The sequence below is a fragment of the Saccopteryx bilineata genome, chromosome 10, assembly GCF_036850765.1.
Source record: "Saccopteryx bilineata isolate mSacBil1 chromosome 10, mSacBil1_pri_phased_curated, whole genome shotgun sequence".
NCBI lineage: Eukaryota > Metazoa > Chordata > Mammalia > Chiroptera > Emballonuridae > Saccopteryx > Saccopteryx bilineata.
Genome location: NC_089499.1, coordinates 25,974,823 through 26,046,589, shown reverse-complemented (window position 1 = coordinate 26,046,589; position 71,767 = coordinate 25,974,823). Strand labels below are relative to the sequence as shown.

General features: G+C 42.9%; 1 protein-coding gene and 1 non-coding gene across 3 annotated transcripts; both read left to right on the top strand.

Annotated features, from left to right (window-relative positions):
- Positions 1-20,455: 20,455 nt before the first annotated feature.
- On the top strand, positions 20,456-20,617 carry LOC136314878 (U1 spliceosomal RNA). The gene has a single exon (XR_010727448.1). It is a non-coding gene; the product is annotated as a U1 spliceosomal RNA (small nuclear RNA).
- Positions 20,618-28,452: 7,835 nt separating this feature from the next.
- Positions 28,453-68,747, top strand: NR1D2 (nuclear receptor subfamily 1 group D member 2). Of its 2 annotated transcripts, none has more exons than XM_066244410.1 (8): positions 28,453-28,755; positions 38,325-38,591; positions 39,836-39,924; positions 41,852-41,996; positions 44,181-44,800; positions 47,593-47,778; positions 49,716-49,926; positions 67,413-68,747. In XM_066244410.1, the coding sequence occupies exons 1-8, from the start codon at positions 28,740-28,742 to the stop codon at positions 67,484-67,486; spliced, it is 1,608 nt and encodes a 535-aa protein (XP_066100507.1). In that variant the 5' UTR covers positions 28,453-28,739; the 3' UTR covers positions 67,487-68,747. The 2 variants fall into 2 exon arrangements, with proteins under 2 accessions (XP_066100507.1, XP_066100506.1); XM_066244409.1 differs by lacking the exon at positions 67,413-68,747 and adding an exon at positions 57,638-61,000.
- Positions 68,748-71,767: the final 3,020 nt, after the last annotated feature.

Here is a 71,767-nt window from a genome sequence, read left to right as displayed (position 1 = left end):
TTAAACCAGGGATCCCCAAACTTTTTACATAGGGGGCCAGTTCACTGTCCCTCAGACCCGTTGGAGGGACGGACTATAAAAAAAAACTATGAACAAATCCCTATGCACACTGTACATATCTTATTTTGAAGTAAAAAACAAAACGGGAACAAATACAATATTTAAAATAAAGAACAAGTAAATTTAAATCAACAAACTGACCAGTATTTCAATGGGAACTATGGGCCTGCTTTTGGCTAATAAGATGGTCAATGTGCTCCTCTCACTGAGCACCAATGAAAGAGATGCCCCTTCCGGAAGTACAGTGGGGACAGGATAAATGGCCTCAGGGGGCTGAATGCGGCCCGTGGGCCGTAGTTTTGGAACCCCTGCATTAAACCTTCAGTCCCTAATATTCCTTAGTGAATTGATAACATTAAGTTTCTAAAGATGCAAAGTGTATTTAATTCTAATGGGTGTTATATTTTACTAATACATACAAATAAAGCCTGTCGCATCTTGATCTAGAAAAATAATTTTAGGCTAATATTTTTCCCTGGAGAAGTGGTCATTTGAGATAATGCCATACATGACTGTAAATCAGGAATTCTTGTTCTAGTGGTTTATCACAAGAAAGCTCTCCGGACAAGTGAAATGACAAGGGAAGAGAAGCCAAGCAGGAGTGTGATTTCAGGGGGTTATTTCTGCCTGCCACAGGGGAACTCGAGTGTAAATTATGCCTCAGAATTTGTGCCAATTCATGCAAAGAAACTGGGCTTGCAGCAGCCAGCCTTGGGCTCAGGGCCACCCCAGGAGAGTATAAACTCCCAGGCACTCGGATGGAAGCTAGCATGCCAAGTGGTACCTGTAGGTCAAGGGCAGGCCTCCCATTGGAGTCACAGGACCAGAAACAAAAGCACATAGAAGCTGAGGAGGGCTACTTAGAAGAGTAAAGGATTACAAGGAATTTGACTCGAGCACTGACAACCGCTGTCTCACAAAATCACGTTGTTTTCATTATCTTCTCTCTTATTGGGCTTTTTTTTTTTTTAATTTAATTTTATTTTTTACAGAGACAGAGAGTGAGTCAGAGAGAGGGATAGACAGGGACAGACAGACAGGAATGGAGAGAGATGAGAAGCATCAATCATTAGTTTTTCATTGCGTGTTGCAACACCTTAGTTGTTAGAAGGGACCATGGCTCAGAGCCCTTAGTTCTCTTTATAATATGAAGTATTTGTGGACCCCAAAACTTACAACTAAATGGAAGCATCAGAAATGATTATAGCTATGGCAGAGTTTTTAAGAGGTGCTTTGAGTTAGTCACAGGAGGCAAACTTTACTGTTGTTTACTTATTTTTAGCAAAGGAGAGAGAGAGAGAGAGAAAGAGAAAGAGGTACAGATAGGGACAGACAGAAAAGGAGAGAAATGAGAAGCATCACCTTGTAGTTGCGACACTTTCGTTGTTCATTGATTGCTTTCTCATATCTGCCTTGACCGGGGGGCTTCAGCTGAGCCAGTGACCCCTTGCTCAAGTCAGCGACATTTGGGCTCCAGCCAGCAACCATTGGGGTCATGTCTATGATCCTATGCTCAAGCCAGCGACCCTGAACTCAAGCTGGTGAGCCCGCGCTGAAGCCAGCGACCTCGGAACCTCGGAGTTTCAAACCTGGGTCCTCAGCGTCCCAAGCCGATGCTCTTTCCACTGTGCCACTGCCCGATCATGCAAAGCAACCTTTAAATAATAGCTATGGTAAGCGTATCTATAAGATAGGGATCAAAAAAGTGTACTCAATAAACAAATTACACAATGAAATTCCAGTTATTTGCATAAATTGCTATACTAAAATGGTGCCTGGACATTCCTGTGATAAGTCTCTTTCATGAGCTGAAGTGTACAAAACAATCACCTGTCATAAAATAACTTCTATTGTTTTAGAAAGAAAATGCGGGAGGAGATTGCAGCTGTCTCTTATTGGAAACAGCAGGAACTAGCAGTGTGTTCTACTTTCATTTTCTTCCTCTAAAACGGGGTGTCTTCTGTATGCTGGAAGTCAGTAGTGGTCAATGTTAATGGGATCATTTCATGCTTTTTTTTTTTTTTTGTATTTTTCTGAAGCTGGAAACGGGGAGAGACAGTCAGACAGACTCCCACATGCGCCCGACCGGGATCCACCCGGCACGCCCACCAGGGGTGACGCTCTGCCCACCAGGGGGCGATGCTCTGCCCCTCTGGGGCGTCACTCTGCAGCAACCAGAGCCACTCTAGCGCCTGGGGCAGAGGCCAAGGAGCCATCCCCAGCGCCCGGGGCCATCTTTGCTCCAATGGAGCCTTGGCTGCGAGAGGGGAAGAGAGAGACAGAGAGGAAGGGGGGGTGGAGAAGCAAATGGGCGCTTCTCCTATGTGCCCTGGCCGGGAATCGAACCCCGGGTCCCCCACACGCCAGGCCGACGCTCTACCGCTGAGCCAACCGGCCAGGGCCTCATGCTTATTTTTGATAGCCAAAAAAATGACTCCCCCAGAAAAAAGATGTCCATGTCCTAATACTTGAAACCTGTGACTACGTTAAGTTACAAAGCAATGGAGAATAAAGGTTTCAGATGGAGTTAAGATTGCTCACTCAGCCTGACCTGTGGTGGCACAGTGGATAAAGCGTCAACCTGGAAACGCTGAGGTTGTCGGTTCAAAACCCTGGGCTTGCCTGGTCAAGGCACATATGGGAGTTGATGCTTCTTGCTCCTCCCCCTCTCCCTCTCTTTCTCCCTCTCTCCCCTCTCTATAATGAATACATAAAATCTTAAAAAAAAAAAAAAAAGATTGCTCACTCACTCGTTGACCTTCAGACAGGGGATTATTGGGTTGGGCTCACCTGGCTGGATAGCTCAGTTGGTTAGAGCAGTGGTAGTCAACCTGGTCCCTACCGCCCACTAGGGGGCATTCCAGCTTTCATGGTGGGTGGTAGCAGAGCAACCAAAGTATAAATAAAAAGATAGATTTAACTATAGTAAGTTGTTTTATAAAGATTTATTCTGCCAAACTTAGCGAAAATCTGATATAAAGTACTTGGTAAGTAATTATTATTATATGCTTTAACTTGATGTAACTCTGCTTTATAAATTTTATAAAGTAAAGTTACTTCCTTACTTTATAAATCACCATCACTGTGGAACCGGTGGGCGGTTAGAAAGTTTTACTACTAATAGAGATACAAAAGTGGGTGGTAGGTATAAAAAGGTTGACTATCTCTGGGTTAGAGCATCGTCCCAAAGTGCAGAGGTTGCCGGTTCAATCCCTGGGCAGGGCACATACAGGAACAGATAGATGTTCTTGTCTCTGTCTTTCTCTCTGTCTCCCTTCCTATATCACTAAAGCTGATTTGGAAAAAAAAAAAAAAAGGAAGAAGAAGAAGAAGAAGAAGAAGAAGAAGAAGAAGAAGCAGCAGCAAAGATGGAAGGAGAGACCCTGGCCGGTTGGCTCAGTGGTAGAGCGTCGGCCTGGTGTGGAGTCCCAGGTTCGATTCCTGGCCAGGGCACACAGGAGAAGCACCCATCTGCTTCTCCACCGCTCCCTCTGTCCTTCCTCTCTGTCTCTCTCTTCCCTTCATGCAGCCAAAGCTCCATTGGAGCAAAGGTGGCCTGGGCGCTGAGGATGGCTCTGTAGCCTCTGCCTCAGGCACTAGAATGGCTCTGGATGCAACAGAGCGACGCCCTAGATGGGCAGAGCATCGCCCCCTGGTGGGCATGCCGGGTGGATCCCGGTTGGGCGCATGCGGGAGTCAGTCTGACTGCCTCCAGCTTTGGAAAAATGAAAAAAAAAAAAAGATGGAAGGAGAGAACAGCCGAAGAAGGAGGAGGAGGAGGAGGAGGAGGAGAAGAAGAAGAAGAAGAAGAAGAAGAAGAAGAAGAAGAAGAAAGAAAAAGAAGAAGAAGGAGGAGGAGGAGGAGGAGAAAGAGGAAGAAGAAGAAGAAGAAGAAGAAGAAGAAGAAGAAGAAGAAGAAGAAGAAGAAGAAGAAGAAGAAGAAGAAAGAAGGAGGAGGAGGAGGAGAAAGAGGAAGAAGAAGAAGAAGAAGAAGAAGAAGAAGAAGAAGAAGAAGAAGAAGAAGAAGAAGAAGAAGAGGAAGAAGAAGAAGAAGAAGAAGAAGAAGAAGAAGAAGAAGAAGAAGAAGAAGAAGAAGAAGAAGAAGAAGAAAGAAGGAGGAGGAGGAGGAGGAGGGGAAGGGGAAGGGGAAGGGGAAGGGGAAGGGGAAGGGGAAGGGGAAGGGGAAGGGAAAGGGGAAGGGGAAGGGGAAGGGGAAGGAGCCTCCAGAAAGGAACACAGTCCTGCTGACTTGGACTTCTGACCTGTAAGGTAATAAACTGGTATTGTGTTACGTCACTAAGTTCGTGGGAATTTGTTAGAGCAGCGATAGGAAACAAATACAGTATTGTTCTGCTGTCATTGTTGGTCATTCAGTCTCACACACAGAAGTTATTTCCTCCCACCTCTAGAACTTCACCTCTCCTGTGGCCAGTTTCTTGTGAATCTTTCCATGCCAGTGGTTCTCAGTGGGGGAAATTTTGCCCCCAGGGGACATTTGACAACGACTGGAGACATTTTTGGTTGTTACAACTGGGATCTGGGAGGTTTGGTACTGGCGTCTGGAAAGTAGAAGCCAGGGATGCTGCTAAATATCCTATACTGCACAGGTCAGCCACCCACAACAAAGAACTATCCAGCCCAAAAGGTCAGTAGCACCACTCTTGGGAAAAGCCTACTCTACACACATATCAGCTTGTCTATTACATTATAATAGACATAAGGTTGGGGGGTAAGTGCCTACATTCAAAGAATTCCTGTATGTTACCCCCCTCCTATTCCTTCCTTTCTCCCTGTATTTTTAAAAAATTTTTAAAATTTAATTAATTGTGTTTACATAGATTCTAGGGTCACCCCGAATGCATCCTCCCTCCCCCATATTCCCCTCAACATCTCCCTTGCCCCCCTCCCTACAGCGCCCTCCCCTCTTCCCTTCAGGTTTATCCCATCCTGTCATCCCCTTTCCCTCTGTCCTCTTTGCCTCTGGTCCCTTTGATCCCTCCTCTGTCTCAATTCCATTCCTCAGTTCTCATTATCCCTTCTCCCTGTATTTTTATTTGTTTATTTTTCAGTCTGATTTTTATACCGTGCATTCTCAGAAGGGTAGGTAATATTGCCCCTCAGGGCTTGACAATTGATTCTTGAGGGCCAACCCCTCCCCGGATATTGCAATAGTTTGTGTGACTCTTTAAAACTCAGCCCCACCAGACAAAATTATGTTCTTTAGGATGTATAAGCACACCTCGGAGTTACTGTGGGTTTGGTTCCAGACCACCCAATAAAGTGAGTCATAACCTTTTGCTGGTGGTCCACCTGGTGCATTCAAAAAAATGCAACACTTGTGAAACTCAGTAAAGCGAAACACAATAAAAGGAGGCAGGCCAGTACTTCGTTTCACCTATTAGGGAGATGATATTCTTTTTCCCTAGGTGGGGACAGTGAAAAAAAGGACGAGAAACACTACTTTATACTAAAGCAGTGTCGTCAATGCCTTCTGAAGATGGTCTTTCCTTCTCCTTGTTATGCTTAAGGGGAACGCACACAGGCGCTGTCAGAGTGGGTGTGTCATTCAGCAAAGAGCATTGAAGAAAAAAATTTTTTTGCAAGCTAGAGAATTCATTTTAAAATGTGCATGCTTATGAATTTTTAAAAACGTACCTAAAGATGATGGACAAAATTACTGTTCAGCATCTAATATCTAATTTAAGATGTTTCCCCCTGTTTTCACCTCTTCCTTCATTTTTCCTATGAGAGGCCCTTAATTTGAAGAAGGAATACTAGCCATATGCCACAGTCATGAATATACAACCACAGATACTGGAAATTCTAAAGTAGAGTATTTTTAGTTTCACGCCGCATAATTTTGTTGTCTGTTAAGCAATACTTCAAAAACGGTTTATTAGAAGCAATACCAGCAGCCTAATAAATATTTCTACGAGAACGCAATTTTTGGCCTTTTAAAATTTGTGTGTTTTTATTATAAACATTAACAATGCCTAAGAGAGCTTTTTAAATTTAGTTCAAAGAACGGCCAAGTATTTATATTATCATGAACTTTATATTACTTCAAAAGAAACGGGGAGTGCTCATGTGTGTGTTTATTATTTGCCCCTCCCTTCCATCATTTCTGTGCAGGAACATTTTTTTTTTTTTCCACAGAGAAAAACTAAACATCTTCTTACCTTTCCTCACCCCTAGACAAACCACTTCAATAAACCAAAACCAAACACCAAAAGTAATTGTATCCTTATGTTTGTCACGGGCACAAAGTAAGTAGGAAGCATGCATCCTAGGCAGCTGTGGGCCATGCTGTCATAAAAACATGTCTCTCGTGCTATTGGTTCTTTAAACGGTTATTCAGATATTTGAATGATGTCATCCGTTGCAGTTCCTCTGGCTATTTTGCTTTCATACAGCAAATGTGTTCAAAATTGAAGCTTGAACTGTTCTCTATGCTGAGATCAGCGCGTGGACTGCCTCGTTACACAGGGCCCGCAGGGGTGGCACTTCTGGGCAGGCAGCCAGCGCTTTCGGGCCAGCAGGAACTACTTCAGCTCAATTTATAAAGCAAAAGAAAGGGATCCGGTTGACCTATAAGAATCAACTCTGCAAGAATTAATGCTAACCACAAATGGTGATTATTCACAGCTTGCCCATCTTCCTGAGAAAATAAAACATTCTCCAGAGATTATTTTTCTCGCCTTTAAGTGAAAACAATCCTTCTTGGTTTTTTTTTGTTTGTTTGTTTCTTTTCATTTTTGTGACAGAGGCAGAGAGAGGAACAAATAGGGACAGACTGGCAGATAGAGAGATGAGAAGCATCAGTTCTTCATTGTGGCACCTTAGTTGTTCACTGATTGTTTTCTCATATGTGCCTAGACTGGGGGGAGGGGACTACAGCAGAGCAAGTGACCCCTTGCTCAGGCCAGCGACCTTGGACTCAAGCCAGCAACCTTGGACTTCAAGCCAGCGACCTTGGGCTTCATGCCAGTGACCTTTGGAATCAAGCCAGCGACCATGGGGTCATGTCTATGATCCCATACTCAAGCTGGTGACCCCACGCTCAAGCTGGTAAGTCTGCGCTCAAGCCAGCTACCTTGCGGTTTTGAACCTGGGTCCACTGCATCCCAGTCCAATGCTCTATCCACTATGCCACCACCTGGTCAGGCTCTTGCTTTCTTGTTTTAAAAATAAAACAAAACAAATTCTAGAGACTCTCATTAGACTTATTCTCTGATAGATCTTTTAGAAATCTATAAAAATTAGCTTACGATATCCATGTAATAAGTGATTTCTAAATCTTGAAATAGTAGTAACAAGGTGAACAGTGGTGATTTCTAGCCCTACTACAACCTAACTCATCCACTCTTCCCTTTATATGCTGAAGATGATCTTAAATATTTGTCATTTCTTCAGGTTGTTCTCACATGTTCTGCAAACAAAGATGAACTGTCTGAAGTCAGCATTCTCAGACCAGAACCCAGCTTCTCTACTGCTTACCAAACCTTTTCTATACACCAGTCCATAAACTCAAACTAATTGTGAGCTTTGCCTTTTCTTTCCTCATTTTACTTGAGTTATTTTTTTAGTGTTTTAATTTGTTCTGCAACAACTTACCAGAAATGTAGTATCACAACACAAAACATATTTATTATCTTACAGTTCTGGAAGTCAGAAGTCCAAATGGGCCTGACCAGGTGGTGGTGCAGTGGATAGAGAGCATCGGACTGGGACCCAGGGGACCCAGGGTTCGAAACCCTGAGGTTGCCAGACTGAACCCAATGTCACTGGATTGAACAAGGGGTCACTCGGTCTGCTGTAGCTCCCTGGTCAGGGAACATATGAGAAAGCGATCAATGAACAACGGGGGTGCCACAATGAAGAATTGATGCTTCTTATCTCTCTCCCTTCCTGTCTGTCTGTCCCTGTTTCTCTCTCTGTCCGACACACACACACACACACACACACACACACACACACACACACACACACACTCCAAATGGGTCTTGCTTCCTCATTAGAAGCCCTGTAGTTCCTTGAGGGTAGAGAATGGCATTTCTTCGTCCCCAGGATTTACTACAGTGCCTGATATATGGTAGGTATCTAAAGATGCTGAGTGACATACAGCTTTTGTCATCTCTACTTATTTGACTTTATGAAACAGGGCAGTTTGACCGGGCCTTCACCTCTTCAGTCTATCAGCAGCTTGGGCAGTTGGTACAAAGTGGGAGAAAACTGTGGAGCGGTCCAGTCATTAACTTTGCAGCAATCCTGAAATACCTGAAGGAAATATGTCACATTTTTTCATGAATTAGATAAAAACAAGCAGAAACCAACAGGCTTTGTGTTTTTTTTTTAAATCAAATGTATAATGATGTTACAGGAAAAATAAAACTTACAATGGTTAAAACTAAACATGGTGAGACTCGTTGCTGACTCAAAAATTACAGAATTAAATCTCAGCAAATTGAGAATCTGAAAGATTTGATAAGGCAGATGGATTTGGAAAAAGTAAGTTCTTGAAAGAAAGTGCAATGGTCGAAGATCTGATTGGTCAAAAAATTTTTAGATAAAATTGTTTAAAGATTTAATTATTTTTATAAGATTGTGAGGGAGGTTTAATTTTTATGAAAATAATTTCAGGAAAACAAAATGAAATGGGAACTATTTGAAATAGTTTAACTTCATCATATAAAAAATTAGTCATTTATCAATTGTTCAGCAATAAATCACTCAAGTCAAATTGGTCTAATGAATTTGTCTAGTTAATAAGATTTTTGCTGAAAATTTATCCATGTTGGAATAATTATGATTAAAATGTTTGCTTTTATAAACTTATCAGAGAGTCAACTGTAGATGGGTTTGTAGATAGAATGACTACCATTAGTCTACTGTGTGAAAACCTTAAGGCCAGATTGGTAAAATCAAAATGGTAAGCCCCCCAAAAGTTTTTAATGTAAAAATGAATTTTAATTCTTATTCTTAAATATTTTAGTTATGCCACTAACATAAAAATTGTAAGATGTTTCTAAAAATGTACAAAGTAAAAAGAAAAAAGCCATCCATAATATCACCATTGAGGCCCTGGCTGATTGGCTCAGTGGTAGAGCATTGGCCCGACATGTGGATGTCCCAGGTTCGATTCCCGGTCAGGGCACACAGGAGAAGTGACCATCTGCTTCTTCCCCCCATCACCTCTCTCTCTCTCTTTCCTCCTGCAGCCATGCCTCTTCAGTAAAGTTGGTCCTGGGTACTGAGGGTGGTTCCATCGCCTCAGCCTCAGGCACCAAAATAGTTCGGTTGCTGAGCAACAGAGCTGTGGCCCAGCCAGACAAAGTATTGTCTGGTAGGGGCTTGCCAGGTGGATTCCAGTAAGGGCACATGTGGGAGTCATTCTCTGCCTCCCTGCCTCTCACTTAAAAAAAAAGTATATATATATATATATATATATATATATATATATATATATACACACTTTTATATATATATATCACCATTTAAATAAAACCATTGCAAACATTTTGGTGTAAACTTCCAATCATTTTTTAATACATAGAATTAAAACAATAGTTGTAATAATATTTCATATGCAATTTTTCCTATTGAATTTTTTGCTTATCCACATTTTTACATGATTACCTCATCTTCATAAATATCCTTCTTTTTAAAAATATATATATTATTAAGACTTTATTCATTTTATGGGGGGGAGGGAGAGAGAGAGAAGGAGAGAGGAGAAAGAAGCATCAACTTCCACATGTGCCTTGACCAGGCAAGCCCAGGGTTTCAATCTGGTCACCTCAGCGTTTCCACTTTATCCGCTGTGCCACCACAGGTCAGGGCAATAAAAATTCTTCTTAAAGGCTGAGGGGAATTTACATGTTTGCTTTTGGTTGGCAGTTAGGATGTGCCAATTTTGTAGTAATATATAAATAGCACTATATATAATTTCGCATAAAATTTTTTTTATATTCATGATTATTTTGTTAGGATAGATTCCCAGAAGTGGAATTACAGGGTCAAAGGGTTCTTTGTCTTTTAACTTGGAAATTGGAAAGAGACTGACTTTCATCAGTGATCCTGACCAGTAATGAGACCAATGAAAAAGCTACTCAAACACCTAATAACAGCTGTGATTTAGCTGTGCATATTCTCTACTTGTTATCTAGAAAGATTGAGGTGTTTCATAGAAATTTGACACTTTTTGTCTTTAATTTTTAATTTTCAGCAAACTAATACATTCACATAGTTTAAGAAATCAAATAGTACTTACAAGGCTTATGATAAGTGACAGTGGTATCCTGCCCTATCCTTCCTCATCCATCGGTCACCATCTTTTCTCTCCATCCATCTTTTTTCTCAGTGATATCCTTAAAATGCTATTTCTTTTACTCATAAAATGTAAGGCATTGTCTATTGGCTTTCTATTATGAAAGATGAGAATGTAAATAACATTTCCCTGTCACACACACATCCCTTCCTCTCACATCTCTCATACATATGGGTATATTGGCACACCCACGTGCTGTATACACACACACACACACACACACACACGCATACACACTTCTCTTCCCTCTATCTTCCTACTCTATGTTACATTATCTTAGCGATATAATGTCCCTGTCTGAAAATATCTTTTACTCTTGTACTTGACTGATAGTTTGACTGAGTTTTGAGATTTAGGGTAAAGAATTTTTATCTCAGAATTTTGAAGGCACACCTCAGGTGTTTCGTGCTGGCGTTGAAACATCTGATGAAAAAAGAAAAAGAAAAGTCTGATAATATTCTGATTTCTGTTGTTTTGCATGTGATCTTTCTGATTTTTCCCCCATTTGATGTGAAAGACAGAGAGAGAGGGAGGAGAGGGGAATAGAGTTAAGCATTAGCTCACCGTTCTAATTATTTGTGTACTTATTGATTGCTTTTTGCATGTGTCCTGCCTGACTGGTCATCGAATCCGTGACCTCATTGTGCTGAGACCAGGCTTTATTCACTGAGCCACCTGGCCAGGTCTCTTTCTGAATGTTTGTATAATCTTCTCTTTATCCTTGATTTTTTTTTTTTTTTTTTGTATTTTTCTGAAGCTGGAGACGGGGAGAGACAGTCAGACTCCCGCATGCGCCCGACTGGGATCCACCCGGCACGCCCACCAGGGGCGACGCTCTGCCCACCAGGGGGCGATGCTCTGCCCCTCCGGGGCGTCGCTCTGCTGCGACCAGAGCCACTCTAGCGCCTGGGGCAGAGGCCAAAGAGCCATCCCCAGCGCCCGGGCCATCTTTGCTCCAATGGAGCCTTGGCTGCGGGAGGGGAAGAGAGAGACAGAGAGGAAGGAGGGTGTCGGTGGAGAAGCAAATGGGCGCTTCTACTATGTGCCCTGGCCAGGAATCGAACCCGGGTCCCCCGCACGCCAGGCTGACACTCTACCGCTGAGCCAACCGGCCAGGGATATCCTTGATGTTTTGAAATTTCACCATGACATGGCTTGAATATAATTTTTTCACTAGTTGTGCAGGTTAGTCTGTTTGTATTCTAATTCTCCAACAGTCGAGTATTTTTCTTGCTCCTTGTATTGTTTCTTAGTTCCTATTTTTTTCCGTTACAGTAGAGTCTCCCCTCAGAAGTCTAATGATCCACTGCTGTTTATATTTGAGTGCAGTAGAAAGCTGATCAGGGACTGGGTGTGTTGGGGAGCTCTGGGGGGCTTCACTGTAGAGTGCTGGGTGGAACCTGCTGCTTGCTTCACTTATGCAAATTTTCAGCCAATTGCACTGTTTTTCAATTTCACTACTCACCTTGGATTCAAAATCTTTTTTCCAGTATTGATTCTGCTTAGGGAGAGTGAGAAGGAGAGGGGGAGGGGGAATTAGAGGGCGAGGGAGAGGGAGGGGGAGAGATCTACTTTCTGTTAGGTCCCTGTGACTTTAGGGGAGTCTGGATGGTACCCGAATTTTCAGTGTCCTTGATCTGCTGATGGTCCTTGGTATAAGTCATCTACTGTTGAGTAACAGATTACCCTAAAACGTAATGGCTTAAAACATTTGTTTACCTCAGTTCCGTGGGTTAGAAATCTGCATACAGCTTAGTAAGCTTCTCTGCTTCAGGGTCTCTCATGGGCTGCAACTGAAGTGTTGGGTGTGGTGAAAGGTCCACTTCCAAGTTCACTCACGTCCTTGCTGGTAGGATCCAGTTCCCGTTCCCAGTGGGCAGCCCTTCACCGCACGAGTCTCTCCACAGGGCAGCTCACTACATTGCAGCTTGCTGGTAAAAGCAGCCAGGAAGAGAACTATTATGAGCAAGCTATGTCTCAGTCTTTTATAACATAATGTCAGAAGTGACATCCTATCACCTTTGCCATATTCTATATTTAGAAGCAGTTTGTAGGTCCAATTTAAAGAAAGTTAATGAAAAGATTGCACAAGGAATTGAATACCAGGAGATGGGGCTCATTGGAGTGCTTTCAGAAGGCTGCCAACTCCATCCGTCCAGAGACCCTCCCACTGCAAAGCCTCAGTCCCCGTGTACAGTGGAGCTGGGCTTCAGATTTCACTGTGCGCACAAATCCCCCGGAGCCCTGGAGTTCCTGCAGTTCCTGCTGGTGAGTCCAGTGCTGCTGGTCCAGGACCACACTCGGAACTGCAAGGTAGAAGACCAATGTTATCTCTTGGCTTGATCTGAAGAAATTACATTTGGCTTCTCTTCTAAGACTGAGAGAGGACTCATATGCAAAAGATTTACTATGCCATGGTTGTTTAACTCAATTGGTTAGAACAGAGTACGGACATGCTGAGGTTACAGGTTTGATCCTTGGTCAGGGCCGATACAAAAATCCACCAACGACAGCATGAATAAAACAGAACAAATAGATGTTTCTCTCTCTGTCTGTCTCCCATCCTCTCTCTCTAAAAGTCAATAATAATAAAAGTAAAGATTTACTAGTCCAAAAGCCTAATACGTTCATCAGAAATTTTAAAGTCTTTGGTCCTCCCAATGCATTGCCCTAAAACAATAAAATCCAGACATACGAAAAATCAGGATGCAGTGTGTTGGTTACAATATAAGTGGTAAAAAAATTTCTCCTCCAATTTTCCTCTATAGCAGTGGTTCCCAACCTTTTTTGGGCCATGGACCGGTTTAATGTCAGAAAATATACATTTTCACAGACCGGCCTTTAGGGTGGGATGGATAAATGTATCACGTGACCGAGACAAGAGTCAAGAGTGAGTCTTAGATGGATGTAACAGAGGGAATCTGGTCATTTTTAAAAAATAAAACATTGTTCAGGCTAAATATAAATAAAATGGAAATAATGTAAGTTATTTATTCTTTCTCTGCGGACTGGTACCAAATGGCCCACGGACCAGAACTGGTCCGTGGCCCAGGGGTTGGGAACCACTGCTTTATAGGACTGCATTATGAAAAAGAGGAATTTTATATAAATTTAGAAGCTAAGAGATGGTCCTGGATACTGGCTGAGGTTTAAATGACCATTCTATTGTTAACCACCATTAGGATGTCTTGTTTTTCCTCCACTGTCAGAGAGAAGAAGAGTCTAAATCAGGGGTCCCCAAACTACAGCCTGTGGCCGCATGCGGCCCCCTGAGGCCATTTAGCCGGCCCCCGCCGCACTTCCGGAAGGGGCACCTCTTTCATTGGTGGTCAGTGAGAGGAGCACAGGATGCATCCTGTGCTCCTGGAGTACTGTATTTGGCGGTGGTGCAAAGCGTGGTATCGCTCATGTACAGTACTACTTCCGCTGACGTGGGACACACGCATCACAGCTCCAGAAGCGCGTCATATCACTTGTTACAGCTAGCAGTGACAAATATGGAACCAGACATTGACCATCTCATTAGCCAGAAGCAGGTTCATAGTTCCCATTGAAATACTGGTCAGTTTGTTGATTTAAATTTACTTGTTCTTTATTTTAAATATTGTATTTGTTCCCGTTTTGTTTTTTTACTTTAAAATAAGATATGTGCAGTGTGTATAGGGATTTGTTCATTTTTTTTTTTATAGTCTGGCCCTCCAACGGTCTGAGGGACAGTGAACTGGCTCCCTGTGTAAAAAGTTTGGGGACTCCTGGTCTAAACCTTAAAAATAAACATATTTTCTAGAATGTTGATAAATAAATCTATATATAGATAATAGTAAAGACTTATTAGTGATAAGCATAATTAATTAATGAGAATAGCAGGTTTCTCCTAGAGTCTATAGGCAGAAATCTATCCATTTCTGGATGCTGAAAAAAGAACTGATGTCAGAAACCCAGGCAATGTGGGCTTTGCATTCATGCAAAGAATTCTTGCATGAATTCGTGCACGCACTTTCTGCATTTAGAATTCTATCCTGTCACATGACGTCCTGTCATATTACAAACATTTTGCAGGGCACAAATCCTGCTCACTTGGAGGCATGGCACAGAAAATCAGCAAAGAGGCACTTAGTCACAAAGGCTTATAGCCTTGGAATACAGAGCTGATCAATTCTCTGGTAGTAGATGCTGCTGGCTTTCTAAGCCTTGTTCTCAAACTGGAGTGCCTCAGAATCAGGTTGCTGGCACTGCAGGCCAAGTTTCTGATTCATTAGGTCTAGGGTGGAACCGAAGGAATGGCATTTCTATCAAGTTCCCAGGTGAGGTGATGCTGCTGACCCAGTGGCCACAGTTTGAGAACCACTAGTCTAGGTTACCTTCCCAAGGAAGGAATAAAGCCTGAATTAACCAGCCAGGAGAGCTGCTGCTAAACTGAGCTTGGGGAAGGAGGAGTTAATGCTGAGAGGAGAGGCGTCCTCGTCTCTAAGTCCCTTCTGAGTGTTGGTGATAATTTGGGATAGAGAACCTAGCAGAAAAGTCAATTCATGGATGGGGGTCACAGTAGGACAGATGTCACTGCTGGGAGGGATTTTCAACTAGATGAGTTTTCAAAAGAATAAGTAGGAAAATTCGATGGGAGTATTAGTGAGTCAGCAATATGTATCGTTTCTTTAGTGAGATAGCGTGCCCTGTTGTTAGAACTAGTTTTTTTGTTTTATTTATTTTTTATTTTTTTAGTGAGAGAGACAGAGAAAGGGACAGAAAGGGACAGACAGACAGAAAGGGAGAGAGATGAGAAGCATCAATTCTTTGTTGCGGCACCTTAGTTGTTCATTGATTGCTCTCTCATATGTGACTTGACAGAGGGCTCCAGGAGAACGAGTGACCCCTTGCTCAAGCTAGTGACCTTGGGCTCAAGCCAGCGACCTTGGGCTTCAAGCCAGAGACTCTGCGCTCAAGCTGGTGAGCCTGCCCTCAAGCTGGATGAGCCTGCACTCAAGCCAGTGACCTCAGGGTCTCGAACCTGGGTCCTCTGCATCCCAATCCAATGCTCCATTCACTGCACCACTGCCTGGTCAGGCAGAACTAACTTTTTTGTATTTGATGTTTCTGTCTTCTTTCCCCCTCCCTGGGAAGAGGTATTGTAGATTGTTTTTTTCAAACTGTGACCGAGAGTATTGAAGATAATTAGGCATTTCTTACAGCATATTAGTTATTGAACTGCCACAAAATTTTTCTTTTTTATTTCCATTCTTTTTTTTTTTTGAAATTTCTATTTAGTAAGTTATTAAATCAATGAAGTACTTAAAAAACTTCAACTCGAATTTCCAAATTGCATTATCTCTTTTCCCTCTCTGCATTTGGGCCAGATGGTTTCTGTTGTGGATTGTCCTGGATTTGTATGTAATGTGTACACTGCACTCATTACATGTAGACATACCCTTTTTTTCCTACCAGATGCTCCCCTGAGAAAGCAGTTCCATGCCAACACCATAAGGTATCACTGATGTAGGATAATATAGGACTCAGAACAGACCAGAGACTGGGTCTGCAACTGGATGTAATTCTACTGACTTTCAGCTGCACAAAGGAGAAACTGAAAAGAATGAAGTGAAATCATCATGTGGTGTGGGGACCTTCCGGCACCCCACTTGTTATTTGACTCCTTTCTCTGAAGCATCCTTTCTTTTTATACCAACACTTATAAAATGCTGCCATGCAACAGGGATAAAAATCTTAAAGCTTTGACACTGTAATATGGTCCTTAACTCAGGGTTGACTGTGTATATGTGTTGTTCTGTAAAATTGTTCCTTTTTTGAACAAGGGCAGCTGCAATAATATATTCCATCTCACGTACTATTCAGAATATAACCTTGATGACCTTGAGGTCTATGTGCCAATCCCCCAACCTGGGTGTTCTCTGACTCCTTTGCAACCAATAATGCGGCAAAATTGATGTCGCATGATTTCTGAGGCTTGATCAGAAAAGGTGATGCAACTTGTGCTGTCACCTTCTCCGGAACACTTGTCCTGTAGCCCTGTCGTGCCCTGTAAGCAGTCTGACTGCCTGAGGCCCCCATGCTGTGATGGAGCCTCACAGTAGCCCATACCGAGAGACCACATGGAGAAACCCTGTAATTACCTGAAGAGCAAAAGGCCAGGCTAGCCCGCAGCTGCTCCAGCCCCTGCTGTTCTGGCTCTACCTACTGTCTGATTGCCGCTGATGACAGGAAACTCTGAGCCAGAGATGCTCAGCCAGGAGCTCCTCAAATTCCTGACTCACAGAAACCAGGAGAGATAATAAAATGATTGCTGCTATTTTAAACTGCTAAATTAAAGGTTGTGGCCTGACCAGGCGGTGTCACAGTGGATAGAGCATCAGGACTGGAATGCGGAGGACCCAGGTTTGAGACCCCAAGGTCGCCAGTTTGAGCGAGGGCTCATCTGGTTTGAGCAAAAAAGCTCACCAGCTTGAGCCCAAGAAAGCAATCAATGAACAACTAAGGTGTTGCAATGTGCAACAAAAACCTAATGATTGATGCTTCTCATCTCTCTGTTCCTGTCTGTCTGTCCCTGTCTATCCCTCTCTCTGACTCTCTCTCTGTCCCTGTAAAAAAAAAGGATAATAATAAGTAAATAAATAAATAAATAAATATATATGCAAAATAAATAAATAAATTAGAGGTTGTGCACCATAGTAGTGACTGGACTATTCCCTGTTATAGGTGACAATGAGTTAAAGCAGTTCTGTCAGTGAGTTTTCCTTAGTTACAAGAAAAATTGACTCTGGCCAACTGAAGCAAAATTAATAAGGTAAATGCCTAAATTAAGAAATTTGAAATATCAGATTAAAAGAGAATGGAAGAAGGGAGATCAAGATAATGAACAGAAGTCAGTAAAACTGAAAACGTATATAGTGAATCAATAAAGCCAAAAATTGAGCCTTTGAAAACTAATAGGTCCATCTCCAGTAGGACTGATTAAGGAAAAATAAAAAATAAATAGCACAAATAAACAAAATTAAGAACGAGGAACTATAGAACCTATGGAGATTAAAGAGGTAATAAGCAAACATAAACAACTTTATTTCAATAAACTTCAAAGCTTATACATGAACAATCTCCTAGAATAGTGCTTTATCACACAAGGAAGGTCCTAAATCTGTAATGACCAATATGGTTACTGCTAGTTACATGTGACTTTTTTTTTTGACAGAGACAGAGAGAGTCAGAGAGAGGAACAGACAGACAGGAAGGGAGAGAGATGATAAGCATCAATTCTTCCTTGCTGGCATCTTAGTTGTTTGTTGATTGCTTCCTCATATGTGCCTTGTCTGGAGAGGGCTACAGCAGAGCAAGTGACCCCTTGCTCAAGCCAGCGACCTTGGGCTCAAGCCAGTGACCCTGCGCTTAAGCTGGCGAGCTCAGGGTTTCGAACCTGGGTCCTCCGCGTCCCAGTCTGATGCTCTATCCCAGGTGTGGCCAACAGTTTTTGCCCCTGAGCCAGATTAGAATGAAAACTTTTTTCATGGGCCGGACGAAATATTAAAATTAAAAAATGTTAAATAAAAAAAACGATTTGTTTAAGTAAACAAAATTTTATTATGTAATTTGTTTATGAATTTGTTTAAGTGAGTGAAAAAAAATTTAATATACAATATTATTTTAATAAAAATATAATTACATACTGTATAATATCCAAACTGTATCACAATCAATTAAAACAACATTTAATTAATAGAATGAGCTTGAAGGGGTTATATTGCAAATAAAACAATTATTTTGTTTTACAAACAGCCTGGACACGTTTTCAGTTATCAAATGCAGCTATTGTCTATGCTACAATGCCACTTGATTCAGCACACTTGACCACAAAAATAACGAATTGTTTGACCTTGGGTGTGCACTGGCAAACTCTGCCTAAAAAAATGTGGGTTTCCCTAGCGTGCAGAGGACCCGGGTTTGATTCCTGGCCAGGGCACACAGGAGAAGCGCCCATTTGCTTCTCCACCCCTCCGCAGCACTTTCCTCTCTGTCTCTCTCTTCCTCTCCCGCAGCCAAGGCTCCATTGGAGCAAAGATGGCCCGGGCGCTGGGGATGGCTCTGTGGCCTCTGCCCCAGGCGCTAGAGTGGCTCTGGTCGCAACATGGCGACGCCCAGGATGGGCAGAGCATCGCCCCCTGGTGGGCAGAGCGTCGCTCCTGGTGGGCGTGCCGGGTGGATCCCGGTCGGGCGCATGCGGGAGTCTGTCTGACTGTCTCTCCCTGTTTCCAGCTTCAGAAAAATGAAAAAAAAAAAAAAAAAAAAGCAAAAAAGCCTGACCTGTGGTGGCACAGTGGATAAAGCATCAACCTGGAAACGCTGAGGTTGCCGGTTCAAAACCCTGGGCTTGCCTGGTCAAGGCACATATGGGAGTTGATGCTTCCAGCTCCTCCCCCCCTTCTCTCTCTCTGTCTCTCCTCTCTCTCTCTCTCTATCTCTCCCTCTCCTCTCTAAAATGAATAAATAAGAAAAAATTAAAAAAAAAAGAATGTGGGTTTCACATCGTTGCTAAACGTCAAACAGTTCATATCTAATACAGATGAGTATAAAAGTTGTAAATCTTTATAATGGAATTTTTTTAAAAAATAAAGAAGTATAGCAAATCCATTCGACCAATTATTGGAAGTTAACCCTAGATTAGTCACACGCAGAATTCTTTTCCGCGTATCACTATCTTCTTAAATATCTTGATTTCCAATAATCAAAGACACTTCTGCTTCTGAGTAGCTGAGATTTTAAAGTAGCGGAGAACAGTAAAAATTTAATCGCGGGCCGCATAAACTCATTACACGGGCCGGATCCGGCCTGCGAGCTGTATGTTGGCCTTGCCTGCTCTATGCACTGCGACACCATCTGGTCAGGCCACTTTTGACACTTGGAACATGGCTAGTGCAATTGAAGGACTACATTTTATATTTTAGTTAATTTTATTTTTTTATTTTTTATTTTTTGTATTTTTCTGAAGCTGGAAACAGGGAGAGACAGTCAGACGGACTCCCGCATGCGCCCGACCGGGATCCACCCGGCACGCCCACCAGGGGCGACGCTCTGCCCACCAGGGGGCGATGCTCTGCCCCTCCAGGGTGTTGCAGACGGCGACCAGAGCCACTCTAGCGCCTGGGGCAGAGGCCACAGAGCCATCCCCAGCGCCAGGGCCATCTTTGCTCCAATGGAGCCTTGGCTGCGGGAGGGGAAGAGAGAGACAGAGAGGAAGGAGGGGGGTGGGGGTGGAGAAGCAAATGGGCGCTTCTCCTATGTGCCCTGGCCGGGAATCGAACCCGGGTCCCCCGCACGCCAGGCCGACGCTCTACCGCTGAGCCAACTGGCCAGGGCTATTTTAGTTAATTTTAAATAATTTAAATTTAAATAAAAAAAGCTGGGACAGTGTAAAATATTTTTCTGTTAAACACAACTTGACTCTTCTGGTAGGACTATGTTTATATTTCACTTTAATCACTGCATCTTGTAAAATATTATTATTGCACTGTAGTATGTGTTGGATGTGGGCATCATTTCTAGTATTGTACATAAACACATCACCAATCTTGATGGTATGAATGAATTGATTCAGTTTAAATGATTTATTTCTACGTACAGATATAATATTGATGTGTTTATTTGAGACAAAATGAGAAGACATGATTTACCTAGAGATACCTATGTAAGTCATAACTGGTAATAAGTTGAAATGCTTATTATTTACTTATAATTAAATTCTTCTTCTTTATTAAACAGAATTCAAGTCCTCCTGAGGAGAGCCATTAAATGTAGTCACTGTAGACTGGTGATGCACCATGAATTCGCACCAGTAAGTGGGGCAGTTAATAATATAAATTGAACTGGGAGAACAAAAGTGGACTGAGTCCACGACTAATCATTATACTCAGTGATACGGGCCACCAAATGCACTATTAATGGTATTAATTTGCAAAAAGAGGAAATATTCTTGTTTTCTGAGTCCCCAAAGTATGTGATAAATTGGAGCTATTCAGGTGAAGTGAAATACTAACTCCAGTGTCGATCCTCATATAAATGAAAATTCCACTTACCTGGCAGGGGAGATACCATGATCACGAAGGTGGTTTTGCCAGGGCAAGGCTTATCCATTGCACTCTGGCTGTGCTGACCGCTGTGACTTCCCCTAAAATGAGAAACTTGACTGCATAATTTGTGGTAGTGAAGGACTGCGTTCCCGCTCTTCCCGGTATAAAAAAAAAAAAAAAAGAAGACAATTAACAGAGTTATGGCAGCCACAGAAAAAAAGTAAAATAAGGCCCTAGCTGGTTGGCTCAGCGGTAGAGCGTCGGCCTGGCGTGCAGAAGTCCCGGATTTGATTCCTGGCCAGGGCACATAGGAGAAGCATCCATTTGCTTCTCCACTCCCACCCCCTCCTTCCTCTCTGTCTCTCTCTTCTCCTCCCGCAGCCAAGGCTCCATTGGAGCAAAGATGGCCCTGGCGGCGCTGGGGATGGCTCTTTGGCTTCTGCCCCAGGCGCTAGAGTGGCTCTGGTCTCGGCAGAGCGATGCCCCGGAGGGGCAGAGCATCGCCCCCTGGTGGGCAGAGCGTCGCCCCTGGTGGGTGTGCCGGGTTGCTGGGTGGATCCCGGTCGAGCGCATGCGGGAGTCTGTCTGACTGTCTCTCCCCGTTTCCAGCTTCAGAAAAATACAAAAAAAAAAAAAAAAAAAAAAAAGGAAAATAAAGTTCTTGATTTTGTGGTTTTTATTTCCACATCTCCATTTAGCTAATAATCAGAATCACCTATCCTTTGGCTGCTAATTCTGTGGTTTTGTTTTGTTTTATGGAGCTACTTTACACATTTCATTAAAAGTTTTATTTTTACTTTTCATGATTTTAGTGCATTATTATTCATGAATCCCTATATTGTAGCTTAATCAGTGTGTGTTGTTACATCCTCGTATTATCTGAACAAATATAAATATGGTAATTTTATGAAGGGGAAAAAATAAGTATAGACAAAATTTGGAACTTACAATAAAGTCAAACTTTGATGCAATATTGGGGGATGATATAGAAGCCAGTACTACGACCACACAACAACCAAGGAAAGAGGAGCCTGGAAGAAGACACGTTGCACCTGACCAGGCGGTGGCGCAGTGGATAGAGCGTCGTACTGGGATGCGGAGGACCCAGGTTCGAGACCCCGAGGTCGCCAGCTTGAGCGCGGGCTCATCTGGTTTGAGCAAAGCTCACCAGCTTGAACCCAAGGTCGCTGGCTCGAGCAAGGGGTTGCTCAGTCTGCTGAAGGCCCACGGTCAAGGCACATATGAGAACGCAATCAATGAACAACTAAGGTGTCGCAACAAAAAACTAATGATTGATGCTTCTCATCTCTCTCCGTTCCTGTCTGTCTGTCCCTATCTATCCCTCTCTCTGACGCTCTCTCTGTCTCTGTAAAAAAAAAAAAAAAAAAAAAGACGCATTGCAAATATCATGATAAATAGCAATTGCAAAGGCTGTGGCAGAGGAAACCACTGAAGCTGTTTGCTAAGGTGATGATGTCACTGCTCTATGACATAGATTCAGTGTACACTTGTGTTTTAAACAATTCTGTTTTAATTTCTAATAGGTATCAATAAATATCAGTAACTATAGCTTACAAAAAAGCACTTTGTGGTCTTCAATAATTTTAAATGTGAAGGAATTTTGAGTTCAAAACATTTGAGAACTGTTGATCGAGTACAACGAAAGTAAGGTTTAGGTGCTACTGTGGTATTGGGAACTAAAATGTTCATTAGTACATTTAAAAATGAGAGTTACCTTAAAGGTTTTTTTTTTTTTGTATTTTTCTGAAGCTGGAAACGGGGAGAGACAGTCAGACAGACTCCCGCATGTGCCCGACCGGGATCCACCAGGCACGCCCACCAGGGGCGATGCTCTGCCCACCAGGGGTCGACGCTCTGCCCCTCAGGGGCATTGCTCTGCTGTGACCAGAGCCACTCTAGCGCCTGGGGCAGAGGCCAAGGAGCCATCCCCAGCGCCCAGGCCATCTTTGCTCCAATGGAGCCTTGGCTGAGGGAGGGGAAGAGAGAGACAGAGAGGATGGAGGGGTGGGGGTAGAGAAGCAAATGGGCGCTTCTCCTATGTGCCCTGGCCGGGAATCAAACCCGGGACTTCTGCACGCCAGGCCGACGCTCTACCGCTGAGCCAACCGGCCAGGGCCACCTTAAAGGTTTTAATTGGCCTTCACATTAAGGAAACTCTATCACCCACCACCCCCTCCGACATCCCCTTTACCCACCAATACCTCTCTTTCATCCAGGTCTTCATACTGCCCTGGCCTGTTGTTTCTGATCTTGAGCTTAGAGGACTCTAACATTTAGGTTCTTTCCTTCTTTATCTACACCCAGATTGACGAGTCCTGTGTTCAGTTTCCCAGGGCCCTAGGTTTAGTGGAATATAAGTATTAATGAGGTAGCTTTCCCAGGAAATAATTTGCATTTTTAGCCAATGAATTTGAAGACACAGTCACTTCATTCAACAGAGTTATAATCTTGGTCAGAGGAATGAAGAAGGTGGAGTAGGTAGAAACCCACAATGAATGGTCTGCGAATTATTATATGGAGTCTGAAACACAGACTCCATAGGGTTAATAAATGAGGCTCCCTCAAATGACAGCGGCAAAGGCAATTTCCACTGCAGCTGTAACACTAGGGGGATTGTCCAACCAGGATGCTGCTCAGCATTCTCCTGTAGCACTGATGAGCCCAACATGTTTCTAGGGCCAGTGGTGTGGTTGGGGACTATGCTGGGTTATAGTTTTATAGCCTTTGATAGTTACCCACAAAGCCTCACTGGAAGGAGGCGGCCTTAAAAAACTAAAATGAGGTTCATAGACACAGATTTTATTTCATAGGCATTATCATGGAAGAGAGGGTCTTATTTCCTTTGCAATGGCTTATTTACACTTCCACACTTCTATTATTCAAATTTAAATGGTAGTATACTTTCTCTCTCTCTTTTTCTTTTTTAATAGACTTTAAGAATAATTTTAGGTTCACAACAAAATTGAATGGAAATTACAGAGCGTTCCCGTATTCCTCTATCCCCTATAAACACACACACAGCCTCCCCCACTATCAACGTCCTATAACACTGTGGTACATTTGTTACCACCAATGAATCTATATTAACACAATATAATGATCAAAAGTCCATAGTTTCCACGAGGTTCACTTTAGGTATTCTTTGAACACGTGTCCACCATTGTAGTAAACAGAACAGTTTTCGCTGCTCTAAAAAATCCTCTGTGCTTTGCCACTTTGTCCCCCCCTCCCCTCCTAACCCCTGGCAACCAATGATATTTTTACCATTTCCACTTCATGGCTTTTCCAGAATGTCCTACAATTAGAACGGTACAGTACGTAGCCTTTTCAGAGTGGTATCCTTTTATGATTTCTTTTCTGCTTTATAGACTATTCATCTTGACCTCATTTTACCTGTGCAGAAGCAGGCGATGGTTGATACATAAAATGAAAAAAACAAGCAACAAAGTGTAGCCTGGGAAACTCTTGCATCAGCATCACATAGGGTGATACAGCCCTGAGCTAGGGAAGAAAAGAGGACCGCTGTGGTTCAGGAACTGTGTTTAGAAGGTGGCATGAGAGCCTAGGAAAGAGGAGCAGGGGCCATGGTCTGTGCAGGGCTCTGCAGGTCAAGGTAAGGTATTGGATTTGAAAAAAACTTTTTTTATTAATTTTAATTTATTGTGTTTACATGGATTCAAGTGTCTCACTGAATATAAAACCCTCACTCCCCACCCATGTCCCTTTTAATACCCCTTTTGGCCCCTCCCCCTAGCTCCCTCCCCACTTCCCTCGGGGATTTGCTGTCCTGTTATCTATATCTCTGTATTATGTAGATATAATTTCACTAATCCCTTCACCTTCTCTACTCCTATCTCCTCATCCTCCTTTCCTCTGACTGCTGTCCCTCTGGTCCCTGTGACCCTGCCTCTGCCTCCATTCCATCCCTCTCAGTTCACTCTGTTCTTTAGATTCCACATATAAGTGAGATCATATGATATTTGTCTTTCTCTGTCTGGCTTATTTCACTTAGCATAATACTCTTCAAGTCCATCCATGCTGTCACAAAAGGTAAGATTTCCTTCTTTTTCATGGCCAAGTAGTATTTCATTGTGTATATGTACCAAAGCTGTTTAATACACTTGTCCACTGATGGACACTTGGGCTGTTTCCAGATCTTGGCTATTGTAAACAATGCTGCAATAAGCACGGGGGTATGCATCTTCTTTTGAATCAGTGATTTGGTATTCTTAGGATATATTCTTAAAAGTGGTATAGCTGGGTCAAAAGGCAGTTCTATTTTTAATTTTTTGAGGAATCTCCATACAGTTCTCCACAGTGGCTATACCAGTCTGCATTCCCACCAGCAGTGCAGGAGGGTTCCCATTTCTCCACACCCTCGCCAGCATTTACTGTGTATTGTTTTGTTAATGAGCGCCATTTTGACTGGTGTGAGGTGGTATCTCATTGTGGTTTTAATTTGCATTTCTCAGATGATTAGTGATGTTGAACATTTTTTCATATGCCTATTGGCCATCTGTATGTCCTCTTTGGAGAAGTGTTAGACACACAGTTCTTTCGCCCATTTATTAATTGGATTACCTTCCTGGTGTTGAGTTTTAGAAGTTCTTTATAAATTTTGGTTATTAACTCCTTATCAGACGTATTGTCAAATATGTTCTTCCATTGTGTGGGTTGTCTTTTTATTTTGTTAATGGTGTCTTTAGCTGTGCAAAAGCTTTTTAGTTTGATATAGTCCCATTTGTTCATCCTGTCCAGATAATCTGCAAAAAATATTGCTACGAGAGATATTGGAGTTTACTGCCTATATTTTCTTCCAAGATGTTTATGGTTTCATGACTTTAAATTTTTTATCCATTTTGAGTTTATTTTTGTGAATGATGTAAGTTGGCGGTCTAGTTTCACTTTTTTGCATGTACCTGTCCAAATTTCCCAACACCATTTATTAAAGAGACTGTCTTTACTCCATTATATGCTCTTACCTCCTTTGTCAAATATCAATTGACTATAAAGGTGTGGGCTTATTTCTGGGTTCTCTGTTCTGTTCCATTGATCTGTATGCCTGTTCTTATGCCAGTACCAAGCTGGTTTGGGTACAATGGCCTTGTAGTATAACTTGATATCAGAAAGTGTGATATTTCCCACTTTATTCTTCATTTGCAAGATTGCTGAGGCTTTTTGTGTTCTTTTTTGGCTTCATATAAATTTTTGGAATATTTTTTCTATATCTTTGAAGTATGCTATTGGTATTTTAATAGGAATTGCATTAAATTTATAGATTATTTTGGGTAATATAGACATTTAAATGATGTTTATTCTTCCTATCCATGAACACAATATATGCTTCCACTTGTTTGTATCTTTCTTGATTTCTTTTATCAGTGTTTTATAATTTTTTGAGTACAAGTCTTTTACCTTCTTAGTTAAATTTACTCCTACGTACTTTTTTGTTGTTGTTGTAATAGTGAAGGGGATTATTTCCTTAATTTCTCTTTCAGACAGTTTATTGTTGGTGTATAAAAATGCCACTGATTCTGATTAATTTTATATCTAGCCACCTTGCTGAATTCATTTATCAGTTCTAGTAGTTTTTTGACTGAGACTTTAGGGATATTTTATGTACAGTATCATTTCATCAGCAAATAATGATGGTTTTACTTCTTCTTTTCCTATCTGAATGCCTATTTCTTCTTCTTGTCTGATTGCTGTGGCTAGGACTTCCAGAACTATGTTGCATGAGAGTGGTGAAAGTGGACACCCTGCCTTGTTTCTGATCTTAAATCTATTGCTTTTAATTTTTGCCCATTGAGTATCATGTTGGCTGTGGGTTTGTCATAGATGGCCTTTATCATGTTGATGTTCCCTGTATTCCCACTTTGCTGAGAGTTTTAATCATAAATGGGTGTTGGGATTTTATCAAATGCTTTTTCTGCATCTATTGATATTATGTAATTTTTATTTTTCCTTTTGTTGATGTGATGAGTCACATTTATTGATTTGCAAATATTGTACCAGCCTTGCCTCCCCAGAATAAATCCTACTTGATTGTGATGTATGATTTTTTTTCACGTATTGCTGGATCCGGTTTGCTAATATTTTATATTTTGTCGAGAATATTAGCATCTAAGTTCATCAGGGATATTGGCCTATCGTTTTCTTTCTTTGTAGTGTCTTTACCTGATTGGCATTGGATTTTTTTCAAAGTGCAAAAAAATTGGAGGGTTTAAACAGAGTAATCAGATCTCATTTACATTAAAAAAATTTCTGCAGCACACCAAAAAATGTTATATTTTTTGTTGATCTGACAAAACAAAAAAGTATAATTTTGACTTATTCACACCAGAAAACTATTGTTGTGTTGGCCGTTGCCTTTTTTTTTTGATAATCTAAGGCAAAAAGAGGTCAGTGTCCCTGCTTAAGTAGTAAAGTATTGCATGTTCTTGTGGCATGCTGGTCTAGAGTAACAGCAATGCAGATGGTGAGAAGTACAAAGGGTAATGGCATATTATGAAGGTAGAATAGCTCAGATTTGTGCCTGAACAGTGTTGGCGCAGTGGATAGAGCACTGACCTGGGACACTGCGGTACCCCAGGTTTGAAACCTCAAGGTCACAGGCTTGAGCACAGCGGGCTCACCAGATTGAGAGTGGGCTTGCCTGCTTGAGTGTGGGATCTTTGACATGATCCCATTGTTGCTGGCTTGAGTTTAAAGGTCGCTTGCTTGAGCCAGGGGTCTTTAGCTTGAGCCAGGGGTTACTGGCTGGTCTGGACCTCCCCACCCAAGGCACCTATGAAAAGCAATTAATGAACTAAAGTGTCATAACTACAGATTGGTTTGGCTTTCTAGCCCAGCTGGCGACCCCTGGCTCAAGCCAGCGACCTTTGGGCTCAAGCCAGCAACCACTGGGTCATGTCTATGAGCCCCACTCAGGCTGGTGACCTTGAGGTTTTGAACCTGGGTCCTCCAAGTCTCAAGCCACTCTCTATCCACTGCGTCATCGCCTGGTCAGGCTTTTCTCAACACTTTATACTAAACATTTTGAAAGCACAATTTCTAATTTTACAGAGAATACCCATATACAACATCTACAACTAAGGTTTTACTATACTTCTATCCATTTACCCACTCCTCCATCCATCAGCTCACGTTCCTTTTGCAATGCATTTAAAATCGCCAACATCAATGCCCTTTCCTCTGCATACCTTGGCATACACGTCATTTGGTTCCGTTTTTTTCTTTTGATATAAAATCTACATATCAGGTGAAGGCACAAATCTTACGTGCGCATTCACTGACTTTTGACACACGCATACATCTGTCTACAACTCTACATCTAAAATTGGATACGCCTAAGGGACATCAACAGGGCACAACTAAACGGGTTGCTGGGTATAGGAAGCTGGAGCTCAGAGGAGAGGTCTTGTTTGAAATGTGAATTTGGCACTCTTCAGAACACAGGTCTATTTAAGCTACAGGGTTGGATGAAATCGCCCACGGCATGCAGAAGGAAGAGAATGGCTGTGTCCTCCAAGTGTCCAGCGTCTAGAGGTCTGTCCAGTGGGAGAGCGGGACCCGGGGGTAGGTCAGGGACTGGGCTAGCCCGAGCCAAGTTGGCATCATCCGGAGTCCGGAAAAGCTGGTCTGCTCGGCGCCACGGGGAGGTCCTCGGTTAAGTATCCGAGTTGACTTGAGGTGTTACCAGGTGCAGGGCAGCAGGCCTGGGGGGCGTGGATGGGGGCTCCCGGCCCGAGGCGGGAAGGTCAGCTGGGTGGAGGGGAGAGAAGGGATGTGGAGAGGAGGGAGATGGAGAAGGGAAGGGGCCAGGGGACGAAGGAAAGAAAGGAGCAGCGGAGGAGAGGAAGGGGGGCCGGGGAGGATCCGGGAGGAGGCGGCGGGAGGGGGCGGAGCCGCCGCAGCGGCCAGCGAGGGGCGGGCGAGGACGGGGTGTGTGCGCGGGTCACATGGTCGGGCTGCCCTCCCCGCCCGCCGCCCTCGCTGCCGCGGTGCGCTGGCTGCAGGAAGCCTCTGCGCCGCCGCTTTTGTTGTCAGGGTCCCCGCGAGGAGCGCCCCTCGCGGGCCGCCGCCGCCTCTCTCCGCAGACCGCTCTCCGGCCGCCGGCCCCGGGCACCCCGCCCGCCCCTCCCATGACGGGGCCCCGCGCCCACCGCTGCCTCCAGCCCGCTGCGGCGCGGCGCTGAGGCCGAGGCGGTGCTGCCCCCGCGGCGGGAAGCGGGCGGCCTCGGCCCCTCCCCGAGGGCACCATGGAGGTGAATGCGGGTAAGAGCCGGACTGCGGCGGGTCGGGGCCGGCGGAGGGGGCGCATCGCGGGGCGGCTGCCGGGGGTGTCCCCGGGGCCGCGAGCTGGGCTCCTGCGCGCCGCGAACCCGGCCCGGGCTCGGCTCTCGTCGCCCCCCGAGCCGCCGCGAGGTCGCCCGCACGGTTCCCTGCAACGCCGCAGCGCGGCCGGGTGGCGCCGGCCCGGCCCCCCTCTCACATGGCCGGGCCGCGCGAGCCACGTGCGCGCTGTGTTTACGTTCTGCGGCGCGCGGGCGCCGGTTGGCTGGGCGGGCGCGTGACGCGGCATTACATAATGGGCGCTGAGGCGGCGGCGGGCGGGAACACGTGAGGCCGCTCGGCTCCGTGACCCACATTCCCCGGGGCCGCAGGGACACGTGGGGGCGGGCGCGTGCGCGCGCGCCGGCGCGGGGAGTGCCGCAGACTCCCGGGGCCCCGCCCCCTTGGAACCCTCCCGGCTGTGACGTGGCCGCGATTCCCTCTCCGGCGGGGATGCACTGTGCGGGGGAGGCCGCGCGTGCACGGGCCGTGAACCCCGCGGTCGCGCGGCTCTGGGGCGGGCGCAGAAGCCGCAGTGCTTCGGCCGCTGCCTTCTCGTCCGGGCGGTGACCCCGGTGCGCGAAGCCGGGGTTAGGCAGACGGATGGACCCCTGCATAGTGAGGAAGAAGTGCAGACGAGGGCGTGCTAGGGGCCCAAGAAGGTTCCTGGGACTCGCGTGGGGTTTCCCCGACTTGAGACCCTCGTAGGAGTCTGGTGCTTAGAGTCTGAGCAACGCCCGGCAGATAGGACAACAGCCGCCCTTGTTATGAAGCTGATTCACTGTTCAAAAAAAATGTTATCCTCTAGGATGCAGCCTGTCTTACGTATCTATTGTCACAAAAACCGGCTTGAAAATTCCCTTGGGCCGAGATCCTTCCTGTAAACGGGTCACTCCCATAGTTAATCATTCAACTCCTTTGTGAGGTCAGAGTGACTCAAGGTGGTCCTAAGTGACTCTGAGGCCTTCTGTAGGACTGGTCATTGTTCATCTCAGTTCATTTTTTTCAAACCCATAGGTCACTGACCTTTCCTGGACCTGATCGGCAGAATTTGGCTTCATAAATCTTTTTTTGGTAACATTTCCAGCAATGCCACAGAACAATATTTTGCTTCCTTTTGTTTTGTCTGCCCACAAATGATGGCTTTTATACCTGAAGCCAGTGAGGTTACAAAAGAAGCTAGTTTTTATTTTTCAAGTTATTTGCTGTAATAAGCATGACTTGATAACAAATGTGTTGTGAATTTTCCACCATCAAGAGAAATGTAGTCATTTTCTAACTATTTTAATTACCTATGGGCCTACTTAGCCTTTGAGGTTGTTGTTAAAATTGGATAACTGTCATGGAATTACACTCTTTACTCGATTGGATTTGGAGATGATCATGTTTAACCTCTTCTAACCCAGCCTTTAGCATACATAAATTCTTCCAGCACTGCAACCTCATATATGGGTAGGCTCAGGTGATTAGAAAATGTTTCTCTGGTGTGAATCTTCCTGGAACAGGTGCACTGATCTTATTCTTTCCTTTTGGAGCTACAAATTATAAAACTTCCCTTGGAGAACCGTCCACCACCCAGTCTCATCCCCCTTTCTATTCGCAGTTCTCACACCTTGGTTCTTGCACAGTGTTTTTTCCCTGATCATCATTCTTGTTGCCCTTGGGCTGTAGCATCCAGAAATGAACAGGCTCCTGTGCAAATGGTTGGACAGTTACCAAGTTCCAAGTTTGGGATTCTGCTGCAAATGAATTCTCTGGCAAGCTTAGCTTTTGTAGCTTACTGCTTTGCTGACTCACAGTAACCTTGCAGTTGGTTAGGACCTTTTCATTTGAACTTTTGAAGCTAGGTTTCATCCGTTGTGTAGGGACTTGACTTTTTTTTTTTTTTTTGGTATTTTTCTAAAGTTGGAAACGGGGAGTGACAGTCAGACAGACTCCGCATGCGCCCGACCAGGATCCACCCGGCACGCCCACCAGGGGCGAAGCTCTGCCCATCATGGGGCGATGCTCTGCCGTGACCAGAGCCACTCTGGCGCCTGGGGCAGAGGCCAAGGAGCCATCCCCAGCGCCCGGGCCATCTTTGCTCCAATGGAGCTTTGGCTGCGGGAGCGGAAGAGAGAGACAGAGAGGAAGGAGGAGGAGAGTGGAGAAGCAGATGGGCGCTTCTCCTATGTGCCCTGGCGGGGAATTGAATCCGGGTCCCCCGCACGCCAGGCCGACGCTCTACCGCTAAGCCAACCGGCCAGGGCCGGGAGTTGACTTTTAAGTGTAGGAATTTTCAATTGTCTTTATATTTTCTCTTGTTCCTTTTGGCTCCAAATTCAAGCTGTCACAAGCTGTTAGTATAGTAACAGTTTCTGCCATCTGTCAGAGGGAGGTTTTTTATTTTTTATTTCTTTATTGATTTTAGTGAGAGAGAAAAAACATTGATTTGTTGTTCCACTTATTTATGCATTTACTGGTTGATTCTTGTATGTGCCCTGACTGGGGATTGAACCCGAAACCTTGGCATATCCAGACGATGCTCTAACCAACTGGGCTACCCAGCGAGGGCATGTCAGAGGGAATTTTGATAAACACTCCCCTTTACTTTCTTTAATTTGTAAATGTTGACTAGGGTGGGACCAAATTCATTTCTGAATGGTGTACCTCTGACCCTTTCCTTTAAGTTGATATCATTGTTTTAATACACATAAACAAGGGACCGTTTCATCTAGCTGTCCTATAATTCATAACATGTTGTGTCTGCGCCCTCTCCGTGACAATTATGGATCTGAAACAGAAGTGGTAAAAATTGACTCATACATTTTTGTCACAGATAGGTTTTGATTGTGTATACTAGGTTCTTTAAATAACTCATTCTATAAACTTATTAGCTCTGGTTTTAATTAATATTTTAAAAATTAGGAAAACATTCCCACATAGTTTATTCATATCTTTACAAACCTGTATTCTGTGTTTCTCCTAACTTGGAAAGAAAATAGAGGAAGATAAGGGTAGAGAAGTCTTCACTTGGATGGAGAAACAGCACAACAGCGGAAGACGCAGACATGAAGTAGGAAGCTGCTTGACCAGGCAATGGAGTTAAGGGATTCAGAAGGTGGTGTGGAAACAAGAATGTACAGAGAAATGACTGGGTCACAGGACACCTTCACAATTGAGCTAAGAAAGGAGAGGGAGGCTTAAAACATCACTAGTACCTATTGAGCATTTACTAAGTGCGAGGCCCTGTACATGTGGTACTTACTACTTTGATACCTCACGTTAATTCAGTGAAGTACTGTCATTACCATTTGAAGATGAGGGCCTGATGGAAAGTCAAGTGGTAGAGCCAGATTTTGAATCCACAAAGTCCACTTGGGGAGCACAAGCTAACTACTATGCTGTAATAGGTTTAAGCCTACATAAGGTTCAAAGGTATATGCACAACTTGGTGGTCCTGCCCTTTTGGGGCTGAAACTGATACTGTGTGGATTTGCTTGATTTGTAGTGGTTCAGGGTCATAGCTGCTGATGGAGAAGGGCAGGTGTCTGCGGAACCTCCCTATTTCATCATTCCATTTTTTAAATTGTTTGTTGTTTTTTTCAGACACTAGAATCCCCTGGCCCTCCCCTTCCAGCAATTTACATGTAGATGAAAACACTAGTGCACGAAATAAGACCTACTGTTTGTTTTTGTCACAATCTCTTATATGGTACATCAATTAGTAATTTTTTTTTTCTTTTTGTTACAGTCAGACAGAGGGACAGATAGACAGGAAGGGAGAGAGATGAGAAACATCAATTCTTTGTTGTGGCTCCTTAGTTGTTCATTGATTGATTTCTCATATGTGTCTTGATGGGGGGGGGGGGCTACAGCAGACTGAGTGGCCCCTTGCTCGAGCCAGCAACCTTGGGTTTAAGCTGGTGAGCCTTGCTCAAACCAGATGAGCCTGCGCTCAAGCTGGCGACCTCAGGGTCTCGAACCTGGGTCTTCCACGTCCCAGTCTGATGCTCTCCACTGCACCACCACCTGGTCAGGCTAGTAATTTATACATACTTCAAGACCCCCACTTATTGTCACCTCGCTGTTTGCCTCTCTTGGTCTCTGCCTTCTGTAGTGCTCTTGAGATCCTCAGCGGTTAACATGTATGAAAGAGTGCTCACATTGCAGTGGGCTGAGTGGTTAACATAGCTGTTTCCCCAGTAGGTCTGTTAAGGCTTTTTAGGGGGGGGGACCATACTGTTCTCTAGAGCCTAGAAACTCAGGACATAGTTGGAAGTTATAGTGTGTCAATTAGATCTACTCTACCATTCATTGAGTAGAAATTATTAATAACCTTTTAAAATGAGAACACTAAATCTTCTTGATGGTAAAAATGTTTTACTCTTAAGTTAAAAGGCAAAAAAAGCACAGCCATGACTTGAACAAAACGTGCATTTTAGAATGGTGGGGAGTAGAAATGGGAGGGTTTTGATGATAGGCAAGCCTAGAATTGGGGTAAGACTTCCGGCTTGTCTTAAGTTGACCATTGGGCAAGCCCTAGCCTGGGAACCTGGCCCAGCTCCAGGGTCCTTTTCAACTAAAAATAGAGAATACGGTGCCTCAGCTAATTTTAGCTTGAGGCATCTAGGAAGTATGTCCTGCCCGTTTCTGGAGGTGTTGGGGCATGCTGGTTGGGATTTTGCCTTTCTTGCTTTATCATCCAAAAACTGTGCCTTTAAAAAGCACCTTAATAATCCTTATTTATGAACACCATTTCATTTTAATCTTCTAATAACTAGCAGGTATTCCCATATATAGGAGATGACTCAGTTTAGAGAGATTGAAAGTGACTTGCTTGCCCAAGTCTTCTGACTAAGAAATAATAATCTGTTCTCTGGTATTAGACAGCCTTGACTTTCAGCACTCACTCACCCTATCAATTAGTCGCTGTTTTACTTAACCCCTCAGAGCTCTGAGCTCCTCATCTGTAAAATGGGATACCGGAAATTAATTCAAAGGGTTCCGGTGAGGATGAAATGTGACGTGAAATTATTTTGTTTTTGACATTCATTAGGTACTTGGTGACTGGTAGTTTTCACTTTGCTTTCTTCAATGGGTAAGGAACTACTGGGTGTACTCTGTGCCCTCTAGGAAATTAAAATTTAACCAGTTTGGGTTTGCTGATCATCATGTTGGTAGATTAGTGTCTGGTAGCAAGAGTAGATGCTGTAAAACTGAATCAGTGTAGAAGGTCTTGCTAGGAGAATGGAGCTGCTTCTGAATGAGTCATCTTTGAATCCATGGTACCTGGCATAAATTCTTGTTGTAAATGATCGCTGTACTTGTAAAGACAGAAGAAGTAAGATCTTAACTGGATTGATAGGGACTCAGTAATTTTTTTAGTTTTGATTTTGGAGCTTTTGAAAAGGAAGATGTGTTTTGGGTTGTAACAACACCTTTCCACTGCCCAGTGAGTGCTTTAAATTAGTTCTTAAGCCATCAGGATCTCTGATTTTGAAAGTTTTTTTTTTGTTTGTTTGTTTTTTAAGCTGAGGTAGTTTGAAGACCTTGTGAATGTGGATGGCTGACTCAGATGCTGGCCCTAGAAAAGTCTTCTAAGGAAGTGAATTTTCTACCTAAGAGTAGATTAGAGAAGACAGATAGCTGTGAGATTTTTCTTTGGGAGTTTATTCAGGACTAAGAATAATATTTTCCTTTATATCCTATTCTGAGCAGAGACAAGTGTGAAAAAAACAGCATTTTGCTAACACCTGGAATTTCTAATGTGTACTTCAGATCACTAGTTTTTTTTTTCTTTCTTTTTTCTGAAGCTGGAAACGGGGAGGCAGTCAGACAGACTCCCGCATGTGCCCGACCGGGATCCACCCGGCATGCCCACCAAGGGGCGATGCTTTGCCCCTCTGGGGCGTTGCTCTGTTGCGTCCAGAGCCATTCTAGCGCCGGAGGCAGAGGCCACAGAGCCATCCCCAGCGCCTGGACCATCTTTGCTCCAGTGGAGCCTCGCTGCGGGAGGGGAAGAGAGAGAGAGATAGGAAGGAGAGGGGGAGGGGTGGAGAAGCAGATGGGCGCCTCTCCTCTGTGCCCTGGCCGGGAATTGAACCCGGGACTCCCGCATGCCAGGCTGACGCTCTACCGCTGAGCCAACCGGCCAGGGCTGCTACAGTTTTATAGAACAAATGGCACATGGTTTTTACCTGGAATATGATGTTTCAAAGGCTTCCAGGTTAAAATTGCTTCTCTTTGGATTCATAGCTTATTAAGGGTAGTCAGTCAGTTATGTCAGTGAAAACATCAACCTTTAAAACTGTAGGCTGATTTGTGTTTGAATTCTCTGTTTGTAGCACTTCTTAAACTTTATGGTGCAAAGAACCACCGGGGAACTTGTTAAAAATGCTCATTTCTAAGGATGCCTTCTCTTGTCTGGACCTGGCCTTAGAAATGTGTATTTTGAAAAGCACCAGGTAGTTCTGATATTAGATGTTTTATATAAACTCTCGGGGTAATGGATAAACATGATTCACTATTGTCCAGAATAAACACATTAGGAAGCTTTTTCTCCTTGTATTTGGAATCTTAGAACTTTTAGATTTTTAAAATATATTGACTTTAGAGTAAGCGAGGGAGAGAGAGAGAGAAACATTGATTTGCTGTTCCACTTACTTTTACACTCATTGGTTGATTCTTCTATGTGCTCTGAGTGAGAATGAAACCTGCAGCCTTGGTGTTTTGGGACAGCGCTCTAACCAACTGAGTTACTTGGCCGGGGCCAAGGCATTTTAGATTTTAAAATCACCAGTAGATGAAATTTCTATTATTAAAACTACCTTGTTGCTTTTTTTCCCCATTGAGCACAGATGAAGTAGTTGGGTTTATGGCGGTGGTTCTCAAACATTACTGTCCATCAGAATCACAGGGCGGTGAACTTTTCTGATTCAGTAGATCTGGAGTAGGGTCTGAGAACTTGTGTCTCTAACAGGTTCCCAGGTGATGCTGAAGCCCCTTGGTCCAGGGACCACACTTTTAGCATGACTGGTTTATAGATAGAGGCCACATTACAGGACAGATATTAATCATTAAGCTCTGGCTTCTTTCTGGGCAGGTGATAAGCACATGCTAAGAGCATTTGCGAAGTGGGTCAGAAAGAGTGGATTCACACCTCCAACCTCAACACTGATAGAAGGCATGTGCATAACAGATGGAAAACTGGATGGGATTGGTCACATTATTTAAAACTCAAGTGCACTTAGTTGCACTTAGGCATATTAAATTTGTGTATATTGAACACTGCTGTCTTTTTCTTGGCATACTAGGCATCTGTTTTAGCATCCTTCGGGGTGGTGATCAAGCTCTGTGAGAGTTGTGCTGTGCTTCTCAGGGGCTTCCCAGCCTGGATTTAGTAATTGGTACATAAGTATGTATCTGGTACCCAATTTCAACATGATAGTCTAAGGGTGACTAGACTAAAATTACTCTGCCTTTCTTTTTCTTTGTAAATGGAAATGTCTTTCTGTTCTTTGCAATTGTTTTGGCCTCAGTATTTTGCTGAGTATGTATGTCTATGTGTACGTTTTAAGTGAGTTATAAAGTATGGCTTTATCTAAAGAAAGTTGGGGAGTCAGTTTCCCTTTAGCAGAGAAAGTTTTATTTCAGAATGAATACTTAAATTGCAGTTATTATTTTGGGAATGTGCAAAATTCTCTACTTAACTACTCGGTACATCCGTCTAGGTTGTTGTAAAAAATGCCCTATTTTATTGGTAACTTCCTAGTAGTGTTTTATACTGTTTGGGAATTTGTTCATGTTATTAGACATGACCTTCACAAAGACAGAGAAGTAGGTCTTAAAAATATTTATGGAAGGCCTATTACCTAAAACATGTATAGAGAATTAAGAGACACTCTGTACATTTAGGTGCTTATGGTCTAGTTGAGAAATTGATGGAAACAGTAAAGAGTTGGTTTAAATAAGAGTTCAGGCCAGGGAATGGGAGAGAGAGAACTCTGGTGGGTGTTGAAAAGCCTGTCAATGTCTGCTATGATGGAAGGAAGAGGAAAAGAAACCACAGTAGACTTTGTCAGAGATGAGTTACTTGTTTGGTCTTGGATGTGGAAAAATAATCTATTTGGCTGTGAGATTACTCTTGCAACATTTTATCTCTTTGAGGAAATTTGTAATTATACTCTTAACAAATGCTGTTTCTTAACATGGAAGGCTTGTGGTCTCAAGACATCAAGGCCGTTTACAGAGGGGTTGTGGGAGTCAATATTGGTGAATTGTGAATAGTGTTTCGCGAGTAGCTCTGTGAAGAGGACCTTAACTTCAGCCTTCATGTTATTCTCTGCTAGCCTGCATCCTTCTAACCTCTTTAACATTTACAGCAGTCAGAATTGCATTCTTTCTTCTAACCTCTTTAACATTTACTGTAGCCAGAAGAACAGGTAGTAAGTCTGGATTTCTTAAGAGCTGCTTAGGGATAAGTGTGTCTCAAGTCAGAAGTAGGTGGAGATGGAAGATGGAAACGGGTTTAGTGTAGCCTTCCAGAAGCGTGGAAACAGGTTCTGGGAGCAACAGTTCTGAAAGGTTCTCTGTTTTGAGATAAAGCGCTTTATCCAGAGTTCCAGATGTTACATCTGTTTTTGATTAACTTGTGTTTTAGCTAAGTGATGGGGGAGGCAATTGATGACCTCATTGTTTCTGGGATTGTGTCATTTTAAAGGTATAATGAAGGAGACCCAGAGAGGACCGGAACCAGATTTCTTACGGCCAAAACAATTGTTTATTTTTTTTTTAATTTTTTTTCAAAACAATTGTTTTAAAGCTGTGGAATCATTCAGGAAGGTTTTTCATTCCTTTTAGGAAAAGATTGGAAAATGAGAAACTTCAGGTTTGGATCTACATGTACTCGGAAGAATTAAGCCAACAAGAGCCTTCTCTCTTTTTACATCAGTGGGAATTTTATGTATTTTGAACTTTGTGGAAGCAGGAAGCATAGTAGGAAATAAGGAGATAAGTTATTTTTCCTTTTGGGATAAGCTGACATTTAATCATTAACCAGTTTTTGGGTTTTTTTTTTTTTTGTATTTTTCTGAAGTGAGAAGCGGGGAGGCAGACAGACTCCTGCATGCGCCTGACCAGAATCCACCCGGCATGCCTACCAGGGGGCTATGCTCTACACATCTGGGGCATCGCTCTGTTGCGGAACGAAACCATTCTAGCTCCTGAGGTGGAGGCCATGGAGCATCCTCAGTGCCTAGAGGCCAGCTTGCTCCAATGGAGCCTTGGCTGCGGGAGGGGAAGAGAGAGAAAGGAAGGAGAGAGGGAAGAGTGGAGAAGCAGATGGGCTTCCTGTGTGCCCTGGCCAGGAATCAAACCTGGGACTTCCACACGCAGGGCAGACGCTCTACCATTGAGCCAACCAGTCAGGGCCAGTAACCAGTTTTTAAAGTTAGTGACTTTGCTGTTCGGATTGAAAAAATAGAAAATATATGTTACCATGTATCTAATGATCTGATTTCCCCCTTTTCTAGGAGGTGTGATTGCCTATATCAGTTCTTCCAGCTCAGCCTCTAGCCCTGCCTCTTGTCACAGTGACGGTTCTGAGAACAGTTTCCAGTCCTCCTTCTCTTCTGTCCCATCTTCTCCGAATAGCTCTAATTCTGATAACAACGGTAATCCCAAAAGTGGTGATCTCTCCAATATTGAAGGCATTCTGAAGAATGATCGAATAGATTGTTCTATGAAAACAAGCAAGTCAAGTGTACCGGGGATGACAAAGAATCATAGTGGTGTGACAAGTAAGTTACTTTAGTTTTCTAAGATTGGTACCATTAATTGCAAGTGGGCTTTTCATCAACTTTTTATTTTGGGGAACCATTATATTGGGGTATAATTTTCACTCCTTTCTGGGTAATGATAGTACAATAATTAGGTAAGAAATCAGTGATGGTTTTAGAAGTTACAGCCTCTAGGGGTTGTCGTAACTGACTGTTGCCACGGAGTAAGGTGTGTGGCTATGTACCGGGCCTTACCACACTTCCTCTGGGGCAGCCCCCTTGGCCACATTTTACAAGTACCTTTCTTCTGGACTCCTAGTACTGACTGGGTTCTAGATCCAGAGTACTTACTCCTCGTACTAAGGGGTTTGCTTTCATGTGGGTGGAGCTAGGAACATCGAGATGAGGAAATAGAGTAGGATTGGGGTAACCAAATGAATAGCGGAACTTGGACCCCTGAGTGAGTGTGGAAGTCAGATGCGATTGTGCAGAGTGTGATCAGAAAGGGCTAGGCCTGTCTGGTGCCTGTAGGTTAGTGGAGCTGAGGATCTGTACAGCAGTCTTTGGAGAAGTTGTTTGCACCTTTTATTGGTTGATTTCTCTGCCTGACTTCTTCATTCATTTCCAGAGTTGTTTTCTTAGTTCTGGTTGTGTATCTGTGTAAAGTAATTCTAGATTTACAGAGTTTCAGAGTATGTTTAAAATCATCAGGAAAGGGCAAAACCAGCTTTCTGAAATATTTTTGGTACTCCCATAAACTAAGTTTAAAAGAAAACTATGAAGTGTTTTGATTTTTTTTTTTTTTAAATCAAGTGAGAGGCAGGGAGGTGGATAGACAGACTCTCGCTTGCGCCCCAACTGGGATCCACCAGGCAACCCCCATCAGCCATGGGGCTGATGTTCTGCCCATCTGAGGCCTCTGCTCCGAGCTATTTAGCACCTGAGGGGAAGCCGTGGAGCCATCCTCAGCACCCGGGGCCAACTTGCTTATTTGAGCCATGGCTGTGGGAGGAGAAGAGAGGGTGGTTCTCAAGCTGGTGAGCTTGGGCTGAAGCCGGATGAGCCTGTGCTCAAGCCAGCGATCTCAGGGTTTTGAACCGGGGTCCAGTTTCCCAGGCCAATGCACTGTCCACTGCGCCACTGCCTGGTCAGGCTATTTGTGTCTTTTTAAAGTACTTACAAGTTGAACAGAATAAAATATTCAGCTCAAAAGAAAAACAGTTGAGAATTCTCTGTCTTCACATTTGTTTCTCTTTGTGCCTTAGAATTTAGTGGCATGGTGCTACTCTGTAAAGTCTGTGGGGACGTGGCGTCAGGATTCCACTATGGAGTTCATGCTTGTGAAGGCTGTAAGGTAAAGTATGCTTTTACTTGAAGCTCCTGATTCTGGGATTAAAGAAATTGGAGTTAGGTTTGCCAGGTTCTACAGTTGGTGATCTGGGAGGAGAAGGGAAGTCAGCTGCTCCTGTAAGTCTTAAGCATTTTATGTAGTACATAAACAAAACTTGTTTTGAAAAACAGTTTTTAATTCAGTGGAAGTTTCTTTTAAGATTTTGATGAAAATAAATTTGCTGTCTCACTCAAAATCAGTTATGCTGCGAAACCAAGTCACAAATGCTTACTTATGAATGTGTCAGGTCTACTGCTCTAGGTGGTAGGGACAGAGCAAGGAGCAAGACAGACACTCCTGCCTTGTTGGGACTTGGTTTACACTAAACTTTAAGTAGGGGGTCCTCATCAGATACATTGTCTCTGACATATCAGGTAGGAGGAGTTGGGAATAATTCCTTGATGCTTATAAAACTGTGGTGTCTTTGAAAGTAATGCCAAGCGAATGAAAGAAATTTGGATATAAATTGAGTGCTTTGGAAAGCTTATTATATTTGTAAGTTTAGTTGAATATTTCTTAGAGCATTTATTAGATAATTCCAAGGGCGATAGTCTATATCTCCTACTTCTTTCCAGGGAATCTCTTTTTCCCTTTCTTAATCTGACACAATCTCTTCTCCTGAGTATCAGCATTAACGTGACCCAGGCAAGTGCTCCTGCCGGTCTCTGTCTGAAGGCCAGAAGCAGGGACCCAGTTGGGCAGGATACTGTGGTGAGCAAGGTCATGCGTGGACATGATGAAAGAAGTGTTTTCTAGGGTGCTTCTGAAGGCATTGGGATTTTGGTTGCTCTTCATGGCCCAGTTACTTAATAAGCTGGTTAGTATTTTATATAGATGTAGCAATTTTCCACCATTCTAAAAATTCTGTAAACACCATTTTTTTCTTCCTCAAAAATGTGAAGTAGTTGTGGGGCAGGCGGCATTCTCACTTCATAGCTAGAGAAACAAAAGCACAAGCCAGTGAGCCTCATTGTGTACCCTTCATAAGTACACATAGTTGTTCCGTACGCTCGCAAAGGTGTGTCTAGCTCAGGTACTGTGGTGTCCTAGTGTGGTACTGCAGTAATCAAGTTTAGAAATGTACCCACAATCGCTGATACAGACGCACAACGTGTGGTTAGTTAGGTTTTTCAAGGAAGCTGCAATTTCAGATACTTTCAGTGATTGTGTTCTTGACTTTTCCATTCTCCTGGAAACTGTTAAGCCGGGGACCTTTAAATACCTACCACAGCACATGCCCGTCAACTGTTCAGTGAAGGCAGGTTTTGTAGCCACATAGCTTGAAGCAGTCTTCCCCTGGATCATTCTTTGGTCTGTGGGTGTGGGATGTGACACTTCCCTGCTGCTGACAAGCAGCCAGGAACATCGGGCACAGAGAAGTAGGGCTTGCTCGTGTCAGCAGGGGATGACCCAGGCAAGACCAAGCTCTACTCACAGAACCCTTAGTTCCAGGGAGGGGACCATGGCTATGGAGCATACTTTTCTGTCAGCCTGTTCAAAATAAGTGCTGTTTCAAGGGCCTTGGAATTTGTATGCGATTAAAGTAGGAGTTGGAAAATGTGGCCGCAGGCAGGGGCTAGGAAGGGTACAGTGTAGTGCAGGGCAGGGGCTAGGAAGGGTACAGTGTAGTGCAGGGGTGCTTGGCAACGCAGCAGACTCTTCAAAGGGGGGAAGGGAAGAAGATGTTGCCGGGAAGCAGGCAGAAGTGCTAACTGATACTGAAGAATCCAGTTCAGTGCACGTGGCAGGACTGCATTGCCCTCTGCGCTAAGCCAGACCGATTGCCCAGGGGTGGCCAGGAATACTGCCGAGTTAGGGTGGGGGGGGCTGCTTATCGAAGGGGTTCATCTGGGTGCTTCTGAGTGAATGGTGCGTCCTCCTCTGTTTTTAGGGTTTCTTTCGGAGAAGCATTCAACAAAACATCCAGTATAAGAAGTGCCTGAAGAACGAGAACTGTTCTATAATGAGAATGAATAGGAACAGATGTCAGCAGTGTCGCTTTAAAAAGTGTTTGTCTGTTGGAATGTCGAGAGACGGTATGTTCCCATTTTAAAGAGCATTCTTTCTTAAAGCTTATGCAGCTTGGCTTCTACTTCTCGGCATAAACCAGAGCTATGAACCAGTTACCAATGACCCTCTTGTGCTTAGGGTGAAGCTGATTTTAGAAAACACATTTTAATGCTTTGTAGCATGCCAAATTCATTCAAGTCACATTTTAGCATCAACACCCCAGAAACAGCTTTTGGCTCACTTCATTTTTTTGTAGGTTTTTTTAAAAAGACCCCCCCCTTTTTTTTACGTCTGTACAATTTGAATATCCCCCCCCCAAAAAACCCCAAGATTTAGTTTTTCTTGATATAGGAATCCCTGGGTCTTTCCCCATAAGTTTTTAGAATTGCTGATGAATCCCCTTCTCTTTATGTGGATTAGCTCTCACTTTCTCAGCCCTGAGCCGATAACGTGCATTTAATGCATGGATTCTGAATACATTGAAAGGAGATGTAAAACTGAACCGTGGGGTCTGGAGTGGAGGGGCTTGCTCACTTCTGGTGAGAAACGGAGCAGTGGAGAATCAAAGCTATGGTCAAATGTGGGACTCTTAATAGTATCGGTGGATGACGTCGCTGGAAGACTTGACTCTCCTATTGTGCTTAGGGAAGTCATTTGTGGAAAATCTCATTCGTCCTATGTAACATACCAGGGGAGTCAGAGGTTTTCAGAGGGATTAGTTCAGTAGGACTAATTAAGAATTGCTAAGAACGAACCTCATATTTATTAAGGGGGGGAGGGTCATTTAAGCAATCCCTTCGAGTTACTCTAATGTCTTACTGACACAAATACAGTAGTGTTACAATAGGAGCTTCTTGAATAATAATAGATTTCGGCAATGGATGTTTTGGATTTTTAATTGCCTGAAAAAAAATTTTTTTTTTCCTGAAGCTGGAAACGGGGAGAGACAGTCAGACTCCCGCATGCGCCCGACCGGGATCCACCCGGCATGCCCACTAGGGGTGTCGCTCTGTTGCGACCAGAGCCACTCTAGTGCCTGGGGCAGAGGCCAAGGAGCCATCCCCAGCGCCCGGGCCAACTTTTCTCCAACAGAGCCTCGCTGTGGGAGGGGAAGAGAGAGACAGAGAGGAAGGAGAGGGGGAGGGGTGGAGAAGCAGATGGGCGCTTCTCCTGTGTGCCCTGGCGGGGAATCGAACCCGGGACTCCTGCACGCCAGGCTGATGCTCTACCACTGAGCCAACTGGCCAGGGCCTGAAAATTTTTTTATAGCACTAGGAATAGTAATCTAAAATTGATGGATATTTTGATTGCCCCAAAAGAATAAACATGGCAATCATTTGTGGAGGAAGAGGGAGCAGAGGTGCAGAGTGAAACATGATGAAATTGTTTTCTGTAATGTCGGAGGTGCAGTTAGATTAGTAAGGCTTTTTTGTCGGGTGGGTATATTGAATTTTTATTATCTTTGTAGAAAAGACTAGAAAGAAGCTTGAACAAAATATTTCCCTCAGGAATAGGAATGTTGGAGACAGACACATTCTAAGACTAGCCTCTAAAATAATGGAGGGTAGATGATTTTATTTTTATTTACTGGCATTTCATTGATTTTAATTAAAATCCAGCAAGTTGATTTTTTAATAACTGCATTTCTATTGACCGTATTTTTATTTCTTCTTTTTTTAAGGTTTTCTTTTTGAAGAAGCCAGTAAAGGAAAAACTGATCGTTTAATGTTGGGTCATGTTGAGTCTTGAGAATAAGGCTACGGAAATGAATTAATAAAGTTCAGATGTTCGGGGAGTGATCATACCTACTAGGTTCTGTTAGTGTTTGAGGGTGTGGGTGTCTGAATCCTGTGCCTTCTTAAGAACGGAGCCTTCAGCCTTGCTAATAAGGTGCTGTGTAGCCATGCTGGTCTGCGTCAGGCTCTGATTTTCACAAGTTAATTTCAGAATTTTTTCTTAGATTTTGCTTATAAAATACCCAAGAGATAGATTTTTCTCCTTAGCTTTGTTTTGGGAGAACAACAGAAAATTCTTTGCCCTTTCCCACTTCCTGTGGTACATCGAAAACAACCAGTAAGTTTACAATAATTTGTGCCAGAAACATGTAGATGCTCTTTACTTGTATAACTAGAGGCCCTAGCTATCAAAGGTAATTTTGTGTTACTCTTTTGTATAAACATCCCGATGTTAAATGTCTTTTTCTTCAATAGCTGTTCGGTTTGGTCGTATTCCTAAGCGTGAAAAGCAGCGGATGCTAATTGAAATGCAAAGTGCAATGAAGACCATGATGAACAGCCAGTTCAGTGGCCATTTGCAGAATGATGCATTAGTAGAACATGAACAGACAGCCTTACCAGGCCAGGAACAGCTGCGACCCAAGCCCCCGCTGGAGCAAGACAACACCAAAAGCTCTTCTCCCTCCTCTGATTTTGCAAAGGAAGAAGTGATCGGCCTGGTGACCAGAGCCCACAAGGATACCTTTCTGTATAATCAAGAGCAGCGAGAGAACTCAGCAGAGACCATGCAGCCCCAGAGAGAACGGATTCCCAAGAACATGGAGCAATATAATTTAAACCATGACCATTGTGGCAACAGGCTTAGCAGCCGTTTTCCTTGTAGCGAGAGCCAGCAGAATCTCAATGGACAGTATAAAGGAAGGAACATGATGCATTACCCAAATAGGCATGCCATCTGTCTTACAGATGGACATTGTGTGAACTTCTCCAATGCTTATACTCAAAGAGTATGTGATAGAGTTTTGATAGATGGATTTTCTCAGAATGAGAACAAGAATAGTTACCTGTGCAACAATGGAGGGAGAATGCATCTGGTATAGTGAAATCAATTTTTTCTTTCTTTCTTTTTTGCTCACCTTGTATCAGGAAAAGCTTTGGAGGTTTTCTTTTATGTGGGGGCTGTACCAATTTCAGGAGTGGGGGTGTGTGTCAGAAAACCCATGAGATTTACAGAATCAGTTTTGTGCATTATTTTACGTCAAATACTTGTCACAAGCATCATTTGTTGACTGGCCTAATTTTATACAGAGTTTGGTATACAAGCATGTGATTTGATTGATACTGTGATTGGGATTAGGATTTTATGTAAAAAATGGATCGTGCAGAATTGGTCCTTTAATTCTTAGAAATCCCTTTCAAAATTAAAGTTTTCTGATTAATCATTGGCTTTGGGAAGAGTTTTGAACAATTGTAATGCAAAAAGGTAGTTGAATACAGAACATGGATGTTTCACTGTGTGAGAATTTAGGAATATTTTAATTTAATAGGCTAGCTTCTAAGGATTTTCTCAGATTTCATCCTATGAGTTGAGTTAATGTTATTCCTATCATTGAAGTTTTTTTTCACCAAGTACAACAGTCTACATGAAAGTACAGAGTTTATATTCAGCCAAAATGTCCTCCAAAGCAGCAGTACCGCACCATTTCCAGTTTAAATCATGAGGTCCTTTGATAGTGCTGGGTATTTTCCAAGCCGGGTAATTAAAGTCTTCTTTATATGTTTTCAAAGTAGTTAACTATCGAATCCTTATGTTAGAGTTTTTGGTCACTTGTAAGTATTGGATCTGAAAAGTGACTTTATATTTTATTAGACTTAGTGTCTGACTTAAGGAGGGAGAAAAATCATGATTATAAAATCATTTCATTCTTGGATCTCACGGATTTAGTGAGAATGAAAGGCTGGCTTTACTAATGAGCGTTTACAGTGCATGCTCATGGTCTTCGAGTGCTCTCATGCCTTCTTTAGCTCCCCGTTTCTTCCTCCCCAGTCCTCACTTAGGAGGGTCATTCTGCATCTTCAGTCATTGTTTCCTAACTGACTAAGTGGAGGTCAGTGCTCACACCATTGTTTAAAAAATAAATGGTTAGGGACCTTTAAAAAAAAAGTGAGGCATCTCATTATTTCTCTTTAAAGTTGCAACATTGTGATTGTGCCCATTTAGAAAAAAGTGAGTTAGAATTATTAACTAAATGTGGGCTTGGATTCTAGGCCTGTGACTTCTAACTCTATCTGAGTAAGTCACTCAACACCCGGGGTCTCAAACTCAACTCAGCATGTGGGCCGCAGAGCAAGATCACAGCCCTTCGGCGGGCTGCACTAGGTCTACAAAAGGCAACTGTTATGCAACACTTTTCAGTGTCACAAAATGACCAGAAACTGTAGTTCGTGGATTAGTCTGTGGGCCGCACAAAATTGTTCGGCGGGCCGTGAGTTTGAGACCTCTGCTAGAGTCTCCTTTTCTCAGCTAAGACATGGTCATGTAATATTGGTCCTAACTAATAGGATTGATAAGCAAGTAATATGTGTGAATTAAAAACATTTTTTTTCAGTTGATTTTAGAGAGGGTTGGGGAGGAGAGAGAGAGAGAGAGAGAAAGAGAGAGAGGAACATTGATATGTTCCTGTATTTGCTTGACTAGGGATTGAACCTGCAACCTTTGTGCTTTGGGATGAAGCTCTAACCCAGGGGTAGTCAACTTTTTTTTTTTTTTTTTAACAGAGGCAGAGATAGACAGGGACAGACAGACAGGAATGGAGAGAGATGAGAAGCATCAATCATCAGTTTCTCGTTGCGCGTTGCGACTTAGTTGTTCATTGATTGCTTTCTCACATGTGCCTTGGCCGCGGGCCTTCAGCAGACTGAGTAACCTCCTGCTGGAGCCAGGGGCCTTGGGTCCAAGCTGGTGAGCTCTTTGCTCAAGCCAGATGAGCCCACGCTCAAGCTGGCGACCTCGGGGTCTCGAACCTGGGTCCTTCTGCATCCCAGTCTGATGCTCTATCCACTGCGCCACTACCTGGTCAGGCGTAGTCAACCTTTTTATACCTACTGCCCACTTTTATATCTCTGTTAGTAGTAAAATTTTCTAATCACCCACCGATTCCGCAGTAATGGTGATTTATAAAGTAGGGAAGTAACTTTACTTTATAAAATTTATAAAGCAGAGTTACAGCAAGTTAAAGCATATAATAATAATTACTTACCAAGTACTTTATGTTGGATTTTTGCTAAGTTTGACAGAATAAATCTTTATAAAACAACTTACTATAGTTAAATCTATCTTTTTATTTATACTTTGGTTGCTCCACTACTGCCCACCATGAAAGCTAGAACACCCACTAGTGGGTGGTAGGGACCAGGTTAACTACCACTGCTCTAACCTATCAAGCTATCTGGCCAGGGCTGTGTGAGCCTGTGGTCAAGCTGGTGACTTTGGAGTTTCAAACCTGGGTCCTTAGCGTCCCAGGTTGATGCTCCATCCACTGTGCCAGATGTGATTTTTTCTTAAAACCCTAAAGCCAGCATAAGGTGGCAGCAGTGTTACAAAGTAAACTCTTAAATCTGTGCAAAGTATTTTTGAAATAGCTTTACCATAGATCTCATTTTTGCTTAGGCTGCCTCTTTCATGGTAACAAATGAATTGCTATTTAAATTAGGTTGCTAGTGAGGCTTTCTATCTTAAGGTAGAGTATCAAAGGAGAAGGTGCTCTTTTCAGTAGCATCTGAGAGTTATTTTCATGTTGGTGTTTCCAATGATTGAGACCCCACTTTTGAAGTTTCTTTACCGCCTCTCACAAGTTTAAGAGTTTTTCTGTTTTGTGTATATCAGGTGTGCCCAATGAGTAAGTCTCCATATGTGGATCCTCATAAATCGGGGCATGAAATCTGGGAAGAGTTTTCAATGAGCTTCACCCCAGCCGTGAAGGAAGTGGTGGAATTTGCAAAGCGCATTCCTGGATTCAGAGATCTCTCTCAGCATGACCAGGTCAACCTTTTAAAGGCTGGGACTTTTGAGGTAGGTTTTGTTAATTCTGAGCATGGGTACAGGACATGTGGTATTTTATTTTCATGCACATTTTCCTTCTTTTTTAAATGAGTATTTATAGCCCAGAGGCTAAAAGTACGAACAAAAGAATGACCATCTCAGGATGTTGGGGAGAGACTAGGTAAATGCAGAGTCACCTAGGACTTGAAATAGAAGTGTTCTGTAGTCCCATCATATGCACTCCAGGGTCTAGTGTCGCTTTTGGCTGTGGACTTGGTGGCTTCTGCAGTGGTGGACCCCTGAAAGCCTAGCCTGGAGTTGACTGTGTTCACAATACAGAGGTAAATGGAATAAGGTTTTTATCTCTTCGGACATTGTAGAATGGTATCCGGGGTGTATCAGACATCACTTATGTGCAGCTCGGCTGTCTTGGCCCCACGCACTCCAGAATCCATGACTACTTTTCTTGCTCCAGCTTCTCTTGCTGCGGTGCCTTCTGCTTGGGCTGGGCAGGCGCTGTTGCCGACCTCTGCAGGACACGGACGGTGCAGTGCCTCTTGCGCCTCTCGCCTGTCTGCCCGCGGCTTCCCTGTGGCTGCTAAGGCGCGAGGAGCCTCAGGACTTGCTTGGAGCTCATTGGGCATTACTTTGAAATGCAGGGCAGTAGGTGGGAAGCTGGGGTCTGGTGGGTGAACTCTTTGATCAGCAGGGGTAGGGAGCCATTTCTCCATGATGGCCCCGCAAGAGTGAGCTCTCAGTGCTTGGAAGCTAAGTGGTGCCGGTCAGTAAGGAGTGCTAATACTTGTTTTTACCACTTGCCTGTCTCGTTTCCTTTGTCCTCATTCTTGTTTTCACCTGTGCCAGACCCACCTCACATGAACTTTTGCCTTAGGCTCTGTTTTCTGGGGCACAGAGAAGTAGTCATATTCACGAATGAAATATCTATGATGTAATTCAAAAGTAATACCTACAGGTTAGGATTTTCAGCTAAATGAAAACACTACACTTAAGCTTTAAAGGCAGAAGGTGTGTCGGTCAGTGATCAAGTTCAATTCACCTGTTTTTGAGGTTAAGTAACTATGGCTTAGAGAAGCAGAGACTCTTCTTAATTCAGTACATTCATAACGCAGCCAGGGCTGGAACACAAAGCCCTGCCCCATGCCTTGGTTTTCCCCACCCTGTGATTTGTCTTGGGATTGCTGTGTTGTTGGAACCCACCGTCTTCAGAGAAGGCTCACCCTCTTTGTGGTGGGTAAAACAAGTCTTTGCTTGGGAGCATTGCAGAGGGCAGGTGTTTGTTCAGCGTTCTGCTGATTATGAGAGAACTGTGTGACAGATGTCACCATTTAGTGTGGTGGAGGGAGTGCTGTAGGTAAGCAGTTGTTGACTGATGTGGTTCAGATTTCGATTATAACTCGGTGTCTAGAATACCTTTACTGTAATAGTTTTCTTTGTATATTGTCTTTTTGGGCTATTATTTCTTGACATGGTCTAATTTCAGTTCATCTGCTGTGTGTGTTTGCCTTGGCTGCCTGTGGTGTTCTGACGTTTCCAAGTGCTGCTGCACTGCAATACAGCTCTGTCTACTAGGGGCTTAGGGACTGGACGATACACTGCGGAGCCTGGAGTTGTTTTAATGCCTCTGGCCAAGCTCAAGTTTCACATTTCTTGGCATTGTCTGCCCTAATTTTGTATTTGCATTTCAGAATCTTTATTGATCGAGTTTCAGGGTATCACAGGACTTAAGTATTTTGCCACTGGTGGCTAGAATTTCTTTTGGTCTTCTTAGAATATTTATTGCTTCAGTAGAGAATTTGCCATAAGGAAATTATTCTGGGCAAAAACAACTTCAGTTTCCCTTCACAGCTTTTATACACAGACTGTTTCTTAACTGACTTGAGGACTGAGGCAATTTTCAGCATTGCTGTTGAGCCCTCCGTATACATTGAAGTCTCTTTCTTTTCCAGGTTTTAATGGTACGGTTTGCTTCATTGTTTGATGCCAAGGAACGTACTGTCACCTTTCTAAGTGGAAAGAAGTATAGCGTAGATGACTTACACTCAATGGGAGCTGGGGACCTGCTAAACTCCATGTTTGAGTTTAGCGAGAAGCTGAATGCCCTCCAGCTTAGTGATGAAGAGATGAGTTTGTTTACAGCAGTTGTCCTGGTATCTGCAGGTAAGCAGGCTGGTTCATACTCGTGCCACACCTAGAATGTAAAGACAGGCTGGGGAGAAGGCGGCAGTTAACTGTATGGGTGCCAGCAAGCCAAATGGAATGAAGAGGTCCTTAAGGGAGATGCTAAGCTACGTCAGTGTCAATCCATTATTTTTGCATAATTATTTTTTTTTTAAATTATAGCAGTAAAAGTAAAAAGTGCTATATATAGTAATAAAAGATGTTTAGAGCCAGGCCTCATATTTGCCACTCTTAGTCTAATTCTTGTTAATGAGTTTTTACAAGTCTAAATCATTATTTCATTTTTGGAACATTGTGTTTCTCCAGGTAGGTGGTTTTAATATGAAACTGGGTTTTAATTAAAAGAATACCTGCATTACTTGTTGAGAGTGTGGAGATGTATTAGTCTGGTTTGTAACAGATGGTGAATTTGCAGGGTGGGCTTTCGCCCATCCTCACCACTAATTTTACGTGTGACTTGGTATGAGTAGTTTTTTCCTCTTGGGTCTTGGTTTTCTCATCCTACTCAAGGCAGGGATTGCACCATGTGAGCCTGTCATGGTGTCAGTTAGTTTGAACAAGACCAAGATTTTGAGTCCTAACATTTACTTATTTATTTATTCATTTATTTTTATTCAAGGAGAGGAGGGGAGGCAGAGAGACACACTCCCACATGTGCCCCAACTGGGATCCACCCGGCAAAGCCCACTAGAGGGCGATGCTCTGCCCCGTTGGGGTGTTGCTCTGTTGCTCAGTAACTGAGCTCTTCTTAGCACCTGAGGTGGAGCCCATGGAACCATCCTCAGTGCCTGAGGCCAACTTGCTCCAACTGAGCCATGGCTGCAGGAGGGGAAGAGAGAGAGAGACAAGCCAGAGGGAAAAGGGTGGAGAAGCAGATGGGTGCTTCTCTTGTGTGCTCTGACCAGGAATCAAACCTAGGACTTCCACACACTGGTCCTGTGCTTTCCCACTGAGCCAACCAGCCAGGGCCGAGTCCTAACATTTAATGTTTATTTATGAGAGTCATTGATGAAGCTTCTCAGTTTCTGTATCTTGTATTTATATAGCAGTTACTCCTGACTAAAGTATTTCAATTTAGATAACAGCCATTAAGGCAGAGGTTATTCCCAATGCGTATTAGAAATTGAGACAATACTTCACTGGGGACATGTAAGTTTGTGCCAACTACTTTTAGGTATCACTAACTTCATTTTAAAGCAGTAGTTGTGGAGAATTTTACAGTATTTTGAAATGACATTCTTTAAGCTTCCCTTCTGCATCCAACAGTGTAAATGTGTTAGGCACTGTGCAAGTTTAAGTTATGGCCCTGGTTATTTGGTTATTTGGCTAAACTGTAAATCAGTAACTCTTAAAGAGAGTAAATTCTTTGCATAAAACCTTAATATCAATGGTATAAAGAAACACTTAGGCCATTTGGAAGCATAATTTGTCTACCTTTTCTGACCGTCTCTACCTGGGTAACTGAAAATACAGTTCTGATATGGAGTGCATGGAGGGAATGGAAGGATGGTGTCAGGATGGGACACCTGTTCTCTCAGTGACCTTGTAATGCCTCTTGTACTTCACATTTTCACAGTCTCTTTATAAGTAATGAGTAATGGGTTGAGTGGACATAAAGTTAATAAATATATTATTGTGAAACTAAAGGTAATCCATACTTGTTCATTTCTTTATCTGATTAATATATCTTATATGGTAGGTTCTCAGGGGAAGACAGACAAATGTTAAGATACAAATTTGCTCTGAGTGTTTATATTCTATTAGAAGAGACATTACTAACACAAAAAGCTTTCTATACTAAACTGTGTGTTCCGACTGAGGTAAATAGGAGTTACACGAAGGAGGATAAAGTCATCTGAGGAGGCTTTGTGCAGAAGATGGAGGTGGAGCTGGAATTTGAAGGATGGATTATTAGGTTTTCCCAGGAAAAAAAATGATGGTGTGAGAAAATGGGAGGTAGGGCAGAGGAGGGAGGGGTGCAGAGGCTGCAGTCAGGGCGGTACTAGTTATGAACCACAGCTGTGGGAACCAAGCGGAGACGTTTTAGCTAAATGGGACAGCAGAAAATCAGTATAACTTCTAAGTGCACGAACAAAGTGATGGTTTAATGTTACTTCCACAGTGCTGTCCCGGGGGGATTAGACAGGTGAGACAGGGATTATAGCTGGAGTCAGGTTGAGAGGTTGTTGAAGTAACTGTAGGTATGAGGCGGTGGGGTGAACACTTCTGAAATAGGCTGTGGCAGAGGAGGCGAGAAGGGGGACTGTGTCCAGAGAGGCTTCAGAGGAGGAAATGAAAGTGGAGGCCAAGCGGAGCTCTCTACTAGGGACTGTGCCACTCTCTTCATCTGTATTTCCTGCTGGGAACAGGATTTTCATTTTGTTTCAACCTCCTTTTGAAAAAGCCTAGTTTTGTTTCCTGACCATAAGAATAGGGTGGGGTCTTTGAAAAATTTGGAAAATACTAAGATGAAAGTAAGAATGATCATATTACTACCAAAAAAAAAGAAAACTGTTGCCATTAAGAGTGTCACTATTCACCTGTCCATCCATTTATCCATTTGCTTGCTTACTGATGTATGGTATGTAAAAAGTGTTTGACATACTAAGTGGAAAACGTTATAAGAGTATATGCATTCTTATCTTTGCTATGTTTATGTATGAAGAATACACAAGAAGCATACACATGCACAATTCCATGCATTTTAAAGTAATATATATTGTTTGTACTTAAATATATGATAGTGTTCATGTCAAATTTAAATCTTTACCATTTAAAAAGGACTTAGTTTAAAGCAGTAACTAGGTAGGAAAATAAAATTCAAGAACTATAGAAGAGTATTAAATGAAAATTCTCTCCTTTCTGCTACTCCTAGCCTGTTCTTGGAGAACTAGATTTCTAACCATTTTTCATTTTGATTGTTCTGGTGATTGGCCACCCAGCTCTAAATACTATGCTTATACCTCTGTTTATTTAGTAGCAATATCTGATAAATAAAAGTACCCGTTCCTTTTTCCCTTTTAATTTCATGTTTTATTTTTTCAGTTACTTTATGGTTTTATTTATAATTTCAACCTGCTTACGTATTTTGATCTTTCACTTTTAAGCAATCTAGTTTGGATAGAATCTTCTCGTTATACAGGGAGACAGTATCCTCCTTTCTCCATATCCTGGCTTTTTTTTTTTTTTGTATTTTTCTGAAGCTGGAAACGGGGAGGGACAGTCAGACAGACTCCCGCATGCGCCCGACCGGGATCCACCCGGCAGGCCCACCAGGGGCGACACTCTGCCCACCAGGGGGCGATGCTCTGCCCCTCCGGGGTGTTGCTCTGCCGCTACCAGAGCCACTCTAGCGCCTGGGGCAGAGGCCAAGGAGCCATCCCCAGTGGCCGGGCCATCTTTGCTCCAATGGAGTCTTGGCTGCGGGAGGGGAAGAGAGAGACAAGAGAGGAAGGAGGGGGGGTAGAGAAGCAAATGGGCGCTTCTCCTATGTGCCCTGGCCAGGAATCGAACCCGGGTCCCCCGCACGCCAGGCTGACGCTCTACCGCTGAGCCAACCGGCCAGGGCCCTGGCTTCTTTTGCTGTATGATTTCTTTTATAGTGTCAAGAATCAAAACATTAATGTCCTGCTCTATAGCAGTGATTATTTTTCATATTTTATCTGTAGACTTTAAAAAATTGAGAAATAGAAAATCAGCATTTACGGTACTATGATTATGTAAATAGTGCTCCAGTGTTCACACAGTGGGGTTGAAATGGTAGACCAAGCAGTATAAACCCCTGCCCTGGCCGGGCCTGCTGAGGCGGGAGTGTTCCAAGTGTCAGATACCAAATGCATTATTCATTTCTATTCTCTATTAAGTGCTTAGAATCAAGCAATATTATAGTTTGCTTTATATTTAAAACAGGCTTTTCTTTTTCCTGGAATCTGCAGTTGCTTTCTGGTTTTGGCTTTGATTGCTGTCAGAAGAAATGCTAGCTAATTTTAGTTCACATTATATAATTTTATTCTTACAACAGACCTCTGGTGTGAGCTAGGACATGCTATCTTCAGTTGTACAGGCAAGGAATTTGAGGAACAGAAGGATTGAATAATTTATCCGAGGTCACATTTTTAGTAATTGGCCGAGCAAGTATTGGAACTCCTGTTAGTCTAGCTTCGAAGCCTTTCCCTTATACTGCTTCTTAAAGGAAGAGCTCTAGCTGCTAAGGTAGAGAGAAATTTCAAGCATATTTTCCTGTGAGACTGGAAGAGTCTTTTCTTTTCTTCTTCTTTTTTTTTTTTTTTTTTAGAGTTTATTCATTTTTAGAGAGAGAGGAGAGAGAGAGAAGGGGGGAGGAGCAGGAAGCATCAACTCCCATAGGTGCCTTGACCAGGCAAGCCCAGGGTTTCAAACCAGCAACATCAGCGTTCCAGGTCAGTGCTTTATCCACTGCGCCACCACAGGTCAGGCTGGAAGATTCTTGTTACAATGGAGAGGACAGGGGAATTGTACCTGGGTATGTTAGGTCAGTTAAATTTCAGGTTGTGTGAGATGGCAGCAGGCACTTCCAGGTGAAAATTAGGGACTGGCATGTAAGTGTGAGAACAAGACTCATCTAGATAGGAATTTTAGTTTTTCATCATAGAGGGTTTTTTTGGATTTTTCTGAAGCTGGAAATGGGGAGGCAATCAGACAGACTACTGCATGCGCCCGACCGGGATCCACCCGGCATGCCCACCAGGGGGCGATGCTCTGCCCATCCAGGGCGTCGTTCTGTTGCAACCAGAGCCATTCTAGCGCCTGAGGCAGAGGCCACAGAGCCATCCTCAGCACCTGGGCTAACTTTGCTCCAGTGAAGCCTTGGCTGCAGGAGGGGAAGAGAGAGACAGAGAGGAAGGAGAGGGGGAGGGGTGGAGAAGCAGATGGGCGCTTCTCCTGTGTGCCCTTGCCGGGAATCGAACCCAGGACTCCTGCACACCAGGCCGACGCTCTACCACTGAGCCAACCGGCCAGGGCCATCATAGAGGTTTTTGTTGAAGGAATTAACTTCCATCCTGTAGGAAATGAACATTCATAAAGATGAGATTAGTTGAAGAATACAGGCTTGGGAGAGGGGTGAAGAACCAGCTAAGGAAGTGGAAGCTAGATGTATCAGAGTTAAGCTATGTAGCGTAGGATTTACTGCATCATTTAGAAGATGAATTTCCAGTTCAGTCTTTGTATTCTGTTACAGTTTCTAGAAAACTGTTGTTTTACGATCTAGCTATATTTGTAGTTTGGTTCTTTGGCCTTGAAATCATGAAACCATGCTTTTAAAAATTGAGGTTTTAGAAAATTGTAAATGAGATTTACATTATTAGGTGTAGGTATCTATATCCCTGAAGTTCTGAGTTGTATAGAGAAGCATTGGCCATCCAAACAAAAATAGCCACTGGAAGACCAACCGCCTACTGGACTCAAATATACTTTCTCATCTATTGTTTGTTTGTTTCTTTCTTTGCTCATTGAGATTATTTTGCTTGTGGGGATCACTATGGTTCTTTCACAGTTGGTATTGTAAATTACTGGTAGAACATTGCAAATTAGTTACTTTTTCCTGCCAAAATATGAGCTCTCTCAAAGAAGGAGTTTCAGTTTGTTATGTTCACTGCTAATTTATTAGCACCATTCACAGTAACCACCTATATTCAGTAAGTGTTTGGTTAATTGAATAAAAAATTGTAAGATGATAAACAAAACAGTTACTTGAGTATTAAGGGCAGGGGGCACTCTTAGAAGCATTATTGAAAGCTTTAATTTTGCAAAGATGAACCTGACTGGGGGTGGCACAGTGGCTAGAGCATCAGCTTGGAACGCTGAGGTCCCTGGTTTGAAACCCCGAGGTTGCCAGCCCGAGTACTGGCTCATCTGGCTTGAGTGTGGGATCAGTGATCTGACCCCAAGGTTGCTGGCTTGAGCCCAAGGTTACTGGCTTGAGCAAGGGGTCACTGGCTCACCTTGTGTCCCCCCCTCCCCCCAATCAGGGCACAGCTAAGAATCAGTGAACAACTAAAGTGAAGCATCTGTGAGTCAATGCTCCTTATCTCTTCCTACCCCTTTTTCCTGTCTCTTTCTCTCCCTCTTAAAAAAATAGTTGCAAAGATGACCCTTACGCCTGTATGGCCAAAGTCAAATGTCAAGAGAAAAGAGGTCTTTTGTTCATCTTAACAATTTTGTCTGAAAAATTATGATCCTCCTCGAAAGTCAACATTCTTTTGTTTCTTTTTTCATAAGAATTAGCACATAGTCATGATAATAATCTTAAATTTCTGAAATATTAGACAAACCTATTTTCATCATTATTTCCTGCATTTAGAGTTAGACTTTTTCCCTTTAGTATTAAATTTTAGTCCTTGTTCTAAGTGTTTGTATTGTAGTGGCCTTTTTAAGCTACCATTGGAATGGAAGACTTCCTCGGTCTCCTTGTAAAAAATGAAAAAAGGGTATAAATGGCCAGAGAATTTTGCTTCTTTGGAGAAGTCCTTTTCTTATTAATTACAACTCCCTATTCTGGGAGCCATTGAACATTTCTTACATACTACTGCCTTCTATTGTAAAATGAAATAGGCTTTGCTGGTGGAAAAGGTCAGTGGGCAAACAACATAGGTTTGGCTAATTTTAAGATACTTTCTTTTATTGCGGTGTATTAAATTGCTTATTTACATATTAACATTTGTATGATGAGCTTAATAAACATAGTACACTATGCTGAATGAAAGTGAATGCTGGCTAATATAACTAGGTATTAAAGTTGCAGAGTATGTTAGCTATCACTGCATAACGAATTGTCCTAAAACTTAGTGGCTTAAAAATGTATGTATTTCTCACAGTTTCTGAGGGTTAGAGATGGGTGTGGCTTAGGTGTGTGCCCCTGGCTCAGTGTTTCTTCGGAGGTTGTAGCTGATCTGTGGACAGGGTTGTGGTCTTTTATGAAGGCTTTACAAGGGTCTGCTTCCAGGTTATTCACATGGTGGTTGGCAGGATTCAGCTGGTGACAAGTCGTTGGACTTGAGTGCCTCAATTCCTTGCTGGCTGTTGCCTGGAGACCACCCTCAGTGCCTTAGCAGGTGTGCCACTCCCTAGGACAGGTCACAGTGTGGCATCTGGCTCTGTGAGGCCTAAGATGGAAGCTATAGTTTTTTTGATAATCTGATACTTTGTTCATTAGTGGTGTGTCAGGAAGTCTAGCCCACTGAAGGAAGGAGGGACACACAAGGGCAAGGATACCAGGATGGGGATCATTAGAGTCTATTTAGAGGCTGTGTGCCACACAGGGTGACATACAAATGTAGATATATTCCATAGGAGGCAGAAGTATATTTCTAACCTGCACTATTCATTAATTTTACCAATTAGAAGCAGTTGAAATGAGCAGATGGCATCTGATTTTAAAAATTAAGGACCTCTAGTTTTTTGGTGAACAAATATACCTTAGCACTAAAGAGTTTTGATTTATCAAGTGTACTATGTAATATATATCTTTATAATATAATAAATAGCTACAGAAATTTGCCATTGGCATTTTAAAAGCTTTGTCAGTCATCTTTTGCCTGTGTTCCAATGTATAAAACCTTGTTTTGAATTTAATGAGATTGATGAACAAGAGTTATATTTAATATTAATATACCCTCTCCTTCATATCCCTCTGTTCTTCACCCTCCACTAGACCGATCTGGAATAGAAAACGTCAACTCCGTGGAGGCTTTGCAGGAGACCCTCATCCGAGCACTAAGGACCTTAATAATGAAAAACCATCCAAACGAGGCCTCTATTTTTACAAAACTTCTTCTAAAGTTGCCAGATCTTCGCTCTTTAAACAACATGCACTCTGAGGAGCTCTTGGCCTTTAAAGTTCACCCCTAAGGCCTTTGTTTATTTAAACACAAACTGAATCATGCTAACTGTACATTTTGTGCTAAATGCTTATTTATATGTGTATACTATATGTGGAGATAGAAAAGACCGTTTTAAGACAATACACGGTTGTAGGCTTTCTCTGTAGTCATGCAATAGCTATTTGGATTGAGATTTTTTTCAGCCCTAATCTGATTAGACATTGATGGCATTTCCCTGATAGACCAATCAGCTGTGTCACACTTAAACTGGAGAAGTTACACTGAATTATAGTTACACTGAATGTTAGATTTTTTCATCTGCCAAAACAAAAAAACCATTTGATCTCCCTGTGGTATAAATATAACGCACAGTTACAAGTACTGAGGACTTAAAAAGTTAATCCTTTGTGGTGGAAGTTCTGTTATATGGTGGAAACTTGACTTTCCTACAAGACTATTTGATCTGGTAATTGGAGACTTTGAAGGTTAGGAAATTTCCTGTCTATTTTTCTCTGCCACTGTTAAAGTGTACGATCCTGGAAAGGTTAGTTGGTTGTGGAAAATGAGAATTGATAGTGTTCCCAATGCCCCACCTCACAGAGATACTAAAAAATGTCAGAAAAGCATATTTACCTCTTGGGAGATAGGCACTGTGTAAATAAGATAAAATTTTTGTTATTCATTATAATAATCTTTCCTGACTTATAAGCATTTTTGAGAAATCATTTCACAGTCCACAACAGTCTGTTATTCAAGGTTCCTGCATATGTGTGGGGTGTCATTCTGGCACACAGTGTTTATGGGTACATCTAATACATAGTATGTGTACATAATATGTATGTGAATATAGGTATACATAAATATATTTCTTCACAATATTTTGAACTGTGAAGAACTTTATCATACAATAAACTTAAAACAAGAGGTGTCAAAAGACCCAGAGTAGGCACACTTTACCTGTTGATGACATAACCATTGCTTTAAATGTTTAGACAGTAGAATATTGAATTTATGCTCTATTCTTGTTTAAGCAACACTTAATGTAAAAGTGCAACAGGCAGTCGAGTCCAAATTTCAAAAAATATGTAATTTAGAGTTCATCCTTGGTGAAATTTTTGGTTCAGGGTTCTAGTTGTTTAAAAGTTTATTCAGATTCTTACCTTGACCAAAAATAGTTTTCACTGCTGCCCCTTATACACATGCTGCAGCTTGATGACAAATATTTTGATTCCTTCTGAAGAACCAGTCAATATTAAGAAAATCGTTTAATATGTTGGTGTGTGCGTCTGAGCAAGCGTGTTCCGCGTCAGTCTTCTTTCCCCAAAAAACACTACAGGGATTTTGTCAAATTAGATTTAATCTGTAATTTGGAAAATCATTTAGTGCATGACCTACAGGTTTAGAAGGGGTATAGTCAGAAGCATTCATTCACATTTCTAATACTGGGCTTTATTAAATAGATAAGATCAATTTCCATTTATGGGAGTAGGAGAAATAGCCAAAGTTAAGGGTTTTATGTATGTTTTTCTGTTTCCCTAGAAAATAGCAATTTTTTTTGTAAAGATTGCCTTCTATATAATTTTTGGATTATATAAATTTGCAAAAATGAGAAGAGCCCACTTTACTATACTCAGCCTGTTACTTTAATGACGTGAGCAGAATGCCTTATTTTGTAATCTTGTTTAACTTGCGGCTATGGGGACTTGAATTCCTGTGGCACTAGTTGAGTTAAAAATAAAGTTAAACTCGCTCATTATTAAAAAGGAAAGGTGATGGTGATGTCTGTAATACAATATAAACCATAATTGTGATTTACCTTAAATAGATATTACTTTTATGGGATATACAGATTAGTTTTTGTGAATTCTTTACATGGATAGCATTATCTTTTTTTATAATTTTTTTTTCCTAAGATAAATGCATAGTTTTCTTCTATGGGGGATAGAAACAGCTTTTTGAAGTAATATTGAAAACCTCAAAGATCATCTTGATTCTTAATTTTTGCCTTTTGCCTAAAGCGTCTTTATAACATGTATCTTTAAAATGATTACTAAGTCTTAGGAATGTGTAACCAGAACTATGTTAGTACTATTGCTTATAAAACCTTAGTTAGGTTCAATATATACATGTATACATCTATGTATAGGTATATAGATTTGCATTTTGTCTTATAAAATTTTATTTGAATAAATTCTTCCTGTAGGTATATAAAAAACAAAATTAATAGTTCATATGCCACTCATAGCATTTCTATATTTGAAAATAGCCCAACATCGAAACTTCTAATTCTAAAATTAAACCAGCAGCCTATTACAAGCACATTCTTTGATTGGGTCATCCGTTATAAACTAACTAAATGCAGAGTAGACAACCAGTTTTAGGAAACTTCTGAGTTGGTGGGACACTGTTGATGAATTAATAATGTACTGTATGAATTAAGTGATGCTTTAACTCTGATTTTTACATTTTAAAGTTGAAATACGGGCATTATGTCAGCAAACTTAAGGGCATTATGTCAGCAAGTTAAAACTTTTTTTTTCTGTACTTTTAATGTAGCTCTTTACACGATCTGAAAAGAGGACTCAAGCTTTGAGAGAGAAATAGCTGAGGGGAGGGGGTAACATCTTGGAATGAAGCTTTTCCTTACTGTGATGGTTTAATTACAGATCAGAAAATTAGAAGGAAATTTCAGTGGATTACATGTATAGCTTTCATATCTACATTTCAAGGATTTACCATTGTAACTTGATAAGATATGATTTATTTTATGTAAACATCATTGCAAAGCAAGGTGTAGAAGCTCAGCTAGATTTATTACTGTGCACGAGAGTAAGTACCTATCTCAATTATTCTTTATCTTTTCCAATATAAAGTTTGCTGAATGTACAAGAAGAGTTTATCACTTAGGATATAGAATTTTTTTTAGGGGTTGGGGGGAGGGGCTCTGTCAGGAAATGATCTATAAACATGGATTGATCTTGATTTGACCTGAAACAAAACTTGAAGCTATTCTTGAACTAACATGAAAAAATTAAATGGATATTGTTTAAAAAAAAAGATAGAAATATATTGTTGACAAGATATGAATTGTTTATTTTCTACAAACTGTTACTGATGAAGACATGGGTAATACCTTCATGTTTCTGAAAAGTCATCTGTACATGGGGAGAGGGGACAATAAATATTATTTCTAACCAAGTGTGGTTTCTTCTCTCGTAAGACCATTTATAATTAACTTACTACTTTACCCCGAACAAAGCAGGATCTCTTATGTAAATCTCTAATATAGCATAGGGGGATGTCTATGTGCAGAGCTATTTTTAAAAGAATGTTTTAGAGTTTAGAGATTCCAGCAAGGATTGTTGCTATTTTCTATAATGCCGGCTGATGTGATAGTGTCTGATCAAACAGTCTTTCTGAGAGGGAGTTGGTGAGAGAGGAAGGGGATCCTTGATCTAGGGAACCGTCAGCCTTGGCCATGAACGGGAGAAGATGCTTCAATAGCCGCCCCCCCCCCCCCCCCCCCTCGCTAGCGGTTGTGGCCGTGGCTGTGCTGGTGAAGAAAAGGCAGTTACTTAAGTCAGCATTCCTTCCCTGTGTTGGTTTCCCAGACCAGTAATGTCCACCACTTTTCTGTGCGTATTAATTGATGTTAGGTGAGAGAAATGGGCCTCTTGATTAAATAAATTAGGAAATGCTAAAATAAACAAGGTTACTGAGATGTCTTTATGTCCTATTCTCTAGTGAGCGAATATGCGTTGTGAATCCTTTAAGGAAGTGTTTAGTGGGATGCGGTTCTTCCCAAACTTCCTTCACCAAATACTCCCCATTTTCTTCTGTGCTGAGCACTTGGGGCTCCGTGGGAAGGATGCTTCCAGGAGAAAAACCTTGTAACCCACTTTGGGTGTTGATTAGAATGATGATCATACTCTCTGGGATAGTGTATAAATTTACATTGTATTTTACCCCTATTTTTGCACAGAGTAATAGGACACATTGAGTTAAAAATAAACATGTGTTTGATGGAAAAAATAACAGGTTCAATGACCTGAATTTTGGGAATGCTACATGTGAGTAGATGGCCAATTTACTGGTTTTAGCTTTTACACTCAGTTGGGCCTGTTAAAATTTGTGACTTTTTTTTTCTTTTTAAAGATCTTATTTATTGATTTTACAGAGAGAGGAGTATCAATTCATAGTTGATTCACTTTAGTTGTTCATTGCTTATGTGCCTTGACCTGGCAAGCCCAGGGTTTTGAACTGGCAACCTCAGCCTTCCAGGTCAACGCTCTGTCCACTGTGCCGCCACAGGCTGGGCAAAATTTGTGACATTACTTTTCTTAATTGACAGTTCCTGCAGCTAAAGGTTGACAGATCACTCTTGCCTTAACTTGGTGTGTGACATTGTACACAGCTGGCCATCTGTCCATGGTCCTAGTGGTGTGACTCCCTGTGCCTTTGCCTCTGCCTCAGTGCGCAAGTCTTATGAGACCTTTAGCGCAAGGTCACCTCTCGAGGCTCTGGGGTAGGGGATAGGAAGTGTGCTGGGGGAGGAGGGGTTGTGTCTAGGAGTTTTCTGTGCCCCAAGGTTCTGGGCAACAGACTGGAGAAGGTCATGAAGCACAGGAAGTGAGAAAGCCCTGGCCCAGTGGCCCTGGGGCTTGTGTCAGTTCTCCAGTAGGTCTTGAGGTTTTAGGTGAATGGTTTATCCTCAAGCGGAGCCCTTTCCTGTACGGCAGCACCTTCCAATTGTTGTTTTTTGTATTTTTCTGAAGCTGGAAACGGGGAGAGACAGTCAGACTCCCACATGCGCCCGACCGGGATCCACCCGGCACGCCCACCAGGGGCAACGCTCTGCCCCTCCGGGGCGTCGCTCTGCCGCGACCAGAGCCACTCTAGCGCCTGGGGCAGAGGCCAAGGAGCCATCCCCAGCTCCCGAGCCATCTTTGCTCCAATGGAGCCTCGGCTGCGGGAGGGGAAGAGAGAGACAGAGAGGAAGGGGGGGGGGTGGAGAAGCAAATGGGCGCTTCTCTTATGTGCCCTGGCCGGGAATCGAACCCGGGTCCCCCGCACGCCAGGCCGACGCTCTACCGCTGAGCCAACCGGCCAGGGCTAGCACCTTCCAATTTTGAAACTCACAGAAGTTTCAATTTTTGTAGTATAGTGTAAAAGAATCGACATTTTTTGGAGTTCATTCACTTCTTCTCCTAAATCCGTTTTAATTTTAAAAAGATTCTTTCATCCCTCCAGGAAGTCAGGAGAATTTTTACCATATAAAACCAAAACTTTCACCTACTGTCACTTTAACACTCGTAGCTGGCAAAGTCTTAAGAATTTTATAGTGAACACCCACTTATATTTTATTAACATTTTATTGCATTTGTTTATTGCATATCTACCTATCCTTTCATCTATCAGATCATCTTGGGCTTTTTTAAAAATGCAATTCAAAGAAAATTGCAGTCATCAGTAACCTGCCCCCTAAAATTTTCAGCTTAAATATAATTTACTAGAGTTGAGTATTAATTGACGGTTTATTCTTTTGATGTAAAATTTATAGACAACAGATTGCATAAATCTTTAGGGTACATTTGCCTCTCTATTTTGACATGATTCCCCCTGTGTATCCTAAAACCCAAATGAGATATAGAAAATTATCTCCCCAGAAAGATTCCTCATGCTTCTTGCTAGGCAGTCCCCACCCCAACATAGACAATAACTATTCTAAAACATTCTTTTTAGAAATGGAATCATTACAGTATGTACTCTCTTGTATAAGGCTTCATTCGGGGTAGTATTTTTGAGATTCATCCATATTATTCATATATTGTTAGTTTTCCTTTTTATTGCTAAATAGTATTGCTTTGTATGGATGTACCACAGTTTATCCTATTGATGGACAACTGAGTTGTTTCTAGTTTTTGATTATTGTGGATAAAGCTGTTATGAACATTTCTTTATATTTGTAGTTGTGCTGTATGTCATTTGACCCTGGGATAGAATTTGTGTGAAGTTCTGAGCGAAAGAAACACTTTCCTGCATAAGACCTCTGGAGGCAGGGTGATTCCAAGCTGGTTCAGTGGCTCCAAATGCCATGAAGAACCCAGAAGCTAGCCCTGGCCAGTTGCTCAGTGGGTGGAGTGTTGGTCTGGTGTGTGGCTGTCCCAAGTTCGATTCCCAGTCAGGGCACACAGGAAAAGCAACCATCTTCTCTACTCTTTCCCCTCATCCTTCTCTCTCTCTCTCTCTCTCTCTCTTGTTCTCTCACCCTCTCCTCTTTCTTTATCTCACCCCCTCTCCCTCTCCCACAGCCATGGCTCCATTGGCCCTAGCGTGTTGGTCCCAGTGCTGAGGATAGCTCAGTGGAGCCTCCCCTTCAGGCACTAAAAATAACTTGGTTACTGAGCAACCAGCAGCGGGGTCCCAATGGGCAGAGCATTGCTGGAGGCAGCTTGCTGGGTGTATCCTGGTCAGGGCATATATGGGAGACTGTCTCCCTATCTCCCCGCCCCTCAAAAACAAAAAAGAAGAAAACCAGGAGCTCCATTAGATGGGCTATTATCAAACAAAACACAAGAAAAGGACAATTATTGGCAAGGATGTGGAAACATTAGACCTATTGTGCACTATTGGTGGCACAGTAAAATGGTAGAGTTACTGTGGAAAACAAGATGATTCCTTAAAAAATTAAAAATAGAATAACCAGGGCCTGATCTGTTGCGGTGCAGTGGATAAAGTGTTGACCTGGAACCCGGTAATGCTGGAACACTGAGGTTGCCAGTTCAAAACCCTGGGCTTGCCTGGTCAAGGCACATATGGGAGTTGATGCTTCCTGCTCCTCCCCCTTTCTCTCTCTCTCTCTCTCTTTCTCTCCTCTCTGAAATAAATGAAATCTTAAGAAAAAAATTAAAAAAAGAAACAGGTAAAAATAGAATTATCATGTGATGCAGCAATTCCACATCTGGGTACATACCCCAAAGAATTGAAGGCAGGATCTTGAAGATATTTATATGTCCACATTATAGTAACATTATTCACAGTAGCTAAATGGTGGAAGCAACACAAGTGTCCGTTGGTGGAGGAATGTATATACATGTAGACAGTGGAATATTATCAAACCTTGAAAAGGAAGGAAATTCTAGTACATGTTACAGCATGGATGAACCTTATGCTAAGTGAAATAAACCAGTCACAAAAGACCAAATAGTGTTTGATTCCACTTACTTGAAGTACCGACGGTAGTCCTATTCATGGGAAGTAGAACGGTGGTGCCTGGGAGTGGAGTGGGAAATGAGATGTTTCAAAGTTTCAATTTGGCAAGATGAAGAAAAGGTGTGGAGATTGCTTGTATACAACGTGATGGTACTTAACACTACTGAAGTGAACACTTGACAACGGGTAAGGTGGGAAATTTTATGTTCTGTGTATTTGACCACAATTAATAAACCCAAACCCAGGAATTTCTGATCATTCCTTATCATCTTGTGCATATTTGTAATGTTTCTCTCATGGCTGCTGGATAGTACCACCAGCAGGCATCATAGGAGAAGCACTATGTCCAGAGAAGAGGAGAGAACTTCTTGTTTATGAGGGGAAACCTTTTTCAGGAGGCTGCACCTAGACTTCACCTCGCAGCTCCTATTGACCAGATTGGATCTTATACCTCAAGGGAGCCTGGGAAGCAGGTATTCAGTGTGCTGTAGCCTCTGGAGAGAGCTGCAGGCTCTTCCACAAAGAACAAGGGGTTGGAGAATGGCTGTTGGGTAGGCAACCAACAATATTTTCTTCCTCATGGAATACTGTTAAGGAAGAAGGGTTCTTTGTGAGCTCAGTATTGATGGTGACCATCAGTGGTGACCAGAGCAGTGTCCTGCTTGATACAGTCTGATTGACCCAAATTTTTGCACAGTTCTGATTTGTTATTATGGAGCCGCTCTGATAGATCAGTAAAGATGCAGATGATGATACAGCTGCAAAGCTCTGATTGGATGGGGAAGGTCTCAGTTCCATCAGTTGAAATACAATACCGTGAGCTTCTTACTAAGGGTCAGCTCAGCCAGCAGGAACGCAGGGCGGGAGGCCTGGCTGCTCTGCAGCTGTTCCCTGAGATGCGGTGTTACCTGGGAGGCTTCTATAAACAGTGGCTGCTAGATTCTGATGACGAATTTGGGTACTTGGGTGCAGTTAACCACAAGGAGTTCTTTTGGGCAGGTCTATTCTTTCTTGGGGTTGACACCCACGAGGGAAAGGTCTGTTCCAGGCCTCTCTCCTTGGCTTGCAGATAGCTGTCTTCTCCCTGTCTTTTTTTTTTTTTTTTAAAGATTTTATTTATTCATTATAGTGAGGAGAGAGAGAGAAGGGGGGAGGAGGAGCAGGAAGCATCAACTCCCATATGTGCCTTGACCAGGCAAGCCCAGGGTTTTGAACCGGCAACCTCAGCGTTTCCAGGTTGATGCTTTATCCACTGGGCCACAACAGGTCAGGCCTTCTCCCTGTCTTCACATCGTCTTCCCTCTGAGTCCAGATTTTCTCTTCTCAGGACATCAGTCAGACTGGATTGAGCCCACCCTAAATAACCTTGTTTAATTTAATTACCTCTTCAGAGGGCCTATCTCCAAATATGGTTATGTTTTTAGGTACTGCGATTAGGACTTCAACATACGGATGTTTGGAAAAGTCAGAGTTCAGCCCGTAACACCTGGGAACGCTAGTCGTGCAACGTCTGGGTCTGTCTTTCCCCCATTCCCCAACTGTGAGATAAGAGAGATCAGAGAATGGGTCTGTCTGGTTTTTATAGCTCTAGTGTCTTACAAAGTGCCCATCTATCAATAAATTATTTAAGTGTATTGACTATTGATGAAAGAGCTTTTTGATATTTTACTAGGGTTATAATTTTTAAAAAAAAATTATTTTAATGGTGACAACAATTCCAGTGCCATGCGGACTTTTCCTGTGGGGAACTTTCCTGGACTCCTGCTCCCTGTGACAGCTCCTAACAGACTGAACTGTGGTTGGGTTGCATTTTTCAGGGATTTGGCATGGTGATGGGGCCAACTTGGACTTGGTGAACATGTTAAGGACACTACTCTTTTATGGATTCTTGCTGTATTGGCCAAGAGTTTGCTTAAAGGCTTTTAATCACTGTAAAAAAAATAGAAGACTGGATGAAGAAGATGGGCACATATACACCATGGTATACTATTCAGCTAGGAGAAATGATGACATCGGATCACTTACAGCGGAATGGTGGAGTCTTGGTAGCATTGTGCGGGGTGAAATAAGTGAATCAGAAAAAAAAAGGAACTGCAGGATTCCATACATTGGTGGGACATAAAAGCGAGACTAAGAGGCATGGACAGGAGTGTGGTGGTTACAGGGGGTGGGGGGAGGGAAGGAGGGAGAGGGGGAGGGGGAGGGGTACAGAGAGAACTGGATGGAGGGTGGCGGAGGACGATCTCTCTTCGGGTGATGGGTATGCAACAGAACTAAATGACAAGATAACCTGGAAATGTTTTCTTTGAATGTATGTACCCTGATTTATTGATGTCACCCCATTAAAATAAAAATTTATTTATAAAAAAAATTATTTTATTTTATTCATTTTAGGGAGAGAGGAAGGGAGAGAGATAAGAACATCGATCTGTTCCTGTATGATGTGTCCTGACCGGGGATCGAACTAGCAACCTCTGCGCTTCGGGACAACATTCTAAGCAACCGAGCATCTTGCCAAAGCTGGGGTTATAATCTTAAAAATACTTTGTGTGTGTGTGTGCGTGCTAAGCACACATCTCAAAGCTTAGTGTGGTCTCAGCCCTCTTTTCAAGGAAGACTTCTTCAAGTAGACACGGGTGGAGGCCTCACTAGCTCATGTTGCTATAGATTTCACGAGTGCCCAGTCCTGCCGGCTGCTTTTGTGCAGAGTGGGAGTGAAGTGGGAGCGGTCTTCTAGAGTCCTAAAAGAGGCTTGACATGGAAACTGTCTCAGAATCTTGTTTGTTTGTTTTCTTCTGTTCTGAGACTTTTTGAAAAGGAAAGAAAAAAAAAATAGCCCTGCTTCACTCAGACGTAGCAGAGGATTCGAGGTATTTGAATTTTTAAGCACTCAAAGCCAGACTGTAATAAACAGATAATCGGCACTGAGATGTATCACACTTTATTTGTTAGGCATTTCCTATTGTTGCTTTTCAATTTAGTAGACAGTTGAATTACAAGTTGCCATGGCAACCTTCCCCATTGCCCAAACTGCCTGGGCCTTAAAGACACAGAAACCATATTTGGATTTATTCCATAGAGTGACATTGTTATAAAACAGAGCAGGGCAAACTGAAGGCTGAATTAGAGCAGGCATCCTGCTCCTGCCTCTTGCCCCTTCTCTTCTCTCTTGGGGTTTCTGTGTTTACCAGGCCCTGAATAGCCCAGTGTTAGAAATTGTGTAATTTGGTCTCTGGAGTTCAAGAAAATAACCACGTTGCTGTCTCCTGTGCAGTTTTGTTACCTTTGTTGGTAACAGACTGTGGGAGTTAAGAAGCTTTGGGGATGGTTGGCACACAGTGCAGTTCAAGTCCCTCTCCGATGCAAGGCTTGACAATGGTCAGTTTCTCTTGTTTGTGTGACCACACTTCCTCCATTCAGGTGGGGCATCAGAAGAAGGCTCCAAAGAAACAGAAGGCTAGTTCTTGAGACAGTTCCAGTTTAAGGGGAGCCAGAAAGGCCTGGCAGATCTGGGGACCCCTTCTTGGTTATGCCAAGAAATTGAACCAGCCGGCTCCACTTGAGAAAACACTGGAACTTCTGGCAATGCCTCTAAATGGATTTTCTCACTCCTCTGAGCTTTGCCCACAGCCACTGATGCATTGTGTTACCAAGCTAATTACGAAAGCTCTCAAGAGCCAAGAGAGGACTGATTCATTTGATAAGTTAATTTCAGAGCATATCTTCAGCCTGGGGTGCATGATACTTCTAGGAGGCACAGCTGAGACGTTATTAAAGAATAAAACAAAACCCATATATAAAATAAAGCTTGCCCTTAGCTGCAGAAATTGCAATTTCCTGAAGTTTGCTGGCTATGAAAGTTTAGATTTTCCTGGGATATTTTTATTCTCAATCTCTCTCTTTCTCTCTTTACTTTTTCAGACTTTTGATCATCATTCAGTGCTGATTTTTATGGCTGCTCTAAGGGAGGGGAGGACCTCCTTTTTTAAATCATATAAGTAGTGCTTTACTCCTTTTTTTTCACATAAGAAAGTAAGACTCTACTACTGTCGTGTTGGTTGTCTGCCCGGCTTTGGGGCAAGTCTGGCTTCAGCCTCCCACATCTATGAGAACCCAGGGCAATCCCAGACCTCAGCTCACCACACTTATAAAATGGGTGAAAACGGCAGCAGGAAGTCAGACTGGGGGAGGGCCTTCGAGCTGATCTGTGTCAGTGCTCCTCTCAGAGCCTTCTCTCGCCAGGACACATGTCGTGGGCGCGTTAGTTTGGGTCCTCCCCAAAGCAGACAGACCGAGGGACAAGGAGTTGGGTGCTGGCAAGTGATGGCAGGAAGCGGAAGAGAGGGAGGGGGTGCGACAGCAAGAAGCAAAGAAAACCAGGACAGGGTGCTTAGCTCAGGGGCAGCCACCACGAAGGCCACCTGGGGCTCCGTCATGTTGAGGACCAGGTGACTATACCTCAGAATTGTCCCACCAAGGAACCACGAAGTGGAGATGTTTAGCTACTCACTTTGTCTCTTACTGGTTGAGAGTTGTCACTGAGGGTTGACCCACTTCCCACCCAGCAGAGAAAGCCCACAGCGAGACCTGGGCCCCTGAAGTGGGACATTGGCAGCATCACAGGAACTGTCCCCTGCAGCTGTAGGTGAGCTCAGACGTGGGTCGGGGGCAGCCAGAGTGTCTGTTTCAGGGGGTAACTTCCAGTTACATAACAGACATCTGTGGGAGTATCATGGTTATCGGGTGGTTTTAAAGTCTTGCAAATTCTTTTTTTTTCTTTTTTTTAATTCATTTTTTTAGAGAGAGGAGACACAGAGAGAGAAAGAGACAGAGAGAGGAAAGAGATAGAACAGAGGGAGGAGCAGGAAGCATCAACTCCCATATGTGCCTTGACCAGGCAAGCCTGGGGTTTCTAACCGGCGACCTCAGTGTTCCAGGTTGACGCTTTTACCCACTGCGCCACCACAGGTCAGGCGCATCTGCAAATTCTTGACATACTACTCCCCATTAAGAGGTGGGAGCTTCGGCTATTAAAAAGAACAAAATTTTACATTTGCAACGACATGGGTGGACCTGGAGGGTATTGTGCTGAGTGAAATAAGTCAGACAGAGAGAGATGGATGCCCGGTTGATCTCACTTGTACATATGTGGAATAGAAAGAACAAAACAAACAAGCAAATGGGATTGAAACAGACTCCTAGACATAGAGGACAGAAGGGAGGGGGTGAAAGAGGTGAGGGAATTGGGAGGTGCAAATTGGTAGTTACAGCCTGACCAGGCGGTGGCGCAGTGGAGCATCGGACTGGGATGCGGAGGACCCAGGTTCAAGACCCTGAGGTCACCAGCTGAGCGCGGGCTCATCTGGTTTGAGCAAAAAGCTCACCCACTGGCTTGAGCAAGAGCTTACTCGGTCTGCTGTAGCCCCCTGCTCAAGGCAAATATGAGAAAGCAATCAATGAACAACTAAAGTGTCACAACAAAAAACTGATGATTGATGCTTCTCATTTCTCTCCGTTCCTGTCTGTCCCTATCTTCCCTCTCTCTGACTCTCTCTGTCTCTGTAAAAAAAAAAAAAAAAAATTGGTAGTTACAAACCACGGGGAAGTAGGGTACAGCGTAGGGGATACAGTCAATAGTGTTGTAATAATTAGGTATGGTGCCAGGTGGGTACTGGAAATATCGGGGGGAATCCTTTGTAAAGTATATGATTGTCTAACCACTGTGCTGTATACCTGAAACCAATACCAAATACAGTGTGTCCGTGAAGTCATGGTGCACTTTTGACCGGTCACAGGAAAGCAACAAAAGACGATAGAAATGTGAAATCTGCACCAAATAAAAGGAAAACTCTCCCAGTTTCATACCTATTCAGTGCAGTTCGATGTGGGCTCACGCACAGATTTTTCAGGGCTCCTTAGGTAGCTATCCCGTATAGCCTCTACAGACTCATCACTGACTGATGGCCTACCAGAACGGGGTTTCTCCACCAAACTGTCAGTTTCCTTCAACTGCTTATCCCACCGAGTAATGTTATTCCTATGTGGTGGCGCTTTGTTATAAACGCGTTGATATTCACGTTGCACTTTGGTCACGGATTTGGATTTAGCGAGCCACAGAACACACTGAACTTTCCTCTGTACCGTCCACATCTCGACTGGCATGGCCGTGGGCTACTCCGCTGTATACATGGTGTTACATCATCATCTGCGCATGCGTACATGCTGCCACATCATCCTACAGAAACTGGGAGGGTTTTTCTTTTATCTGGTGCAGATTTCACATTTCTATTGTCTTTTGTTGCTTTCCTGTGACCGATCAAAAGTGCACCATGACTTTATGGACACACTGTATAATTGGGAAAAAAAGAGGTAGGAGCTTGTGATTTCTTTTCCTTGAATCTAGGCAGGCTTGTGACTACTTTGACCAAAAGATGAAAGTGGCCTATGTGACTTTCAAGGTTAGGTCATACAAAGCATGCAACTTCTACCTTGGCTGCTGATACTCTTGCACTTGGAGATTTTATCTGCTATGTCAGAAGTCTAACCACCCAGAGATGGCCATGTCTAGGCTCTCTCTGGTCAACAGCCCCAGCTGAGCTCCTAAACAATGGCAGCTATGTGAGTGAGCCATTTCAATGCCTAGTTTAATTGAACCTTCAGATAATCAGCAGCCTTAGCCAACATCTGACTGCAACCATTTGAGTGACCCCCATTGAGAACTGCCCGATCCAGCTCTGCTTGAATTCCTG

Coding starts and splice junctions, on each gene's coding strand:
- NR1D2 (XM_066244409.1), top strand. Junction 38,592..39,835: donor GAATCATAGTGGTGTGACAA/GTAAGTTACTTT, acceptor TTTGTGCCTTAG/AATTTAGTGGCATGGTGCTA. Junction 41,997..44,180: donor TGTTGGAATGTCGAGAGACG/GTATGTTCCCAT, acceptor TTTCTTCAATAG/CTGTTCGGTTTGGTCGTATT.